This window comes from Dermochelys coriacea, chromosome 5 (genome assembly GCF_009764565.3).
Source record: "Dermochelys coriacea isolate rDerCor1 chromosome 5, rDerCor1.pri.v4, whole genome shotgun sequence".
Taxonomy (NCBI): Eukaryota; Metazoa; Chordata; order Testudines; family Dermochelyidae; genus Dermochelys; species Dermochelys coriacea.
In genome coordinates, this window is record NC_050072.1 from 13895409 (window position 1) to 13967497 (window position 72089).

A 72089-nucleotide genomic window follows, 5' to 3' on the forward strand; every position below is an offset into this window, starting at 1 on the left:
CTTCTCCATGGCCTCCCCCCAGCACCTTCTTTATCCTCACTGCAGGATCTTCCTCCTGAAGCCTGATCAGGCTTGAACTCTTCAGTCCTCCAGCAGCACGCCTTCTCACTCCCTGCTCCTGGCATGCCCCCCGCTAACTGATGGGAGGTCCTTTTTAAATCAGGTGTCCAGATTAGCCTGCCTGCCATAATTGATTCTAGAAAGTTCTTAATTGGCTTCAGGTGTCTTGATTAGCTTGCCTTTCTTAACTGGTTCTAGCAGGATGCTGATTGCTCTAGGGCAGCCCCTGCTCTGGTCACTCAGGGAACAGAAAACTATTTATCCAGTGGCCAGTATATTTGCCTTCTACCAGATTCCTGTATCCCACTGGTCTGGGTCTGTCACAGCACTCAGCAGATCTGACAATTAGCTCCCCATTTAGAAACTGCAAGGGTTCCTCTTCTAACTGGATAAGCTTCCTTACTGATACAATGATGCTCATCCAACTCTAAAACAAGGGTGGTCAAAAGCACAGCCTGAAGGTTAAAGGGAGTTCTATACATAACTAATGGACACCTTCAATTTTATTAGAAGAGAGACATCCTGCAGAGGCTACAGGTCCCAGCATGCAATGGGACCTGCAGCCTCTGCAGTTTGCACCTCCACCAGAGTGCCTTCTTTCCACTACACTTAATGCCACTTTGGTTTGGCCCCAAGCCTCTTTACAACTTACCAACACAGCTTCAACTGGGTGAAGCCTGGACGAAAGGCAAAACTCACAACAGTGCTGAGGGAGCATACAAGGTCCTTCACACCCCGGAACCTCTACACTGAAGGATCACATGGTGTCTAGGACCTAAAGTGGGTCACCTGAAGGGGGGTGAATTTTACCCAACAACATTAAAGCAATCATATGGCATATAATTTGGAAACACATTAGCAGACTATGGTGTGATTTCCAAAGCCCTCAGAACTGGCCTAAGTCTACTCCATTGATGTAAATGGTAAAACTCCCGTTGACTCTAATAGGAGAAGAGTTCAGCTAAAACTGCAGAGCACATTTAAAAAGCCTACATCTCCAGTAACTTCATTCATCCACTGCCAAACTTTACTTTCTAATAACCATTTAAATGGATTTCTACTTTAAGAGTAAATACACTTAAATGATTGCAAGCTAAAATATTTCCTTGAAGAAAAGTCTCCATGTATAGAATTCCTGTTCTTTTCATTAGCAAATCAATGTACCATGAAACTACAGCGAAGCACAACTATTATGTCAGTTTTCTTTTTTTTATTATAGACTTTTTATCCACATGAATGATAAAGAAACTACAACAGAGTTAAATACCTTTTTTTGATAAGTGATTATATTCTTAATTACACTCAATATTAAATTGTAAAATATTTCCAGAAGAGTACAATCTTAATTCATACAGCAGGCAAAGTACCGGAGGAGGAGGAGAGGGGCCGGGAGGAAGGGAGTGTTAGAATTTTCAGTCTGCTTTTCAAAAGCACTGTGTATGGCTAATGCTCTTCCTTCCATTCAGTCAAAGGTGATTCTGGCCCATCTGATAAGACACACATTTCTTTCCATAAAACAATCACTATTCAACAGCAAAAGATGAACTTGCAGATGCTTCCAGTGTTTGTGGCATTGAAAGGTTTAGCAGTTCCTTTCGTGGCTTCTCCATGTGCTTCAAAAGCATTTTCTCAGACTCTGTCAAGTTCAGTTGTCCTTCTAAAAACACAGAGACTTAAACTTTGGTACCACCAAAAGATCCAGGACAGCCATTTTTTGATTTTTTTTGTTTTTGTTTTTACTAATAAATGGCTGCTACGTTCTATTTTACATGGTTGTCCATGATGCTTTGAGGTCACTTGTCCTTGGGCTCACAGGAACCTGAATTTTTTTGTTTGCATTTTAAATTCCCAAGCCCTTCCATTTCTCAGTCTTTATACAAATCAGATTTCTGAGTGGTGGGTTGTATCTTACAAGATAACAGCTGCAGAGGATCCTGTGCTTCTGTTATTGAGAGAGAGAGAGAGAGAGAGAGAGAGTGAGTGAACATGAGGGTTTATCCATAGTAGCACTTTTTTATTTCTTTACTCAATTTTACAAAATGGATGTATCCCTTTTATTTCATAACTGTAAATTCAAATGGAACAGGTAAAAGAGTACTTCTTCATCAAGGGTGTCATCTAGTGGTTAAAAGAGAGGAATGGAGTCAGGACTCCTGGGTTCTATTCTTGGCTCTCTATGTGACCTTGGGCAAACCATCACCTTTCTAGTGCCGTAATTAATGCCATCCATTAAAGGGGCTAGAAATAACAAGTTACCCACCTCACAGGCATTTTTGTGAGAATTAGCTAGTTAATGTTTGTAAAGCACTTTGAGATCCTTGCATTAAAGGTGAAATGCAAAGAGTTAAAGTGTGGTCAATACATCACAATACCAAGTACAAGCATTATCCCACGTCAGGGCAGCTGAAAGAAGCAGCAGTGCCAAGCACACAAAGGTTTGCTGACAGACAGAGCATTTTCTAAAAACCATGGTATGGTTTATTGGAAGGAGGCTGAACATTGTTACAAGAAGCTTCTTCCCCTGGATGTTCACAATACACCTGCTGGCAGTGGAAGGAGAGATGATACTTCAAGGGCGACTCACATCAGGCATTAATTGAGTAGCCTGTGGCTGCTCAGCAATGCAAAGTTTCTTTACCTCCCTCGGCGTATTTTTTGTGGCACACGTTTCCTCTTGAGGCAACTCCTTTTGGCTTGGCACATTGAAAATCAGAAATTACATCATGATTCTCTGCTTGGCTGATTTAGCTTAGCATTTAAGTAACCACTAATCTTTCAAAAGCACTAGGGTCTACTTAGAGAAATCCCTGTTGTCTGCAGGGATGTCACTGAAAACAAAAACAGCATGAGAAATGCATCAATCCTTCGCTCTTTCTGCACATAAACATGAGGCATTGCTGGTTGTGATGCCACTGTCATCTCACTGGTGCCAACAGCTTTTGTGCGGTGCATATTGGGGTGTGAAAACCTGACCTTTAGCACAAGAGCATTAGAGGGCTAATGCCATGCTCAGACAAACGCTTTGCTATTAGATCAACGCTTTATTGAATTACTCCATGGGAGGTCCCTCTCTCCCTTAGGGATTTTTTTTAGTATTAAATTTATTAATATGTTTTAATTGTATTTTAAATTGATATTTAATACAGAATCTATTGGAAGGCAGTCAGATAGTAGGGTAATGAGAGTGGCAGAAAAACCTATACGGAGTAAAATAGAATGATTTGAATGTCATGTTGACCTGTGTAACTAGCTATGCGATTGTTTGGGGGCAGGGAGTGTTAGTTATCAATCTAGCTTCTCTCTGTATACGTCTAAGTTTTTTATTTTTAAATCAGTTTTTTGTCCAACAAAGTGCAGGCAAGCTTTAATAATCTAAGTTATCAAAACCTTGTTCAAATGCCCCAGACTTTCTCTATAATTCCTTCCCAGTGAGGATTACCATGATCGCTGTGTGTAAATAGAAGCTCTCTCTTTTCTAATCTCCCTATTCCCTTCGAGGGATTGATTCAGCGATGCCACAATCCAGAGTTTGTGAAATGATAACTCACCGCCACATCTGTATGCTTTGTCTCTCTCCCCCTCCCAGCCTTCTTTGCTTTGCCAGACAAACAAGAGGAACAAAAATGTCAGGGGCTTCCACCACCTGGTAATGGAACCTCCAAAGTTGCCTCATCCTTCCAGAACTTTGGGAATGTTATTCTTCCTGCAGTGCCTGTGCCCCAGGTCTGCAAAGGGACTTAGGTGCCTAGAATGATCACTGGATATAATAAAACCTGAATTAGGTGCCCAAGTTCCTTATACAACGCAGGGGAAGATATAGGTCCAAAGAATGGGATTCTCAAAAGCCAGCAGGCTAGGTGGGGTGCTGCCTCAGCTAGCCAATGGGAACTGCTAGTGAGAGGGATGTGTCCTAAGCCCCGCCCCTCTCATGGAGTCTGGTGCCTAAATCTGGGCTGCAGGGAGGCACCTCTTTTTGTTTGCCATCCCCAGCCGGGAACGCCTCTCCTGCAGTCAGGTGACTTCGGCACCTAGGCCTTTTCCCATCAAATGACCATGGGGGTGGGAGGAGGCAGCCTCCCGTCCCATAACCATTAGCCAAGGGGCTAGTGTATTCATGTGGGGGCCCTGGCTCGATTCCCTCATCTGCCTGATGAGGACAAGGAATGTGACCAATGGTTTCTCCCCTCTCGCTGGGCTACAGAGCGATTCTCATTCTGTGTGTGGCCCAATTAATATTTAACTTAAAGAACAGCTTCTACAAGAGAGACTGAGGGAGACCCACACCAGAATATCCTAGAATCTAGTGGTTATGGCACTCACCTAAGAGTTGAGAGGTGGGAACCCCCTGGCCAAATCCTGTCTCCTCAGCAGCCAGGTTGGGGAATTGACCTCACACATCCTGGGTGAGTACTGGACTAGAGGTTATAATGGAGTCCCTATGCATTTTGTGTGGAATTAGACATGCTCAGGGCACACCTACCAGCTCAGGCCCTGCAGGTGAGATAGAGCAACACCTGTCTTCCCCTGGCTTGAGGAATGCACCAGAGCTTAGGCATGAGATCGATTCCATGGAGCTGGCCTGAAGCAGCAGTGTGCATGCCCAGGGGCAGAAACTTAGGCACCTAGAGGACCTTTTACCACAAAAATGTAGGAACCGAGTGAGTTTAGGCACCCACAGGGTTAGGTGGTAGCTGACTGGGGCTTTTGGGGATCACAGCAGTGCCTAAATCTGGGCTTTAAGCACCCAAATCTGGGCTTTAGGCACCCAAGTGTTTTTGAGGATCTGGTCCTTTGAGTCCAAATCCCTCTCTACTCTGCCTATAGAATGTACAAGACTGCCAATTAGAGACAGCACTGAAGAACCCAGCAATGGTGTTGGAAAATCATAAACTTGGTCAATATTGCCATCAACATCAGGAGGAGTTGGTGGAATTAAATTAGCAGGTGCAAGACCTCACTGAAAATACGAATTATTTAAAAAAAAGAGTAAGTTTGGGAAGTCATTAAAGATCACATGCACCATAGCATTATATCCATTTCCTTCTCCTTCCTGGCATTTATAGCATGTCTCTAGAAAAACCCAAATCCTGGACACGTACCACATGCATGATGGGTGAACCCCTCTATAGTTATCATCAGGTCAGAGTACTGACTAAGCCAAAATCAGAGCTTTCAGGCTAGTACTGGTAGCGTCGCTTCTGCCTCACAAAATGAATCTCTTAATACTTGCAATGGCAGTAATTAGAAATATGATGAGTTAGTTGCCAAAATACATGTTCCTTTTTAACAAGTTCACCTTTTAGCTTTTGCTGAGGTGTGTGCCGAGCTTTTCTTTCCTGATCAAGCTTGCTGCATAGGGAATCTGCAACGACACAGAGACAAAGCCATTGAGGTAAGCCAAGAATTTGATAATAAGGTGTCAAAGCCAGATCCTTCAATACGATGAAATCATTGGAAGTTAATTCCTTTTGCCTCACTGTAATATTTTAGGACAAGATGGTTTGAAATAAAGCAATGAGATCTTTAAGCAGTTTGGGACAAATGTGAAGGAGAGACAAAGTAAAAACAACACACCACATCTTACAAACCAATGTAATATATAAGTTCTGAGGAGGGTTTTTTTAAAAATAAACCTTATAGCAGTAATCTACAAAAACCAACCAACCAACCTAGCAGCAAAAATCAGCTGCTGTATAATAAAGTGGGCAAAAGTATTTACCTCTATACAATAAGAACAAACAAAAGAAAGGGTCTCATTCTCCACTCATTTATATCAGCATAGCCCGTTGGAGTTTATACCACTTGATTTATACCACTGAGAGGCGCTACATTGGAATCAGTAACTAATGAAAAATGGAAGGAGAACATAGAAAAAGATATAAGAAAATATTGGAGCTGGGAATAATGTATGCACTAGGCTACAGAATACAGCAAAACTCTGTCACACCCCACTTTTCTTCTTGTTTGGGAATCCAAACTACTTTAGATTTACCATTTTTTGACACTGACTTAAACGTTCAGACGTGCCTTCATGCAAAATGAACCATGTGGGGCCACAAACCAGTAATTGCACGAGTGACCTGCTTTTGCTTTCAGTTACACCAGTGTAAATCAGGAGTATCTTCAAATAAACCAGTGTAAGCGAGATAGATCAGTCAGGCCTAAAGCCTGAAGTCGCATGAGCAAAAAGGGGTAGCTAACTGCAAATGTATGAAAGAAGTCAATGACCCAATTTGCACATGCAACTGCATATTTGACACAGGAAGACATGGATTTGCACTCACATACATACATTTTGTAGGTTTAACTTAAGAAATTATTTTTGAAAATCTGCCCATCTCAGTTGTCCCTAATTGTATTATTTTAAGGTCCTGTTCTGGTTTTCATTACACTGAACCCCCCAGCATCCAAGAGTATCTATATTATACTCAGGGTACCAGTGTACTTGTGTAAGTTACCATACCTCAGTGTTATCCATCATCAAATGTGCTCGGTAACCATATATGGGAGTAAATGAAACCTGGTAATTCTCATGAGCAACCACACACCACACAACAAAAACAGTAACCCAGGAACCTATCCTTGCTACAAAGCCCGTTGCCAACTGTGTCTACATATCTATTCAGGAGACATCATCATAGGACCTAATCACAACAGCCACACTATCAGAGGCTCATTCACCTGCATATCTACCAGTGTGATATATGCCATCCTGTGCCAGCAATGCCCCTCTGCCATGTACATTGGTCAAACTGGACAGTCTCTATGTAAAAGAATAAATGGAATACAAATCAGACATCAAGAATTATAACATTCAAAAACCAGTCAGAGAACACTTCAATCTTCCTGGTCACTCGATTACAGACCTAAAAGTTGCAATGTTACAACAAAAAAACTTCAAAACAGACTCCAACGAGAGACTGCTGAATTGGAATTAATTTGCAAACTGGACACCATTAAATTAGGCTTGAATAAAGACTGGGAATGGATGGGTCATTATACAAAGTAAAACTATTTCCCCATGTTTATTTCCCACCCCCTACTGTTACTCACACCTTCTTGTCAACTGTTGGAAATGGACCATCTTGATTATCATGACAAAAGGTTTTTTTTTCTCCTGCTGATAATAGCTCACCTTAATTGATCACTCTCGTTATAGTGTGTATGGCAACACACATTTTTTTATGTTCTGTGTGTGTGTGTATCTTCCTACTCTATTTTCCACTGCATGCATCCATTGAAGTGGGTTTTAGCCCACAAAAGCTCATGCTCAAATACATTTGTTAGTCTCTAAGGTGCTCACAAGTACTCCTCATTCTTTTTGCCGATACAGACTAACACAGCTACCACTGTGATACAGTTCAAGAGTAACCCTGGAAATGCCAATGAAGGGAGGCCAGTCTGAATGAAAGCAGCCTGACACTACAAGAAGGTGTCCAGGACCTACAACAATGAGATGTCAGAGAGAACAAATGCATGAGCCTTCTTAGCTCTGGTCCCTCAAGAAGTATTCCCCTCCCACTCAGGTGCGAACAGCATGAGAGGGGAGTGCACATGTACAAAACAGAGAGGTGGCCTAAAAAGTTCATAATTTTTAAAACCAAGATGTTTAAATGGCTAGTCCTGCCTCTATTTCCCTTCAGAACAGGAGAGGGCTGCTGGGGTGTCCGGCTGTCAGAGCCTGGATCACAGTAGAGAGCTCTCCCTCGTGGAATCTGCTCCTTCCAATGGCCCTGCACTATTTGAACCTAGGGATCTCCAGCATATAGTGTAAGGCTGGTAAATTAGCAGTCTTTCAAAACAGGGATTATATACATATATTTTACTGGGTCACTCATTTGAGTGACTCACAGCCAATGCTGTTAAACTGAATGTGAGACGCCCAAACACTAATACAATCAGTGTTTTACAAATAGTTTCACTGCGGTTTTCTCACCACAAGGTATGGAAATCTTGGTCACAAACGCAATTGCCAGCAAACAACATCCACTTGGATGGCACGAATGCAGGAGATCTGCCAAGGTTTTACAGACCACGCAAGTATAACAGGTTCATATTGTCACAAGTTAACTGTTCTTAAGTAATTTCTCGGATATATTTGGCATGACAAGCTTTTTCTCCACATGTGTAGTTCTGTCCATTTTACCTTTAAAAATATGTATCTATAGGCCAGGAGGGAAATTCCCATTTTGTTCCAGAAGGAGTTCAGCTATAGGGCAGTACCAAATCTTCTTCTGCGTTCCTCTCTGAAAGATTCTATTTCAAGTCTCCACAGCTGAAGTGGAACTAGCAAAGTTTAATGCTCTTCTCTGACAACAGGATCCCCCGTTTTTATGCTTTTGCGGTGGTGATCACGATAGAGATAAGAAGAGCAGGAACGAACTTCAAATAGACATGAAGATCCAGTATATTCCTTATATCCTATGTCACAAGAATGTGCACTGGTACCAGCAACAGAAAAGAAGTTTCTGTGCACCATCCACAGAAAGCGGCTCCATCATTGTGTCGTCATCCTATGTGAAATACACGTGGTTCACTGTACTGACTTGAAATAGTTACCTGTGTGGTTGAAAGTTGGAATCTCCATTTGTCCAGCGCCCTTATTTTAATTCTGTATCTGAATAATCTGTTTAGCCAAACTGCTCCAGGTGGGTAGACATATAAAATTAGTCGAATATGGTTTAGCCAACACAACCAGCCTACAAGAAAGAATATCCATAGAGGGAAAGAGACAGATGTGTAGTTTAAACACTCACATCAAAAGTTGCTTCTAAGAGCCAGACTTACATAGCTTCTATTTATGCATAAACATAGCTTCTATTTATGCATAAAACCAGGGATCCGACCCCAAAAAGCATGCATTCACAAACCTCCATTTAGCATGTGCCAACTGAAGCACAAATTCAATGCAAATGGGTTTGCACTGGAAGGGTGTGATTCTCTAGTGTCTTCCATCTTGTGCAATCTGCAATCATTTAACAACCGTGGAGAATGAGTATCAAGCTCTTCCATTGTGACTGGGTAGTAATGTACACTGATATTACTGTAAATTGATTACACAAAGTGCAAAAAAAGTGACAATCAATCAGGTATGCTGCATGTGTATTCTCTCATACGTATAAATAATAGAGCACCAAAATTGCATGCATAAGTGATTTTGTGAACATGCACAAGCAGTGGCTACTTTCAGGCCCCTTTGGAAATCTGGCTCTGGATACATAGGACAACCATTTTTCAGTCAATTAAAATAGTGCCGATGACCCTATTACAAAATTACCTAACAGGAAAGCTATTCGGTTTATCCCGCTTTATTTTTACATTTTACAACCACTGACTCCAAAATGAAATCCTTTTACAGACTGGATTTACCAAACCTTGGGAAAGGAGCACTGTTCCATCTTATTAATATAGCACATTCACTGACACAGGTACAGGTTCAGTTTATTAAAAAGTGGCCATTAGCAACCAGAAGACTAGATAAAATGGCACCTGCTAACCCAACAGAGCAGCTTGTGTTGTGTATTCAGTCTCATATATGCTGACATCATCAGGAAAAGAAAGTTTTACTGCTTTATACCCCAGCAGAGCCAAACCAACTCTGCGGGGAGAGAGCTGGATTCTATTCCAGCTCATTCACCAGAGTTGTTAATTAAACTCAACTGTGGTGCTCTTGTTTATACATGTCTCTCTGCAAAGAGGTCACATGAATGCAGAATTTGAAGACAACAGGGCTGCACAGTGTCATCAAACACAGAATTTGGCTTGCAGTATCTCCATTATTGGTGATAATGCATGAGATGGAGAGAACCGAGCTTGCAGGACTAGCAGGTATATGTGGGGAGGGCAGGGAAACATCTTTTCATTTGTAAAGTGAGAAAATCTGACTTGAAAATCAGCAAGAAACAACAACGGGGCCCCACAAAGCCACTTTTTACAAAGTCAGCTAGGTATCAATGGACATAAGTACCAGCTGAGTACAGGGCTGGGCTCAGGGAATCCAGAGCCATTCTATAAGACTGATTTCTGCCTCTGATATCCTTGCCAAGGTCAATCTATGCTAAAAACTTTAGGCAAATAAACAAACTGGTAATGCCATTGACACGCTGATTTGCACTGATACTCGCAGCCAGAGAATTCTGAATGGCAGACAGGCCCTAATCTGACTCGTTCACATACGACTAGATACACTCACACACATATACTGAACACCATGGCCATACAAAGGGCCTATCCTTCATAAAACATAAATTGTGAGCTATTTAATTTTAATGCAACCCCATTGGTGTTTGGTTTTTTTTAAATTACAGTAGCACATTAAGGACCCAATGAGGAATGTGGTCTCCTGCCCTCAAAAAATCAAATTGTTCGGCAGAATTTTATTTTTTGGTGGCTCATGATCATTTAAAAACCTGCATGAATGGCAGGACTGAGAGGCAGACATCAATTCTGCAGTTAAATAGCTACTGGATTACTCGGTTCTTCAAAGAGGCCAGGAATAGAGAGAGCTCCAAAATGCAGCCCTGGAAAGGATGTCCCTAAACTTTGAGGAAATTCCAGTTGGATCAAATTATGGATCTGAACTTTGTGACTAGCCCAAAGTTGAGCAAACAGAGAGAGGGGGATTTTCCAGAGTCCCTTTAAAATAACACCCAAATAGAAAGTGAGGTCACCGTTTGAATGGTTTACGTTCCTAGCTTTTCTAAAAGCAATGTTGCATTACACTGTAGTGTGTAGAAGGGTCTATTAGTTACCCTCTGGAGAGCTGAATTATGATCATATGATAACAACAAAATAACCTTTTCTGTTGCCCTGAACAGACTAAAATGTCACCTCTAATCTGTTCCACACATGGGAAGACAGTATGAAAGGTGTTCTCCTCACCCACAGGATGCATTTGACAGACAAAATATCCAAGGATATAAAAGAACATAATAGACATTGATCAGAAACCATTGTGAAAAACACAACAGAGTCAAATCAAAACAAAAATGGAAGCATTTGATGAAAACCACTGTGCTCTTTCCATCTTGAGAACACAGGATGTTGCCCATTGTTTATTGCTGCCCAGTCTTTTTCCATCTGGTGCACAGATAAATATGCAACTGCTCAGAAGAATATATTAGCAGATTTGTTGGACCTTGAGTCTCAAGCAGGTGCTCAGAGAGTAGCTGGTTAGTTTTTGAAGTCTGGAGATGCTCATCAGTTTGGTCAAGTTGGACCAAAATCAGACCTACTATAAACCAGGGCTGTACCCATTTACACTAGATGAGAATTTACCCCACCCTTCTAGCAGGAGATTTTCATTCTCATGGGCCATTAGGTAAAGTGTGGTGACCATTCTGGCTGAAGCCATTGCATTTTATTTCAAGCATGCTTCAAGCTTCAAGCATTCTTTCTCCAAACATAACTATTAGCCTTTGTCAGGTTTTGGCGAGGGAGAGGAATCCAATGTTTTAAAATCCAGTTTCTCATTAGAGGTGATGATTCGTTTCTTCTCAGCAGAAGGAGCAAACAGACTGGAACATTTCCCACTAGCTATAGAGCACATAGTGAAGGAACCTGCTGCTGATCAACTCTTTTCTCATCAACAGTTGCTGTAGCTCACACTGGGGTCAAACTGCTGTAAAAAACCCCACACTGGGCCAAATTCTGCAGTCAGTTACCCGCACCAAAGTCAATACCCTTTGCAGAGCGTGTAACTGAGCGCTGAATTTGGGCCACGATTTTTCCAGAAATTAGTAATTTTGCACCTGCCTGTCAGGAAGCCATAAAATAATCTTTATAAGTCCATAGTGGAAAAAACATTAAAATTAAATGTATTGATTGAACATTATTTTAATTGACGTTTTTAATGGAGAACTTTAAAACTATGAAGTGTCCTGGCTGCCATAAAGTGCAGTAATCACATGGAAACAGCAGAGGGCACTTCAAGACTGATACATGGCTTCAAGATACTTGTCACTCCAGTTCATCCAATGTTGTTGGTTTAGCAATTTATTATCTATCAAGTGTTCTGCATTGCAATTTCACAGTGTAATTCAAGAAGCGTGACAAAAGAACGTGCATTCAACATAAGTATTAGCTGCACGTGAGGCAGTAGCTTCAAATACTGTTTAACAATCGATACACAATTGTCATTTACATTAGAAAGTCTTGGAAGTGATAATAATCAGCATCTGAAAATTAGATTCATCTCCTTGACAACAACTTTCCCAAAAATTATGCTTCAGGCTAAACTTTCTCATGCTTGGTCTCAGCCCAATGGTGATTTTTGCGTCCCCAAAATGCTTACAGTATTTTTAAAGTTCCAAATGAACACTTGCTTAGTCAGCAATGACCAGACCTGAACAACTTTGGTTTAGAACAGCGGTTCTCAACCAGGGTACTTATACCCCTGGGGGATGCAAAGGTCTTCCAGGGGGTACATCAACTCTTCTAGATATTTGCCTGTGTTTACAATAGGCTACAGAAAAAGCACTAGGAAAGTCAGTACAAACTAAAATTTTATAGAGACAATGACTTGTTTATACTGCTCTATATATTATACACTGAAATGTAAGTACAATATTTATATTGCAATAGATTAATATTTTATAATTACATGGTAGAAATTAGAAAGTAAGCAACTTTTCAGTAACAGTGTGCTGGGACACTTTTGTATTTTTATATTTGATTTTGTAAGTAAGTCGTTTTTAAGTAAAGTGAAACTTGGGGGTACACAAGACAAATCAGACTTCTTCCAGTAGTCTGGAAAGGTTGAGGGCCACTGGTTTAGAATGAGCAAAGTTATAAGTATTTGAAAATCACACAGTGCACGCATGGTACATTATTTTCCAAGAACTGTTTTTAATATCATGAGGTGTGGAGCTAAAGACATATCCATGCTCTTCTGGAGTTCTGCCCATTGAAATAAACATGCACAGATAATATATTCACATTACATGACCCTATACATGTGAGAACATTCATATAAAACTTGTTTAGTGTGTTTATGGTACTCTTACGTTAAATGAATGCCGTTGGTCAAATTCTGCAGTCAGTTACACAGTGTAAATTTGGACTAACTCCAATGAAGTTAGTAAAAATACTCCAGTTACACACCAGTGAAAATATAAGCAGAATTTGACCCGTGTGTTTATTTGAATAGGCAACAAATAGTTCTCCTCTATATTCTTCTTGTTTCAATATAAAAGGAAATTCAGTGCAGACAACTAAATTAATGCAATGCTATCACTGGATGCACAACAACAAAAAAAATCAAGAAATTCAAATGATGATTCCCAAAGTACCCATAATGTACATACATTTTCAACCAAATTAATCTATGATGCAAATCCCCCGAAGTTAATGGAGTTATACCATGGATATATTTGGCCCATAAAGATTAAAACCATATGTAACAATACAGAATACACTTATATGTAAATGGCTTACTGTTCCCGTAGGAAGCTTAAGTTCAAATGTACTGACTGTGTTTAAATTCTCAATCAAAATATTAAAGATTTTTGCACTGAATTTAAAGAAATCATCAGCTATTTGCTGCACTATTTTATGCTAATACTTTAAATACAAAGAGCCATATTCTGACCTTAATTGTACTGATGAAGCCCTGCCGATATCAATGGGGCTGCACAGATATGATCAGAATTTGGCCTAAAGAGTTGTTATTCTTCCCCCAATACTCTGACAAAATTAAACAATAATGGAATTTAGACAATTCCAGTGAATGGAGAAGAGATCCCTAGATTTTTGACACCGGACTTAAAAATACAGGTTAGAGCTTGTCACTGTAAATAATCCATGCAGTGCTATGTAACCATTTATTAAACGACTATTAGTATATTTCTAGCAGGCATTGGGAAACAAAGATGGTATAAATTGCCATGATCGCATTTCTATTTCTGTTCATGAAAACAATAAAACACTGAACCTTGTGATTTTTGCATATGCTGCAAATTAAGGAAATGTTCTTAGTTGATTGGATGGAGAAGGAAATCTGGGAGATCTAGTTTAGGAAATAACTTCAGAACTCTGATTCCTCAAAACCTATAAGCATTACAGAGGTGATCCATTCAGACTGTGATTTGGAGGTTATGCTATTTAGCTGCATATCAATGACCATAGTAGTCTGCTGCAAGTGCAGCCAAAACAGGAGGATTCCGGGGGATGGGAGGGGAAGAGAGCTAATTGGGCCCCAATTCTGCAAACACTTACACATTTGTTTAAATTTTACTCCCAAGAGTGGTCCCATTGAACTGAATGGAGCTACTCAAGTCTTAAAGTTAAAAGCACTTGTTTACACATTTGCCAGATTGGGACATTGATCTCCAGCTATTGCTGCTAAACTATATACAGGTCTGACAAATGTTCTTGCCTGACTTCAGTGGAAGTCTCATCACAAAGACCAGTGTATTAGCAAAATAATGCTCCAAAATTTGTGGGGGAGAGAAAGGGATGGAGAACAACAGCAGTAATCCCAAAACATGAAAATAATTTCTTAAACATGGTCAGGTTTTCTTCGGCCAGAGTTTGGGCTCCAAAATAAGTGGCCTTACTTTTGGAGATACTGAGTACCCCCAGCTTCCACTGAAATCTCTCTGAAGTTAGCTGGAGTGGGGGAGCTCAGCATCTCTGAAAAAACAGACTACTCCCATGGGTGTCTCATCACAGGTGCATGTGTTTGATCATTTTGGCCTTTAACTTTAGTGTTCCAACATCATCTTCTGGGTCATGACAGTAACCAAAGGTTGGACAATCCCAGGTCTATGACAGACTCAAGGAAAATATAGATCCTCAATTGCAGAACTGATCTAAATAAGCGGGGATATTTGGGAAGCCTGTCTCATGGAAGTGTGGAATAACACCAGGCTGATGACTTTTTATGAAGAAGGTTTGGCACTTACAAGATGAACATTAACTGAAAACCTTCCATTTACTAGATATTTCTTTCTCTGTGAAAGATTACCCACGATTCTTTGATGTGCAGCAACCTCAAATTCTAATTTCTTTGTTTGTGTCAGTCTAGGTTAAACCTCTGGGACCAAATTTTCAGAACAGAGCAATCACATACAAACACCTAAGGGTATATGTGTAGACATTCACATTCATGAGCAACATATTTTTTTACACAAATAAGTAATGTTTAACAGCTACATTTGCATAAATTTTGCTGTGCATTGAAAATCTAACCCTTAATGCTGTTAATCACTTTTTGCAAATGGGTGAAATTCATCCCTATGCAAACAGTCACCACAAGTCTATAAGAACATAAGAATGGCCATACTGGGTCAGACCAAAGGTCCATCTAGCCCAGTATCCTGTCTTCTGACAGCGGACAATGCCAGGTGCCCCAGAGGGAATGAACAGGTAACCATCAAGTGATCCATTTCCTGTTGCTCATTCCCAGCTTCTGGCAAACAGAGGCTAGGGATACCATCCCTGCCCATCCTGGCTAATAGCCATTGATGGACCTATCCTCCATAAATTTATCTAGTGCTTTTTTGAACCCTGTTACAGTCTTGGCCTTCACAGCATCCTCTGGCAAAGAGTTCCACAGGTTGATTGTGCGTTGTGTGAAGAAATACTTCCTTTGGTTTGTTTTAAACCTGCTGCCTATTAATTTCATTTGGTGACCCCCAGTTCTTGTGTTATGAGGAGTAAATAACTCTTCTTTATTTACTTTCTCTACACCAGTCATGATTATATAGACCTCTATCATATCCCCCCTTAGTCATCTCTTTTCCAAGCTGAAAAGTCCCAGTCTTATTAATCTCTCCTCATATGGAAGCTGTTCCATACCCCTAATCATTTTTGTTGTCCTTTTCTGAACCCTTTCCAATTCCAATATATCTTTTTTGAGATGGGCGACCCCATCTGTTTGCTGTATTCAAGATGTGGGCGTACCATGGATTTATATAGAGGTAATATGATATTTTCTGACTTATTATCTATCCCTTTCCTAATGATTCCCAACATTCTGTTCGCGTTTTACCACTGCACATTGAGTGGATGTTTTCAGAGAACTATCTATGATGACTCTAAGATCTCTTTCTTGAGTGGTAATCCCTAATTTAGACCCCATCATTTTATACATACAGTTGGGATTGTTTTCCAATGTGCATTATTTTGCATTTATCATTAAATTTCATCTCCCATTTTGTTGTCCAGTCATCCAGTTTTGTGAGATCCTTTTGTAGCTCTTTGCAGTCTGCCTGTGACATAGCTATCTTGAGGAGTTTTGTATCATCTGCAAATTTTGCCACCTCACTATTTACCCTTTTTTCCAGATCATTTATGAATATGTTGAATAGGACTGGTCCCAGTACAGACCCCTGGTGGACACCACTATTTACCTCTCTCTATGCACAACTTAAAACTTGGTCTGATGCCAACTCTTTGCAGAGGGATGAATTTTACCCAGTGTGCATCTATGATAGGGGGACCACTGATCGCACAATATGGAGACATTTAATTGCTTACTGTTCACTAGACTGGTGTAGGCAAGTCCTCAGTTTCACTGAAGATGTACATCTCTCTGTTGAGTCAACCCATGGAAAGTAGTTCCTATTTAGCTGAACCTTGCAGACACCTGCTGACTGTCTCTCTAAGTCAGTGATTCCCAAACTTTAACAACCGGTGAACCCCTTTCACTAAAAAGTCAAGTCTCGCGAACCCCCTCCTAAAAATGAATATGTCCAGGGATTTACTCCTTCACCTGAGTATAAATTATAAAAGCAGTGATCTTGGAAATATAAAATTTGTTTTTATGACATGCTTTTTACATATTATTATTATTTATCATTACAGTATGTTTATTACATTATGAAAACGAGAACACTTCCAAGATCTCACTTTCGTAGCTTGTATCACTTTGAATAAGCCTGTTATAAGACAAGGCTCCTATGTTTCATCAAGGAGTATCAGATGTGAAACAGCATGAAGGTATTTAAGAAGCCAACTCAGAGAGTTCCTCCTACACAAGCATTCAGGTCTTGAGCAGTCCAGGCAAATGACGCACGTTACAACAAAGCTTAAACTTGTTCTTCATAATAATTTTAAAAACAATACTAGATGCCTATTTAATTTTAAAAACAGCAAAAAATATCCACCTCCCTTTCCATTTCTTATAAGGAGTCTTGAAGTTTAAATCTCCTCAGTGTGATAGATATGCTTGATTTGATCTGCTTAGCTCTTGGAAATCCAGGGGCTCCGGGCTGCTGGCACCAAGGCTGCCCAGGATCCCTAGGGACAGCTCTGTCCGCCATTAGGGAATTTTTTCCCCTGTAACATTTTGTGAACCCCAGTTTGGGAACCACTGCTCTAAGTTAATCTTCTGGTAATTAGACTTCAAACCAGCTGAGAGAACTGCACACTCAAACCTGACTATGTAGAAGTTAACATGGGCTCAGTAATAGTACACTTGTATTGCTTAAACAACATTTGAGGAATATATTTAACAATGTAAATAAGAGAGTACAGGGATGGTTCCTAACATTTCCTGTAGAGAAGGACAACTTACAATTTGTAACTGCTGCACCATTTCTTCTCTGTATGCGAGCTCCCGTTTCATCTGATCTTGAAAATTATCTGTGTGGGTTGGGGGGGAAAAAAAAGATTGCAGGTGCATGAATTAAAACCATCAACCTGTACCACAGAATTTGTATAAATAAAGTCAAACCACCACTGAAGAATTTGGTAAACGCGGGACAGTCCTTTGTCCAGAAATTATCTGCCTCCAATGACGGGCAGTCTTGACAGAAGCTTCCTATCTGGGATAGGACACTGGGATGACTACAGAAATGTTCTGCATGGATCAAGTTTAGTTGTTTCAAAGATTGAGTTTTCAAATGCTGGCAGCTAAGTTTAGGTGCTCAGTGTAGGTGTCTAGCATTCGGGTGCTCAAGTCAGTGCTAACTGGACAGAAGAAACTGGACATCCCATGTAATTCTTTCAATGGGCCAGATTCTGCAGGCATTGCTTAAGAAAACTGCCATAGACTTGAGTGGGAAAAGCATACTTTCCTAAAGAGTCAAATTCTGCTTTCAGTTGCACTGGCATAAATCCATTGACTCCAATGGAGATATTCAATAAGTGAGAACAGAATTTGGGCCACAGGCTATAGGATTTGACTCAGGGCTTGTCTCTGTGGCAATTTAGTGTGCAGCAAGCTGGGGTGTGAATCTATTGTGCATTAGCCTGCTGTAGCTCACACTGACTTACTAAGACCTCTACAGAACATTGGATAAATGGCAGCAGGGTCAACTTCATGCATGGCAGGTTAGCACTATAGATTCAAACCCCAGGTTGTCATGCTCTAAATCACTGTATAGATAAGCCTTGAATCTTTATAAAGGAGGGCTGGAGACTGAAAGCCCAAGCAGATGACCCAGGAAACACAAGAAACTATAAAATACAGTAACCGGAAGAGAGAGATCTTTGAGGAGACAGAACACCATGTCCTAGACAGCTGGGTTACAGTGCAAGCTGGCTTTCCTCTATTTGATTCTAAGATAAAGCAACAGCCTTTGGTTTCTTTCTTGATAACCATTTCACACTAAAGGTCTTGGAGAAAAAGCTCACTAGGATAAAAGATTTTTTTTTGTTGGACTACATGTCCCACTAGTTTATAAGGAAAAAAAATGAGATTCTAACTTGGACAAATACAATCTAAAAAAAGATCTTTACGAGAAGAAAAAATACTTAGAAAGCAACAATACTGAAGATGACCTGGGGCTGACACTGGACAACTGGATAGGAACTGTCTATACAGTGTGTTGAAAAAACAAAACCAATCAAACCTAATGCCATTTTAAGCTGGGAAGCAGAGGCATTGCCCTGGAGGTGATAATCTCCCCTGCTCTGGTGAGACTGCACATAGATTATTGCATGCAGCACCTCAACGACAGAGATGCCAACAAACCAGAGGGAATTTGGAGAAGAGCAACTATATGAGGAGGGATTTACTTAATGAGTAAAAGAACTAGACATACGCCTTGGTCATTAGGACACTAGCCTAAGACTCAGGAAATCTGATTCAATTCCCTCCTCTGCCATGGACTCCCTGTGTGACCTGGAGCAAGGCATTTGGCCGTTCTGTGCCTCAGTTCCCCATCTGTAAAATGTTTATAATAGCACTTCTTTCCTCACAGTGGCGTTGTGAGGATAAATACAGAGAGATTGTGAGATACTCAGATACTACTGTGATGGAGCCATATAAGATTGTAAGATACATAGAAAGATTACAGCCTACAAGTGTCTGATGAGTATAAACAGCAAGGAAGGAAAGGAACTGTTTAGGATGTTGCAAAGCAGAGAAAGTTATAACCTGATCCAATGGCTGGAAGTTTAAGCTAGACAAATTCAGACGGGAAATAAGGTGCACATTTTTAATTATAAAAATAATGAATCATTGGAACAATTTACCAAAGGTTGTGGTGCATTCTCCATCACTGGCACTTTTTCAATCAAAACTGGGTGTTTTTCTAAAAGATCTATTGGGAATTATTTTGAGGAAGTTCTATGGCCCGAGTTATACAGGAGGTCAGACTAGGATGATCACAATGGTCCCTTCTGGCCTTGGAATCCATGAGTCTATAAGGAGTGATGTGATGAAACTTGAAATTAAACAAAGGAAAATTTGGTCTGAATATTAGGAAAAAAATCTGACCAATGAAACATGAAACAGTCTCTCCAAGGGAAGTAGGTGGAGCTCCATTATTTTAGTCATTGAGAACTAAACTGGACCAGACCAAAGCCCTGGAAAATATGCTATAGGAAACAATTTTGCATTGCCTAAGAGGATGAACATGAGGACCACATAATTCTGATTCATCTCCAATTTCTCAGCTCCTAAATGAGTATCTACAAAATTCTTTGGCCGCCCATCTCTAAGCTGCCTCAACAAGAAAGAGCAACTGATGGAAATGAGACATTTGCAACTTTTGGAAGGACTTCTCTCTTGCCCATTAAAGAAACCTGAGTAATATAAAAATGTGACAGATTTTTTATATAGTTACAGTTACAAAGAGGGAGCAAAATTTTGCCTTTGGGGGGACACACCTGTTTCGCATTGAGAGAAGCTGGCATATCCAGGCCATTGAGAAATTACATCCCCTGCACCCATGCAATGCATACTGTTTTATCACAGAGGGTATCATTTGTTCAGTGTGAATGGCTTAGAATTTCAGTATAGTTACTAGCCCCACCTTATGGATACAAAAGCTCCCTAGGGAAATGGTTATAGTGGCATTGATAACATTTCACAATACCGAGGGGAACAGAGATGAATATTTAAAGAGGCACCGCTCTGGATGCCAGTGCCAATACTATTAATTCATACGGTGCCCACAATTTGCTCAGTAATGTACAGACATGCAAGCCATGGGCCCCACCCTGACGGGTTTACAAGCCAAGCTGTGGGAGATAACTTCAGTCGGTTTGCCAGGCTGTTACAGTGCTGTCTTCCAAATACACGTGTTGGCTCACTGCCCTGTGGCAGAGATGAACACTTCCCTCTTAAAAAAAAAAAAAAATTTGATTGCGAAGGTGCTGCCCTGTTAGACTTGCAAATCAAAGGCCTCTTGTCCATAGACAAGGTATAGAACAGGCAACAGCAGCTCCTGCACTGCAAGGGGAGGTGCAAGATTCCCCAGAATCCCCTCTCCCCCTCCGCAGTATGCCTTCATCCCAGCCAGCTCTAGGGATGGGAGAGTTATTTCACCTCCATAGCCCATTCAATCCTTTGTCCGACTCGCTCAATGAGCGGACTGGAAATCAGGACCTGCTGCTACCCAGCTCCATGTTCTTCCTTCAAACTCTGCTGCCTCCAGGTCATCAGTCTCCCGGAAAGAAGAGGTCCATTTTCCTTCTAGGGCTCATTTTCTGTACTTTTAATTCCTTACCATTTTCAATTCAACTGCCTTTTAATAAGACCATCTGCAATTTACCAAGAGATTTATCTAACTGGTCCCTTTGTGACAGCCCCAGCACAAGCTCTCAACATGGAGCAAACCTGGGACCTATAGAACCAAAACCAAAAAATTCTAGCACTTGAGCTTACAAAGCAGCTCCTTTTTCAGGTAGCGGCAGAGCTGCTGTGGAACAATCTATCGAGGGGGGCACAGTTAGCTAGTATGTTATATATGTTTTCTTTAGAAAGGCCTGTTCTCCCATTGTACTGTACTTGTTTTCTATTTTAAACTAGAGTAAAATTGACCACTTCTTTGTGGTATATTGAAACCACCTATTTTTCAAGCTGTTGTGCATGGATGCCACTTCCTTGGTCAGCAGTACGCATTATTTTCTTTCATATGAATTATATTTCATGTGGTTTAATCGCAGGGTTTATTTGCCTGGCAATGATGGAGTATTAATTTTATTGCAGAACGAAAGGATAAATGTGAGACCTGAATGGCAAGATTCCAAGATGCCATTTTTACAATTCCATGATTTCAAGTACATGAACTGAAGTACATGAATTACTTTAAAATCATCTAGCTCCAAGCCCAATGGCTGAATTTGTACTGCATATTGGGTCATCCTTATTTTATGGCATACTTCACATAACTTCAGGATTTTCTGTGTATTTATTTATGAAGATGTACTAATCTTTTTGATATCCAGGCTAAAGATGGGAAACATTCAGAGAGACCTTCTTTGCTTTTCTGTATTCTCCCTGATGTCATGACTTTTGAGGGGTAAAATTCGACTCTTTCTACTTAAAGGTGGGAAAAATACTGTTTTCACATCACAAAGAAGGGAAAGGGGAGTACAAAGGCCTGTTTTTCTGCTTGTTTTTCAAACCTTGGGAATATCTGGCATATCGAATCTTGTCTTCATTGAGTTTGTGGAAAGACTCTTTGCAGGACCAAAAAACTGGAATGGTTTGCAGCTGAAGAAATGGCATTGTTCGGAGCTTTTTGTCCAAGTAATCATCAGTGCCTTCAGTCAGATAAGTGATAACAAAAAACAAGCATCTGACTAAAATCCCTTCCCCTCCCAGCTGATTAAGTTACAGCTGCTAGGCTTTTGTCATGTCCGATTCCCAATAATTCTCTGTCAATCCACAGAACCCTGCAGCAAAAGGGGCATAGACAAGACCTGATATTAAAATTAAAAGCAAACAGACTTTAAAAACAAGAATGCAACCAAGCTTTCAGGCCTTCTTAGACATCAGGAAGAAGCAGAAAAGGGCACAAACAGTTGAGTTTCCTTTTCGGGACACCGTTAACACTGAGCCTCGCTCCTTCACTCTTCAGTGGAGCAAATGGCAGCAGAGGATTGGGTGCTTGAACAGCTGCAAGGCAGTGACATCTCCTTATGCACAGTGGGCGGCACGTGGGAAGAGCTGAACTGCAGTACTGAGTGCAGTTCAACATGACATAAGAAGAAGCAGAAAGCTGCAGAGGCACCTTGGCTTGCCCAGTGCTATAGAATCATACAAATCAGAAACCGAAAACGCCTATTATGTCATCTACTCTGTCCCTGGCCAGTGCAGGATTTTCTCTTGCAACATATTCTCCACTGCTTCATTCAGTCTATTTTGAAAAACCTCAAGCAATTGGTCTTCCATCATAGGGGAGAAAATTCCATATTGGTTTTATGACGTTCCTCATAATCCTTTGTTTATATGGCATATTCCATCACCTCTTAATGACCCGGATCCTCAGCAATGGTCAAAGAACATGCAATCCACCTCGTGACAGAAAATGCAGAAGTGGCCTTTGCGTGCCCCAAATTTAGGCTGAGCCAGTCCCCCAGCATCACTTAGAACAGCCTGAAGGCCACTGGCTAAGAAGGCCTAATGGGGTTGATGCAACAGATGGGCATTACAGGGTAGAGTGCAGTCCCAACTGTTCCCTTTTGGCCAGCTGCAGGACAACAGGTGTGGCATAGGCCCTAATGCTGTAGGTTCCACTTTCAATGGAGTGCAGCTAGTTATGCTGGCTTTATGGTCAGAATACAACAGTGGGGCAGGTCTTGGTGGATCCCCATGTTTTCAACAGGGAGATGAAAGTTACCAAAACCAGCGTGACAAAATTGTGGGTTATACTTATCCAAAAATACACAACATCTCACTTCAAGCTTATGCTTGAAGGGCCTGACCTACTGCCATTGAAATCTATGGTAGAACTCCCATTGACTTCAGTGGGGCCAGCTCAGGTGTCTAGTGACAAACACACCTATAAAAATCATTCCTATATTTTTATAAATTGATAATAAATAACAATGACATTCTACAAAACAGTGAAAACACAGAAATATGTCTTACTGAATACTGGGAAAGAAGCGTTTCCTTTCAACACTTGGAATTCCTGTTCTAATCTCCTCCGTAAATCTATTTGTTCAAACAAAACCTTCTGAAGTTCTTCTAACAAAGAGAAAAGAAGAGCTCTTTTACTAATTTGTATAAATAACTCTTGCACTAACTGCTATGTGTGGCAATTCATTATTATAAGAAAATATTTTAGTAGTTTAAAAAAAACATTGTATAGATCTAGGATAGATTTTGTGTAGAAATCCATGAATATAAATCAATGTAATATATTATTTTAAAGTATTGTATTACGGTGTCATGTATTGATTGATATGTATGCATTAATCTCAATTATATCTACCCAAAGGTCCATATATTATTCATATGTTACTTGTCAAGCTTAAAATATAGTGCTGAACAAAAATACTTCCCTATTATCCTTATATTCTATTAAAACCAAAAGCATTTTAATAATATCAAAACTGGGGGGGGAGGGTATTACCTTTTCCCATGTTTTCTACGTCCTTCTTCAGTGAATGAGGCGAATTGGTTTCTTGCGTGTGTTCACCTTAATAAAGAAAGGAAAAAGTTATTGATTTATAATACGTTGCTTCTTATCGGGTATTGTTCTTTCATCCTCTTTGAAAGTCTGGACAGAAGGTTTCAGCATTCAGAGCTCACTCCTGCAGTGTAGGATAAACCACGATTGATGTCAAAGGGAATTCTGCCTTTGCAAAGACTGCAGAATCGGGCCCTTATCATAATCACCAGACTTCTGATGTCATATCTTCTATGATCTTAAGTGTTATCTTAGATGTCCAAGGCTTCAGAAATGCTCTGCAGAAAATGTCATTGCTTACAATTCTTATAAACAGAATTTATCACCATGCTGTTTAGCATACACTAGCTCCTAATTTCAGATGGTAACTACTTGGCATACGTGCTCCTCGAAGGCGAAGGCAGGTGCATAGGTGCGCTAAGCGAGTGAGGGGATAGCATCCCTTCCCCAACCCAGGGGCAGGGTGTGGTTCAGATGGATATGCAGATCACGCTGCTGCTAAGGTCTGAGGACAGAAGACATGATACATGATAAATGGAGTGGGGAATAGTTATTGATTTACATCAATAAGAGAGAAAGCAATGTCCAAATCTTGCTGTCCTTCCTCCAAGACATATCAAAGTCCCAAACTGTCCTCTCTCTTCCCCGACAGTTAAAGAAATTACATCCATGCCTTGACTACATCATCTCCCTCTTCTCTGGCCTCCCCGATATCCACTTCACCTGTCTCCTACTCATCCAAGATGTGGTCACTAACATTAATTTCCTCCCCAGATATGCCCACGTCAACCCGCTCCCCAACTATGCATGGCCCCACCGGCTCCCCATTCTCCACACCAAATTGAGACTTCTCGTCCTCACTTTCAAGGCCCTGCATAATTCTGTCTCACCCTACATCTTGAATCTTGCCTCTTATTGCATCACCTCTACACTGCCACAGATACCAACCTCAATGCCTCTCTCATTCACTTCTCCCCCAGACATCACCCTACCTTCTTCCATCCCACTCACTATGCACAAAATGCCCAAGCTACTGCCTGCTCTTCATTCAAATCCCTCCTGAAGACTTACAGCATCTATGATGCTCACAAAAAAGTGACCCAATAGAGGAGCAGGACATTATTTGAATTTATTTTGCCCATCACAAAGTTGTGTCCATTGGCAGAACCCTTTCCTGCTCCTACTGGTTAGAAACAGGCCAATTCTATGGAGAAAACGCCCTTTGAAGCAACCTTTTTGCTTCCATGAGGACTCTGATATTAGGCCCTAGTTTATAGCATGGCCTTGATAAATCTGAGCAGACATGGTACATTTGAAGCATACTAGATAATTGGCCTTTGTCAATAAACGTGTATAAATAGGAATCCCTTTCTTTTGTTTTTTAATTAAAAGATTTCATTTTTAAAAGACATTAATCTGGAAGTTAGTATTTAGAATGCTTTAATGTAATAAATACTTTAAAATGAATATGGGAATACAACAGATTGAATAGTCTTTCTGGAATTAACTGGCAGAGTGTTAAATTAGCACAAGGTTTGAGTGTGTGCGGGGAGGGGGGGAGCATGCATTCCCACTGGCAATGCTAATTACTGGGTTTTAGATTATATGCTCTTCAGAAGAGGGACTGTGTCCTCTTTTGTGTTTCAAAGGGGCCTAGTACATTCTGGGGGTCAGCACAATCTAAATTACACAGAACAATATCATCTGTTTAGGAAACATTTCTATTTTCATCATTGTCATTGACTTAGGAGCATGTTTTCCATTCCCTTTTGTAGTATTGGTATTTAGCTCTTTGCAAGCACTGGGCAGGCCAGATTTTTCAAGACTGCTATGTCAAGAACTTGACTTTAATGACAGTTCCAAGAGCAGAGGGCTTGAAGGGCTGTGGACATGGGAGTTAGACAGCTAGGCACTTCTGAAAATCCCACTAGTTGCCTAGCTACATTTTCAGGTGCCTAAATGCCTTTACAAACCTGGACCGTAGGACCCTAACAAAGTCAATGTGATTTAGGCTCCTAAGTGTCCAAGGTGCATTTGAAAAAGGAACTTAGGTGCTTCAGTGCAGGGACTGCATCTCTAGCAGCTCTGTAGGGTGAGAGATTTATGATGCTAAATAAATACTAAGTAACAGGGAAAGCAGAGTAACTTCCATTTGTGAAGAGAGAGAAAAACAGTCATAAGGATTCAGTGAAACAAGTCTCTCAGAGCTTGTGTTAGAGGATACGGTAGAGCAGATGTTCCCAAACTTTTTTTGGAGGGGAGAGGGGGGGCTGTGCTCCACCTTCTCCATGGGAGTCACATAATAGGCCCACCCCCAGCCCACGTTCCATCCATCTGGCTCACGCCTTCGTGGCATCAGGACCCAGCTGGCTCCATCCCTGGAGGAACTCCTGGAAGCAGAGCAGATCGGGCTCCTCCCTCTCCCTCCCCCATATCCCAGAGCCTCTCACTCCAGGAGGCTCCAGATGGTTTAAAATACATAGGGTGCGGCCAGAGAGTCCCCAGTGGGCAGGAGGGGGAGAGCAATAGGCTGGTGCAGAATTGCACTCCCCCTGATGGCTGGGGCTTCCCTGCACAATCTCCCCAGTGCTGCCGTGCCCTGGACATCTGGCCAGCATCAGCCCTGCACCCCACCTCACTCCCCCTGATAGCCTCATTGCAACTAGTCACCTAGAGGGGCATGCCCCATGGCTTGAAAACCAATGCGCTAGAGGACTCGGGTCATTTCTGACCCTAATTTCTATTATTCTCCATGGATTTAAATCTGTTTGATACACTATTTTAGGTTTTTACATAATGGCCAACATTTTCTTAAGAAGAGTGGGATCTTTTAAAAGCACCTAAGTCACTTAGAAGCTGAAGTTGACATCAATGAATAGGTGACCTAGGAGTAAATGTACCATTAAAGTCAACTTCAGCTCCATGGGACTTTTTCTCCTAGGTCATTTAGATGCTTTTGAAAATCCCACTCATTTGCATATGGATCTAAGAGCCTAACTTTAGGCTTTTATTTTTGAAAATTCTGACCTGGGCTTATTATTGTAGCATTGAAGGCCCCAGTCCTGCAGTGAGTCTGCCCTAAGGAATCCAATTTCAAGACTGGGTTCTAAGTAAATAAAACATGCTGCATTTACTATATGGAGCAGGACTCCTGATGTTTACCCGCTAAATCTGTGAAAAAGCCAGATGGTTAAAATAATTTCTGGGACCCTAGACTTTGTAAAATATTACAATTACACAGACTAGCAGAACTTTAAACATTTAAAATTTATGCGGCTCCTTTTATATATGTTTCTAAAATTCTGTGCTAAGAAAAATAGACAAAGGTCTTAAATTTTAAGCAAAAAGCTAGTTACACAACTAGACAGGAGGCTAGATGATATAGTGACGTTAATGTCTACCTCCTTCAGTCTCCTGGAGTCAAATCTGTTTTACATCATACTGTACATTAAATCATTTTGATGTTCCATACTTAGAACCTAATGGATATTTGCCCACATTGTAAAATATGTGGTATAACTGGCACTCTCTGCTAAACAGAGATCTAGAACTGAGTGGGATATTGCAGAGAAGGTAATTGGCAGAACTTCCTAGGCTGTTTGCAAAGCACCTTACCACATTTGGCTGCCTCTAGGCAATACATTCAGATTTAGCAGAACTACAATTCAACAAATTGAAAATTAGGGATAAAGACAAGCTCAAATTCTGGCTCACTGGGCAGTTATGCACACCAGAAAAACAGTGCACAAGCTCGTACAGAGTGGGATGCCCCAATTCTGTCTCCTTAAAACACACAAAGAGCCTGATCTGGAAAGCCTATACTACAGAAGACATGAAGAAGCACAGTCAATGGTGACATCTGCAACATCCTGGGAGGAACCTCCCCTCGATTCCTGCCCAGAACATTGGAACAACCAAAAAAGAATGATCCAGAGTTTCCATCTCACATTATTTAAAAAAAAATCCAAAACACTGAGACCCGTGCATCCAAAACACTGCTGGAATTTGGCAGTTTAGACTGACTGCAGTGGAGATATGATTAATATAGTTTATACAGTGGTTGCCATTAAAATGTCAGCACATTTTCCCCAAGATCTAGAATAGCAGATAATTGTGGTATTGCAGATACTACTATGTGGTAATCATTTGAAATTATGACTTTTTAATAATCCTGTTCTTTATTGTTTGTACAGGTGCTACTCTGATGCAACTGAGACTGGGGCCCCATTGTGCTAGGAACAATGACAGTCCCTGCTTTGAAGGACTTGAAATGTAAACAGACAAAGGGTGGGAGAAAGGACATATTAGCCTCATTATACAGATGGGGAACGGAGGCAAAGAGAGTTTAAGTGACTTGCCCAAGAACAGACAGAAAGCCTGTGGCAGAGCCAGGCACTTCCAAGTCCAGTCCCTTACCCACATGCCCATCATTCTTTTGTTTTGCACTTTGCAAGTAGACTTGGCGCTTTGATGTGCTCCCAGCACTAAAGGTCTCAATGCAGCAAAACTCTTAAAGTCTGAGATGAGGAGGTTATGCCTGTTTCAAGGGGCCTGGTCCACATAATATAATCACAGGTATTATTCCTATATTCTTGTTTTTTTCCCCATAATCTGTTTTTTACTCCTATCAAGTTTAATCAGCTTCTCCTTTTTCATATATATGTTAAAATTTGCTACATTTTATTTGGTTATTTTAATTCAAGGTCAAACTTTTAAAACCCTTTCTAGGAATGAAAAAATTATGCAAATCTCACATTGGACTAGATTCGGATCTCAGTTACACCTATAAAAATTATAAGTAACTTCACTGAAATCAGTGAAGTTCCACCAGATGTACTTGAATATAACAGAGATCAGTACTGATAAACTATTTTTCCAATGGCAGTTTTGTTCATATGGAACTACTGGATTGACTACATTTATAGGGAATTTACAGGCCAAATTCTGCTCTCAGTTATTCCAATCCAATTCTGGAGAAACTTCATGGAAGTTGAAGTCATTTTAATGTAACTTTTGGCAATAGAGAAGGTGTGAAATTTCTGGATTATATATTTTGAGTATTTCTTGGAGCATATACATTGCTTCTTGTACTTCTCTCCTAAATTTTTAATAACATTTTAAAAAATGTGGTTAGTTAACTAAAATGTAAACATTTTGGCATAAGGTACTATTTACTTTTCTTCTGGAAAGACTTGACTTTTTTCCCCTCTTGAATTTTTATTAACTCAAGAGATTTGAGACAGAAAACATAGAAAATAAATTTTAAAAATATAAGAAGGACCAAACCATGCTCCCATTGAAATTAGTGGTAGATCTGCTATTTACGACTGAAGCAGTACAGGACCCCAACATTTTGGAAGATATTAATTTGTTGCCTAATTCTTCAAAATGTATGGTTTTAATCAACAGACCAATTCTGCAGACACTTGTGCACATGAGTAGCCCTCCCGATGTCAGGTGAAGGCAGTTATTCATGTGCTTAAGTATTTGCCAGAAAGAATCCTCAGAAAGGGCTATTCTTAAAAATATGAGTGGTACAGGACTAAATAAATCACTACACAACATACAAGTTGCCAACTATCGAGAAAAATCTTCAATGTTGTTGTGTAATTGGGAATGTGTTTTCATGATGAGCTAATTTTAAAGTAAAACTGGAAGGTCCCCTATTACATGTATTCAGAAGATTTACTGTTGATTTTCAGAAATCAATGCACACTTACAACCAGTATGCGTAAAAATCATAATATATGAAACATATTCAACATGTACTTTTTTAACATCTGTACTGTCTTCTACATTTATTAGAAAAGCTCATCTATGCCTATATATTTATATAGATATAGTTACTGTGGGGCCAGCATTTCCATTATAAGTTGAGTTTATATAATGGGATTGTAAAAATTCATTCTGGGGTGATGTGAAATATACAAGATCTCTCTGTCCAGAAAAAATGCTTAACCAAGATACACAAATAAATAAAAACCCCAGTAGGCTTTTTTTTAAAAAAAAAACCATTAAAATAAGAGAAAATACAAATTGGATGATCAGTTTATACTTCTTTTGGGAAAAAGGCTAGGTGCTTGTATAACTCAGAATTAATAAAGCGTTTTTTTGGTTACTAACATTTTGTTAAAAGCGAACAGAATTGGTGACAGTAGCAGTTATTTTGTTACATAAGTATTAAATGAGAGTGTGAAAGATAAGTTAAAAAATTGAGGAATACAGCACAGTTGAGACAGGATAAGATATAAATTATATTAAGCGTGTATATTGTTGTTATACAAGATACAGCCATGATTTCTTTTCTTAATCAGTCCATCTCATTGGGTCTGTCTTTCCTCAAAGAGTTCAGGTGATTTTTTTTAAACTGTTATTCTAAGGAAAACATTACCGTAGTATGATGTCTGCACCACAGGTATAGCTGGTAAACATAGTCCTTCAAGCTTTTAGTTCTCTACAACCACAGAAGCTGCACCCTTAAGTATCCTGTAATCCCCCCATTTCAAAGGAAGTCACAGATGGCTGTCAGATTCTTGGGAAAGCTCAATCCTCTGACATCCTAACACAGAAGTGGGATAGTACTAGGGAAAGTTTTTCTGCACTTGCTTGGTTAAACTTTAAAAAGATAGTCTAAGGTTGTTGGCTCTCTGACTGAAAGCTGCATATCAGAATGGAGGAATGGGCACATGGCATGATGGGTAACTCCTTCAGCCTCCACAAACAGAGATCTTGGGAGTAGAGAGACTTTCTATCAGGCAGAGAAAGGCATTTTTGTAACTCCTCAACCCTTGTCCTTGTGGGAGGTCGAGGCTGGGATGGAAGAAGGGAGAGATTTAAAGGTGACCTGAAATAATAGAGTATATGACTTGTGTGTGTGTGCGCGCGCGTATGTGTGTGTGATGTACAAAGAGGGCCTGAACCTTTTAAAAAGGGGTTTTTTTCCCCTACTTGTTTTTTACCTTAAAAAAAAAAAAATCTAGGAATGTTAAGTCTGGTCTCCCCTGTTTTTCCTGAGGTACTTCCCTAGGGGGCTCAGCATCCATTGTGTACTCTCACTCCTTAATTGAAAGGGAGGAGGTGTTGAATACTTAATGGGCTTCCTTTCTCTTAAATATTAATTAAAAGCTAAATAGATGTCTAAAAAAACCCACACATACTACACAAAACCCAACAATTTTAATCAGTCAAAGGAAAAATCCCTTCCTCTCTTTATAGCACAGCTTTCACTCTGCAGGGCCTTTCCTACACACAAGCTTAGGCCTGTTAAACTAAAGGTGTGTTTTAAAACCAAAGTAGTTAAACTGGTGCAAACTCTTGGGTAGACACTTATTTTAGATTTAAGAGTGGCCTATTTTGGTTTCACTTAATCCTGTAAAAAGCAGATTAAGGCCACGTCTACACTATTGGAAATATAGCAGCATAGCTACAGCGCTGTAGTTTTGCTGGTATAACCCTGTAGTGTAGATGCAGACTATAGTGATGGATGGGGTTTTTTCCATCACTGTAGAAACTCCATCCCCCTGAGCAATGGAAACATTCTTCCATCAACCTAGCTGTGTCTAGACAGGGGCCTTGGTCAGCATAGCTAAATTGCTAAGGAGAGTGCGTTTTTCAGGCCCCTGGCTATAAATTTTAAGTGTAGACCAGGCCTAACTAAACTGAAACAGGCCACTGTTAATTGGAAATAAGTGTGTTTATAGAGGGTGTAGCAGGGTGGGCTCTACTGCTGCCTCTTTGCACAACAGAAACTGGCTCGGAGTCTACTGGTGGTGTATCCACCATGCTCCACCAACACCACCACAGGCCCATGCAACTGGGCTACTTCGAACATCCTCAGTGCTTTAGACCCTCTCTTCAGGACCTGAGAGGGGCAGAGGTCTCTCTTCCCTGAGGTCTGTCTGTGACTGGCCTCAACTAGCCCTGTTCCTTCCTGTGTCTCTATCTTTTTGGGCTGGTGGGCCCTTTACCTCAGCCAGCCTGATCATCTAATTACCTCAGTCAGCTATCTCCAGGGAGCTAATTGGTATCCAAATGATCAGCGTACAGGCTCACCTGTTCACTCCCTGCACTCTGTCACAGAGAGGTTTGTGCCAATTTAATGACATCAGTTTATAAACACACAGGTAAACAGGTGCAAGTTTGTGTGCAGACAAGTCCTTGGCTCTTGTGATGTCAACATTTCACTAGCACTCCAGTCACCAGAGTAGCAAAGACCTGAATTTCTAATTTAAAGAAACCAAGAAATTAAAAAATTAAAAGAAAAAAAAAAGCCCACATCTTCCTACCCAATAAAGAAACAAAAGGGACACAAAACCATGATTTTTTTCACCCTCTGTGTGTCACCTTAAGTGCTTTTCACTTCTATACAGCCTTCCATCAGAGGCTGTTCAAATGCTCTGTAAACAATGACTAAATAAGTTTCACACTGCCCCGCTATACTGATGGGGAAAGTTAGTACAGAAAGACCGAGGGCTAGTCTACACTGAAAAGTTACATTGGCATAGCTATGTCTCTCAGAGGGTGTGAAAAATCCGTACCCCAGAGCGATGTAGCTAAACTGACCTAAGTCCCTGCATAGACAGTGCTGGGTTGAGGGAAGAATTCGTCCATCAACCTAGCTACCACCTCTCGGTGAGGTGGATTACCTACTCTGACAGGAGAGCCCTCTGCCGCTGTAGTGTTTCAAGTGTACACAAGCCTGCAGGTAAGCGGACCTAACCCCTGCTGTAATCTGCCTCTCAGGGAGGTGGATTACCTACAGCAAAGGGAGAACCTATCCTATCACTGAAGTGCTACAGTTCTGGTGCTGTAGTGTTTTAAATATAAATATGGCCTAATTGATTTGGCCACAGTCACGCAGCAAGCCTGTGTCAGGCCCAGGAATACAGCCCGTATTTTCTGACTCAGTTCTACGATTTTCCCCAAAAACCAGTCTTCCTTTTCTCACAAAATTCCCCCTATCTCAGCACTTCCATGCAATTTATTTGTAAACCTGGTCAGCTGGAGTCATGCTCCCCTATCCATGGCTGCCTTAGGGCTGTAGTAACTACTGCAGGCTAGTCCCTGCCTCGGCATCTCACCCCTGTCTGGAGCTGTCTATTGTCTTATTTTAAAGACTTCAACAGCAGGCTGACTCTCCCCCTTGGATAGTTCAGCCTGCCATGAAGTCAGCATTCATAGCCTGCCTGGATATCTCTCTCTTAGAGGCCATTGATATTTTATGCTGGATAGAGCCCATGTACATAAAGAACCAGCTGCAGTGGTGGAGCCATAAGAGTCTACGAGATAAATAAATATGCATTTAAAAATATAGACAGATTTTTAACTGGAAGACTGTGAGATCTCCAAAAGGAACCATTCTGTGTTAACAAGTAAATAATGGTTGCTAGAACATATATACAATTCTTGAAGAAATCCTACCTAAGAATGTATTTACTTAAAACACTCAAACACCTTCTAAAGGAGCCATGTCACATTTTGGGATTAAGTAGTACGTAAATCAGGATTCAGGAAAATACATAAGCACATATAAATACATATATAAATCTCTCTCTCAAAAGCTAGACGTTTAAAGGTTAATTTGCCTTAAAAAAATAAATAAATCAGGAATCAGTTGTACTTCTGTGCAGATAGACTATATTTCATTTAATGTTTAAAAACAAAGACTGATTTTTTTTAAAATCTGTATGACTAGAGAGTGCATAAGGAATGAAGAATGGGCTCCAGTATTACCAAACTCAAAACATATAAAAACCATTATCAGGGCCTCAAAAATCATGAGTTTAAAAAAAAAAAAAATCTTCCAATTTGAAACTAAAGAAATTTTTATTTGCCTTTTGATTTTTGAACCCTTAGGGTACATATTCAAGCTTTCCTCTGTAAGCACAAGGGCTAAGAAATTTACTTTTGTAATGGAAGCTAAGATTCTTCATGCAACCACAGGATTCCAGGAGAGCTGGTCTTACAAAACACCAAATATTGATAAAATCAAGAGACTTGGCAACACTGCTGAAGGCTCTTTGGTAAAAACCTGAAGACGCAGAAGCCAGTTATTTCAAACTGAAGGCCCCAATCTGTTCTGTATGTAGAGTCCCACTGAACAATTTGCAGGGTCAGGGCCTAAATCTGCAATTTTGCCCTTTTCTCTCCCCATACCAGAGTTTTGGCTTCTCTGGTTTTTGCCACCAGCTTGTGTGAAAATGTTAACGTCATTTAAATTTGGGGCCCGGTTCTGAAGCTACTGGGGCCTACTTATGCAAATAAAGACTGCAGGATTGGGCCTGTAATTTGCTGTGCTTAACAAGCATTGGGCCACTTTGTACTCTCCATTACTCTGGTGCAAATCTACAGTAATTTCATTGACATCAATTGAGGTACTCTGGATTTACATTAGCAAAAAGGAAAACAGATTTTGGCCCATTGATTATAATTTAGATTTTTCTGAAATCACTGCCATGTCATTCTTACAATTAAAAAAAGATCTGAGAATCAGAAATGGTCTTTATAATTTTGAGCATCTACTTCATGACTCCCAAAATTTCTTACGGAGCCAAAATTTGAGGCAGTTTGAGTATACTCCTTGTAGAACTGAGCTTTTCTGTAAACAATATGCAGTATTTGTAGTGCACCACAAATTTTGGCCTCTCTTTTCTTCAGCTCCATATGCTAAAGGAAGGTCAGGGTGGTAAATTATCACAGCTTTCCCAAAGAACTGGACCAGTTATGTAAGTCAGTCACAGGTAGCTCTTGAAATAGCCATGGGAATTTGAATAATTGAGAACTCTTTCCTGAACATTGCTTGATTGAAAAGAAAAAAGAATTTTCACTGACTGTTTGTTGGCTGTACAGTACAGGCTGTTTCAGTCCCAATCCGCTTCAGCCTTGGAAATAGCCCTGGTTAATTTGCATGCTAGATTGTGTGTGCGTGCGCACTATCCCAACTGTGTTTCTATAATATAAAAGATATTGAGCTACTTCTAAAGCTATTTTTATTCTGCTGAACTGATTAACATAAGTTGAACATGTGCCAAAATATTTCTAAACTATTTCTTCCATATTTTGAAATGTGCAGTTTTAAGTTTTAATTTATAATTATATAAAGTCAATTGAATACTTAGAAATTTCTGGGAAGCAGTTTGATAACACTGACTCCAACAGAATGACATTGTAAATATGTTATGAATACCTTGACTTTGTGCAGGAGCATTTGGGTCCAATCCTGCATACACTTCCTATCATACCTAGTCCCACTGAAGATAATGGGACTGCTTATGGTAAGATAGCAAAACACCCAATAGTAAGCATTTTCATAAATAGGCCCTTAGATATTTTTCAGTTCTCTAGCAGCAATTTGTTCTACCTCCAGTCCCAACACTCTTAACCATTAAAGTGTTGCCGATCATTCCTTAGTATCTTTAGGACTCTTAACAGATTCCAAATATGCAATGTTTTATACATCTTTGAGAACTGAAATGTACATTTTGTCATTGAAATATATGACTATCACTGTTTAGCAATATCAGTGAATGCAAAGCATTCAGATTTTTGCATAAGGTTGCAATATAAATAGTTAAATAAAAACAACCACATCACTATAATTTGTCTAAAAAATTAGCATAGATGGAATCACTTGAAAAAGCAAAAATTAACTTTAAAAAAATTGGCCACAATGAGGAATACAGACAAGGTGTCCTGTATTCTTACTAAATCACTCAGGATTACTTGTTACTATCATGGAAGTTTAATCAATAGCAAGTATTTTAAGGTACCTAAAATAATCAGGTGATCTCTACTGACCCACAATAACATATCAATTTCTTCATCACACATTCACATTATTTAAAATGCTACTGCTTTCTCCCCCCCCCCCCCACATAACAATAATAAAAGGCACCAGAGATGCATTAAGTATTTTAAAGAAATAATCTTTCAAATGCAATAAATTTACCAATGCAATAAATTTAGAAATGTTTGTGATCTTTTTCAATTGTTCTCTGCTATTATATAAGATTTCTTTAAGATCCTATTTTCTTCATTTCCACTCCTTGTACAACTCTCTCTCTCTCCCCCCCCCCTCCCCGCTTGCTCTCTCTGTCTCATTTGACAGGCAAATTTGCAGACATTGCCTGAGGATAACAACCTCGTTTGACAGTCAATTAACCGTGAATAGTCAAAGCCAAGGCAGTTTGCATTACATAAATGGAAAATTAGATTCTTTTTTCCCAAGAAACAAAACCCTCTCCTTAAGACACTGCAATAGACAACTTAGTATCAAAACTTCTAATCACGTCTTTCCCAAACCCCTTGGAGACATTTAGCAATCAGTAAAAGGTGGTTTCATTTAATTTGTATAATGTAATTTTTGTAAATGTATTATACATTTTGTGTAGAGATCATTATCATGGAGATAATATAAATGTTGGCATAGATGTCATAAAACACCTTTAATGTCTTTCTGACAGATATTAAAAGCAATAAGCTGTGATCCTTTTTAATGGAAGGTTTCAAAGAGAACATTTCAATTATTGTCATTTTATGCTTTTCCAGCCTGTTTCAATGTGTAACCTGATCTATTTCTGAAATTTCTACTGAAATATGCCCAGCAATTAATAATCTTATTGCTATTAATGTCACCGTTTCCCCCCTATTTGCATTTTTCTTAGTTATATCTACTTGGAGTTGTTTTTATCTTTACCCTTGCACTAAATATTCAGACATTTGATTATGAATTTAAGTCTCTGTCTGCTTATCCTCTACACTTTCCTGAGCATACCTGCTATATCTCGCCAGAAGTCTCCTCCTGAAGGCTCTTCTGTGATGAAAAAATTATGCTCTTTGTTCTTATCTAAAATAAAAACAAATGCAACACTTAAAATACTTTCAGTAGCAGGAAATAGCATACCCAAGACAACAGTAGACTCCAACAAAAATAGATATCTAATATTTAAACACACACTCAGATGTGTTTTGGATGTGAATGAATATTATGTTAAATTGCCATCAAAGAGGCTATTAGAATGTTTTTTTCTTAATTGAAATCATGGAAGTGATTTATTTTTTATTTAAGTCATGTTATAGCGAACACACTGATACAACCCACAGAGTTGTGATTTATTAAGTCTTTTGGTGACTGGATCGATTTTAAAAAAAGAAAAATATATGTGTCTTTACCTGAAAAGTGACTGTCCTCTTTGGTAGCCAAAATGACTTGGTTACCCTCCTTGCTTTTCTGATTCTACAGGAATAAAAATAATTAAACACACAAAATCAATATCTAGAGACAAATCATATGCAGATATACAATCCCAGGCAAATACCAAATCAGCAGAAAAAGGGCATCAATAGCAGTGACTATTGTGGAATCCCCCATGACATTATCTTTGCTGATTGCCTTTCTGGAAACCTTATAAATCTTGTAGAGGTCAAATATGTTACTAGCACCTATATACAACTTCTACTTTGAGTGTTTGTGGGGTGGTGGAGGGGTAATGGAGCTTGGAGGTGTGCAGGTTGGCCTGGATTATTTTCTTCCTTGAGCTAATTTGCCATTGGTAGATTTAACTGGACAGGAGCTATCAGAAAGGACCGAACTCTTCCATCCATTGAAAACAACTTACTGTAAGGAGCAGGGAGTAAGACAAGATGACCTAATAAATCTTCTACACCTCTTGACTTCTAGTACTAACATTTAAATACAGAATGAAGCCCCCAAACCCTCCTGTGGTCCGGTCGGAATTATGTCTAAATTGCTCTATGTTTTTAAAAACACAGGTAAGGCCTTCAAGTGGCTCATTTGTAGGAAACAAGAATATCCTTTGGGGAAGGATGTAACCTTTGGAGCAGATCGCTCTCCCTTACTTCTGTTTTAGGGGGATGGTTTCTCCACTTTACAAACCGAAATCTACTGTAAAGGAAGAGAAATAACCCTCTACATTCGGTCTGAATTCAAGAACAATTGGGCCGATGTGTATGAACCACCCTGCATTTTTTATTTCTGTGGGGAACGCGAGCGATCCATCTTCCTTACGCATATGGAACCGATTCAGCCTAAAGGTGCATTTCAATAATAATAATTAGCTGGAAGGAGCCTAAAGGGGATATTTACATCTTTGTAGGAGGGCTGCTCCTCCAGTGATGGATGGTGCACTGGGCTGCTGCTGCTGCTATTCCCCCCTTTCGGGGGGCCAGGGGGAGGAGGATGCAGCTCTGCACTGGTGTCCCCGAGTTCCTCCTCTTGCTGCTGCCTGGAGGAGTTGACGGAGAAGAGGCCAGTAGCAGCAGCCCGGTCCCTGCTGCCTCCTCCTTTCCCCGCCAGCCCCCGGCTCTGGAGGTACCGGCTGCTCCCCCCTAGGGCGTCCACCCCTTGGTCCCCCTCCTGCTCCTCCTCCGGCTGCTTGTGCCCCTCCACGTCCACCTCCTGCTCCTCTTCCTCCTCCTCCTCGTCCTCCTCCTCGCTGCTCTCCTCGCTGGGGTAGCTGCAGCTGGTGCCGCCGGGGGAGAGGAGGCGGTGCGGGGCCTGGGGCGGCGGCGGGGGGCGCTGGCAGCCCGGCTCCTCCTGCAGCAGCAGCAGCGGCGGCGGGGAGGCCGGGCGGCGGGGCCCGCTGCCGGCCCCGTGCAGCTTGGCCAGGCTCTCCGAGTCCTCCTTGCCCCCCACCGGCCGGAAGGCGCTGGAGTGGTGGTAGCCGCCGCCGCCGCCCGCCTTGCGGCCGGCCGGCCCCTGCAGCAGGTGGGGGTGGCGAGCCGGCACCCTGCCCCCGCCGCCGCCGCCGCCGCCGCCCGCCTCGGCCGCGGGGGACGCGGCGTCCCCGCCGCTAGGGGGCGCCTCGAAGAGCGGCTCCCGGGGGGCGGCCGCGGCCGGGGGGTTGCCCAGCCCGGCGGCCGCCGCCGCCGCCTCGCCGCTGGGCTCGGCCAGCTCCAGGAAGGCCTGGCGCAGCAGGCCGGGGCCGTCGCCCAGGGCGCAGCTGAGGGCGCTGGGCGGCGGCGGCGGCGGCGGCTGCAGGTAGGTGGGCACCGGCAGGCCGCCGGGGGCGCGGGGCGGCCAGAACATGCAGAAGGGCGGGTAGAAGGCGGCGTCCTTCCGGCCGGGCCAGAAGAGGCCCGAGAGGCCGCCGGCCGCCTTGGGGGCCTCGCCCGCCGCGCCCTCCTCCTTCTTGTGGCACAGGCCGAAGGCGGCGGCGGGGAAGCCGTAGGGGTGCGGGAAGAGGCCGCCGCCGCAGCCGGGCAGCTTGTGCAGCACGCCGCCGAAGGAGCCCTTGCTGGGCACCGGGATGACCGGGTAGCTCCGCGGGCTCTTGCCGCCGCCCTCCAGCTCCTCGTCCTCCTCGAAGCGGCCCCGCTTCTGCGGCAGCTCCGGCGGCGGCGCCCCCAGCAGGTGCGGGCTCAGCAGCCCGCCGCCCGCCGCCTTGGCGGAGCCCAGCGGGTGGCACTGGGCGGCCGCCGCCGCGCCGGGCTGGGGCGGGGCGGGCGGCAGGGCCCGCTTGCGGCTCCCGCCGTTGAACATGGCCTTGACGTCCTCCCAGGCGAAGACCAGCTCGTCCTGGGGGCTCTTGTCCGTCAGCTTGAGGTGGCGGCGCCAGGAGTTGAAGTTGGCGGCGTCGGGCTGCGTGTACTTGGCCTCCGGCGTGCGGTGGGAGTGGAAGATGAACTTGTTGGGCGAGAAGTACATGCTGCAGTAGCTGCACTTGATGCACTTGGCCCGGGAGCTGTTGTAGCGGGCCGGGATGAAGCTGCCCCGGCAGCCCCAGGCGCACTCGTGAGACACGTCGAAGGCGAAGTTGTCCGGCAGCTTGGGGGGCCGGTTCTCCCCCAGGAAGGACTTGCAGAGCCGCTCCGCCTCCCGCTTGGTGATCATGCCGCAGCGGCGGGAGGAGATGGGCATGGCCCCGGCCCGCCGCAGGATCTCCAGCTGCACCGGGGTGCACTGCACGCAGGTGATGCCCAGCGCCACCCTCCTGTTGTGGATCTCGTTGTAGCTGAAGTTCTTCAGCAGGGTGTTGGAGATCTGCGCCAGGCACAGCCGCTCCTGGCCGTCGATCACCAAAGACACGATGGGGATCCCGTACAAAATCACCTGGCCCACTTGGTTAGGCTTCATGCTGGCGTGGCTGGCCCGCGGCTGGCTCATGGAGTCCGGCTGGTAGGTGTTGGAGGGGGAGGAGAGCAGGATGTCCGTAGGTCCTGGCAGGGGGCTTGTCGCCATCTCTTCAGCGCTCAGCCTCGGGAGTCTTCTGTGGCCCACTGGAAGAGAAAAGAACATGGGTCTGCTGGGGATGGGACAGTGAAGCGAGGAAAGGCAAAAGCTCACTCCTTTCTGAGGCTGCATACTTCTGGGCAGCCCCTAGCACATTTGTCCTACTGTATTATATAACCGCCGTCGCGGGCCAACCCACAACCCAACCGAAGTCCCACGCTTGAGTTTCTTCTGTCAGGGGCTGGGACGCACTTTGGTCTATTGACAAGTGAATCGGACGGAGGAAAGTTAAATCTTTTGTAAAAAAACGTGGACGCGAAAAGGTTTTCAGTCCTGACAGGCGCTTATACACTTATTCCAGTCTAGCATGCGCTGGAAAAGTACAAACGTGACATCTAAAAATGGGAGAGAGAAGGCAGGTAATAGCTTTTATTAGACCAACTTTTGTGAAAGATATTACCTTACCCACCTGGTCTCTCTCATATCCCGGAAACAACAGGGCTACAACACCACATCTAAAAAGGAGTCATTTCACACCCTAGGATTGTTTTCTGCATTCCTACCCTACCTTGCACATCTATTGACTTCAGTGGGAGTTCTGAATGGCAAAGAATCTTAAAATGTATTTATCCTAAAACGTATTTAATATGACTCGATTGTCCTTAGTACCAGGTTTAATTCACAATTTTGAATCGAAAGTTTAAATAATTTTCTAACATGAAACGAAATCCACATCACCAACGTCTTACAGTGAGTGGTGGTATTTTTGCAGTGGCAAACGCTGTCTTCAGTCGGTTAAAAGAAAAATTTGGAAAGCTGCTAAACCAAAACGGAAACATTTTAGTTAATTTTGGCGCATCAAATGTTAACTATAGTATCTACTGAGATCAACAAGATGAATCTGGATCGTCATTCCTGAGACCCAAATGCTCCTAAATAGAAGGTGTTTATGATTTCAAACCATTTTCAAATGTTTATCTCTTACTGTGTTGATATTAGAAAAGCAATGGGTGTGTAAAGAATGTTACAGAGAAGTGGTTTAAGAATTCGACAAGGTTTCAAGGAAGCCACCCAATTACCACCCGCCATCAGCAGAAAATATTGAATTGATTACTTCCGCTCTCTCTGGATGCTATCGGGACGTTTCCTCTATCTTCGAAAGGTTGATAATGCCATCTTTTCAAAGGTCAGTGCTTTAAAAACGCATACATTCTAAGATTTCAGGTTAGGAGAATAGTCAGTTCTTTAATTGCATCAGATAAGAATATTTTCAAAGCAAATACTAGTTAAAATAAAGCGTTAGAATGAATCCTGTCAAACCAAACAACAAAAACGCCTATGGGCAAAACAACTGGGTTTTTTACCTTTTTTTTTTTTTAAGAAAAAAAAAAAACACCATCCTCTCTCCCAAGAAAGCATTGGGTAGTGACTGGGCTAATCAAACCCTACATCAGTTGCTTAAAATGGTCCTTCTCTGACCATCTCAACCTTGCCTTCTATATTTAATAAATTGCAGGTCATATTTATCTCTGATTTGAAAGACCATAATACAATTCTAATTCTGCCTTTGTTTCATATGACATTGTTACTGTTTTACAATATTGCTCTCTCCGATTCTCTGCTTTCATTAGACGGGTGGCCTTCAGGACTGCTGAACAAACGCAGCACGTTCTAACAAGACAGGAACCGAGCTTGTCACCTCGGATGGATCACATACAATATCTCCAGTGGAGAGAGAGTTACTTAATAGGCAATGTGAGACAACAGTGATACCTGGTTCCCCTGCACAAACTCTTCAAATAGCTCCCTCGTGGACCAGCTAAGATTCTTATCCTCTCAGCTACTATGCTGACATTTACACAGCCATAGACACGGACCTGAATGAGATTAAGTCTAGCTAGACTTTCCTGGTATGATTTTTTTTTCCAAGGGTTTTGTGGACCAGGCGTTGTTTAAAGCAGTGGAAATGATTTAGAAATCATTTCCCCCTTCTGTCCCCCCTCCCTTCCACAGACGGGGTGGGGGAAGCCACATATAAATACGATTAAAAAAGGCAAGGGGAAGAAAGTAAAAGTTTTGCTCAAGAAAACATTCTCTAAAAGGTCCCTAGCCCCCTCCCTTTCCCCTATTAATGTAAGGCAGAACCTGCCTGCCCCCCCCCCCACACCCATACACACACCCTGAACTTTATGCAGAAAACCTGACCAGAGCTAACCTTGACCCGAGCAGGCAGCGAGGATGAAATATTTACCTCCTCAATCCCGGTGCTCTGTACATGTGTGTCCTCCTGACCGGCTTCCAGGGGGGGGACTCAGACAGGAGAGGGGGGCGGGAGGGGAGAGACATCAAAGCACGTCCTCAAATCAAGCCGGCAAGGAGTCTCGCAAGGTTCCCTCCGCTCAGAGGCAGGCTCTCCTCTGCGTTAATGACCGCGGGGGCGGCGGGCCGGCCGGATCCGTCCCCGGTCCCCAGCGCGGGGTGCTCTCCGCGTGCGAACGGGTCCGCGCCCAGCCCCGGGTGGAGCGCTCGCTGGCGCGCCGTCCCCTCCGTCTCCGAACTCCGGGCCGACGGCACCCCGCGGGCACGGTGACGTCACCGGCTCCCGGGCGCTCCGCCGCCAGGGGCTGGCCACGCTGCACGGGGCGGGCGGCGGCGGCGCCTGGAAGGGGGTTTCGCTTGGGGGGGCTCGGAGGCGCCTCGCTCGCTGCTGCCTCGGGGCAGCCACGCGCGGCGACCCCAAACCTGGAAGAACCGGGCCTCTCTTCTCCCAGGATTCGGGGGGAGGGGTGTGTGTGTGTGTGTGGGGGGGGGGGTCTGTTCTATCCCCCCGGTCCGGTAACAGCCTCGCCCGGCCAGCCATTCGGATTATACGCAGCAGCAGCTCTTCCAGCTCCCCCGCTGCTTCCCCAACAGGTGGAGACAGAGGAGACGCCTCCCCGCCCCCTCCCCCCCCCCCCCCAGACAGAGTACGGGGACGTTTTAAAAATTACATCCGAGGACCGATCCCGAGACCCTCACTCCCTTTTTTGCCTGAATAGCAGCAGCGAGCCCTGTGGATAATTCCTCTCCCTCCCCTTCTCACACGTATTTTGAAGAAAACCTGGCAAAAGTACTCGCCAGGCAGACTCTGCTCACTCCTAATGTGGGTTGAGGGTAAGATACGTCTGTAGCTTGCCTTGTGTTTAAAACAGAGGCATTGTCCAAATGGGTAGCGAGGTGACCTGTCTGAGCCGGAGATGTCACGGTTTGGCCTTGAAAGGGGAATTTCGATCGGAAAGAATCCACGGTTAAAACGACTGTAACAAGAATAAATAATCCTTCGTGCGCGATTCTTGAAGGAGCAAATCGACGACATCGCAGACTCTTGATTTGGTGGCAAAACATATGAACGTAATTTTTGTATGTATCGTTCCTATGGCCCAGCGCCTCGGGCCCCCAAAAAGCCATTAGGGCCCAGTGATACTTGGCAATGTACAACCAAGCTCAGTGGCAGATTTGTCTTAAGAGAGATTTGAATACAAGAGCGCAGGACATTAATCTGTTGTCAATATATTTGCCCCTTAACTGGCCAGAAGTTAGGAGGAAGTATTACACGCATTTTCCCAGAGAGGGAAGAGCATAGAAAGTTTAAATGACATTTAACTTGTAACTATAACTGTTTAAATGTTTGTGAGTGTTTTAAGCGTTAGCCCTGCCAAGACACTGCGGGAGGGAGGGAGTCAATTGGAGGATAAAAGCTACAGGTTTGGAAACCTTTTTGCTCGAAGAAAGCGGATTACATTACACGGGTGCAATCTAACTTTTTCTAAGAGCCGACTCGGATAGGTTCAGGCGCAGGAACTAAAGAACAAACGCAATCGACAGTAATAAACAGGGGACGCCCCAAGCAAACTAAACAATCTAACTCAAGCAGCACAAACACACTGAAACCGACCTTTACGAAGGCTTGTCGTGAAAATGTCCAAAGGAGACTTATTCCCCCCCCCCAAAAAAAAAAATTGGCAAAAGAAAGGAAGAGGAAGTAGGTCTTCAACAAGATAGTAAAGTTTGCACTTGTATTTGTCAAGCAGATAATCAGCGCTTTGAACTTCCCGACGAAAGTTAATATGCTGCCGGTTTTTTCGGCGTATCGCAGGGGAAATATTTCATCTAAAGACTCACGATTTATTCCTCTTCATCTAATTATCAATAATTTCCAGGCTGAATCTTGACACCCCCCCGCCTCCCCAACCCTTTCCTTTGACTTTAAGGAACTTCTCAGGATTTCGAAATATTTCTCCCCTTTTCCTTCCTGTAGCTTTCCAGGAATGCCTGGCTGTAGCTTAGCTAATGTTCTGATCTCCTTGATGAATGCAGATGTGAGCTTGAAAAGCTGTATGATATGAAACAGATCAGCAGGGCTATCCTTGCGTTGTATGGACAATCGTTCATATGTAGCGGTTCTTCCCTTCAAAAAAGGAAACATTAGAGATTGTCCTCCCTCCCCCGCCCCCCAGATTTGACAAGATCTCTGTTTGGACTGACCAGGTTTCGACTTTGTATTGATAATAGCAACCGGAGACGAGAAGGGGCTTTCCCATTCTAAAGTTTGTTAGGTCCTTGCTAGTAGTGAAAACCTGCAGACTTTCAGGCAAAACCGAATAGCATCTGGCAAACAGATCCAGCTCCGAACTGTTTAAACAGCAGGATGGATCTAGGGCCAAGGGATTGGGTATTTTCAAATATTCCTTAGATTTTTTTTAAAGATTTTTTTTTTGTAAAGATCATGCGAAACATGACAAACCTTTCCGCGTGGTTGTTAATCACGAAATTTTTTTTTAAAGGATCCAGTGCATGCTAAAGAGAGCTGCAGCTTTCCTTTTCGACTCTTAGCATCATTTACCATCAGATATTCCAGAAATATTGAAAACTCTTTTTAATCTTTACCTAGACAGCAGAGCCCTTACAACGCCTGATCCTCGCTAAAACTTTGAAATGCAAAAGCCTGTCTTTATTACAACTTCTGTCAGCTTTTATTAAATCCTGCTAGCCCGTACACAGCAATTGTCACACAGGGACCTCCCCCTCGCCCCCTTTTCTGATTCTCTTCCATATCGGAGCCTGCTGCTTTCATGTGAGCAATAGCTGCAAGCCTCAGATTGGTGACATTTTAATCAATGCTTCCTAGCCAGACTGACATGAATTTTACACTTCAAAACTCTCCTCCACGAGCTAATTGATTCAAATTGTTTTATTGGTTAAACCAGTGTCACACATTGTATGATCTATTACTACGCCAGGGAGAAATTTCCTCTCTTGTCTTCACTAAATTGGTATTTGATTCCTATATGGTACAGATAGGAAAGGAATGTTATATATACATACACGTATGTATATGTCTGTATTACATATTTGTTCTCTCTCTCTCTCTCTCTTTGTGTATATATATATATATATATATATATATATATATATACACATACACACACATACACACGTGTGTGTTTATTACATAGGTTAAAGATATAAAATGCACACATCATGTAAAATATTTAAGAACAACGCCACTTTGGACAAAAGTAAGAAGAATCACAAAAATGTGATATCCAGTTTAAGGCCTTTCAGTCTCAGGCGAGCCAAATGATTTTGGATGTTAGTATTATTTTTGGTGATTTCTTAGACTGGCTTGTCCATATCTGAAAATCGAGTTATTTAGATTGATATTCTAACAGTAAATTCATAGTCAAAACTGAATATATTTCCTCAAGTATGTTGTAGCCTGTTTCTGAACAGGTTTTGACAGTAAATTAAAATCGTTTACCTAAAATAACTTCAGAAGAAACCTCTGTCTTTCAGATACTTGAAGGAAATCTAATTGCAAGGAAATGCAGAGATGGAGATCAACTTCATCCTAGCTCGTGCCTAGGGTTTGCAGCACATACTGAATAAATACACATTCATTTCAATGCCTGAGGATACAAAGCCCCAACTTCCATTAAGGCTAATGGGTGTTAGGCCTGTAAAGCCCAACAATCAAGAGGAAAATCTCGTGCATAATTTGTCAGATCGGCCATCGTTTAGATGCCCGATTGCTAGAGTCTCTGCTTCAACTTTGTGTTCCTTTGCTCTTGTAGGTTCCAAGTTAGATCATTACTTAAAGACGTTTCACTTTATTTTGTCTTTGGATGCTATTCTGCAGCGGCGTAGAAAGGAGGGAAATAGTCCTATAGAAATGCATGTACATTCACATGTTATCTGAATGCCACCAGTGCAAGTGTATCAACACATTTGGACAGCTCTTCAGATTGGTAATACCTATAACCAGCAAACATCCCTCATGAGTTAAATATTACATCGGGAAATGCATATTTAAAAGAGTCTAATTCCTAAAGAGCCTTAGCCAGCGTTTGTATTTAGCGTCTTATATTTTTAAAGAAGATTTTTAAACGTTTTTTTTGTTTTGCTCGGTCGATTGTAATAGCTTCTCCGGAGCCCTTGGGTAACACTTTAGGGCCCCATCGGGTAATGCTAGTGCAGGAGCAACTGGTTCTGAAATCCCTGGAAGTTTTCCCTATTTAAGCATGGAGGTGCGGATTCACTTCGTAATTTACGCCAGTGTACAAATTAGAAGTAATGGCTCTTAAATCAGCGGAGTAACACCAGGGTAAAACTGGCATACGTGAGAGGAGAATTGCCCAATAACGCCTATTTAAGAAGCATGGCGAGGCGTCCTATTAACCGCGCGGAGCCTTTTAGCCATAATCCAGAGTGCCTGTGGAAAGCCTCGTGAAAAGAACCGATGGTGATTCGTGCAGGATGCAACGCAATGTGGCGGCTGTGGATTTGCCTTGAAAAGAATTATTCACTCTCCAGACAGGCCTCGCTCAGACGTGGCCCGCTAATGGGCTGGAAGGACTACAGAGTGGGCTTTGCATGGGCTAACAGATTCGCTTTCTATTGGGGGCGTCTCTGTCATTGAATTATGCAGCCAAGCAGACTTGTCGGTAATGAGATCCGCTCCCTGCCCAAGGAGCTCTGCATTCTGGTCTCACTTATACCGGTGTGAATCCGGAGTAACCTCGGGGAGTCTGGATTTATACCTGTAACAGAGAGCAAATCTGGAGTCATTCTCCGTCAATTGCCACCTTGAATGGCTTATTTTATAACGAAGGACGAGGGGTCACCTCCCCTCTGAAGGAGGACTGGAAAGGATCCTTGGGCAAACTTCTTCTCTCAGCTGTGGACGGAGAAACTCACTCTTTCGCTTGGTCTGCGCCTTCCCCCCTCCCCTCTTCTGCGTAATTATCTGTATATAGCGATCGCTCCTTTAAGGGATTCAAATAGAAGTGATTCCTGTTCCTTGAGGAATGGCTGATTGAAAGCAACTGTAGGGAAAGTACCATAGATCCAGCTCAACCCTTCATGTTTACTCCACATCAACCCTCCCTCACAGCTTTTATTTACTCCAGCAGCGTTTATTCTACCAGACATGGCACGAGGAACAAGGTTACCTTGCTGCATTTAAAAGCCACAAAGAAAACCAACCCTTGTGCGCATTCATTACGCGCCCCCCAAGCCCCCATCCCAGTGAAACTTGCAGCTATAAGTAATAGGCACACAGGGCGTAATTTCAATTTCATGTACTGAAGCATGATTTTTTAAATGACTGATAGTGATTTTATGTTGGGACTTTTTATTCACACGGAAACCCTCTTAATAGTTGCATTTTTTTTTTTAAAAAAAAACATCTTGTTACTTTAATCGGAAAGCAAAGGGGGCATTTGGAATTGAGATGGTCCCATCTGGAAAACCCCGGAGCTCATTTAAATCACATCACTTCAGGCTTTTGTCTCTGCTGCTGAATAACCTCCTAGCTAGACGCAACAAAAGGACAGATCTAGGTGGAGTTTTCACTGGCGAAAGACGCGTCTAAAAGATGCAGCTGTAATCAGAATCATGGGGAAAGAGGCACAACACTGTGTCTTTCTACTGACACTTTAAAGGCAGTGGGAGAGTTTAGGGAACTGTCATTTCTGTTTTCAGAGTAGCAGCCGTGTTAGTCTGTATTCGCAAAAAGAAAAGGAGTACTTGTGGCACCTTAGAGACTAACAATAAATTTGTTAGTCTCTAAGGTGCCACAAGTACTCCTTTTCTTTTTGTCATTTCTGTGGCTGTTGATAGGTCTTCAGCAGGAGGAAGACCCCAGCAACTGCTGACTGCGCGTATGGGAGAGGGAATTAATTTAAACGGTATCTTTTGTTGGAGGCAGCTCTTTTAACTTCACAGTTAAATATGCTTCAAGTCATCGAAGGCAGAGATTGTCATTATTCAAGATATTTGAAAACCTTTGTAAGCATATCAGAATAGTTCCACTGTAGGCATATTAGAGTGGTATCATAGCAATCAACATTAAACCTGCTGGAATTGTATTAAAGGTACAGTCTGCTATCTTAATGCTTGGGAGAAGAAACTACACCCTAGGAACAGACTCTTTCTAGGGATCTCTTCTTCACACTTTTTGGGACCATTATAACTAAAAAACTCAAGTATCCTTATTTCTATAGCTTTGACTTGCCTATAGAAGTTAATATAGTGGGGACGGGGGGGGGGCGGGGGAGGGAAAGAGAAGCAAATGCAGATTTAGACATTGGTGAATTGACCTCCAGAAAGTAAACCTCGGCTATTGATTTTTTTAAAATGTATAAATTAAACCATTCTTTGAAAAATCTGAAACCAGAAACATGTTTGTTTCAAGTTATTTAAAAGAGAAACAAACTGTTACAATTGAAAATGACAATTGGGGTTGGAGGGAAAGCAAGACCAAACTTTTGAAGAAAACATGGTATGATCATCTGAAAACTCAATGCTGGTAAATAATTACATTTCGCATCTTTTAGAACCAAGTAACCTTGGGTGTCTTAGAAGCAAATTGTACAAACAGGCAATTAAGAAGAGCACTGAGAGTTTCAGAGGAGATATAATGAACCAACTTTAATTACTATCTTGAAATTAAAAATGTAATATACAGATTTAAATTTATTTTCACCTAAATTGTGTATAAAATTATATGGCTTTTTTTTCCCAGGCTAAGAAACGAATTGCCACCAAGCCTGCTACTAAAAAGTCTGAAGTACTTTCCAAACCCAGTTCCCAGACACACAGTAATAATGATACATTTATCATTACTGATGACCACCCACTGGTTTATTATTGCTTTGTTACAACTATTACAATCAAGAGATTTCTTTATTTACTGTTAACATTCACTTAAAGCTGAATGTTAATGACTCTTCTGAATTCACCAAAGAGAGTTTTCTATTATATTTCAGGAGTACTTACGTTTTCTGTTTCAGAAATGGAAAATCATAGCATAATAGAAGGCGGAGGGCTAGGCGAATCTGTTGCTCTTGTTTGGGTATTTAAAAGGATATTTTAAAGGATTTGTCAACTCAGATTTTCCACAGAGTTGCAAAAGGGTTAGCATAATGCACAGACTTGGCTGTAGCTAATTATGTAAGTATTTTATTACAGGAGATTCATTCATTATTGATAAATGTTTGCAGTAACTTCCTGCTGTGTTGAGTTGTATTTTAGGAGGAATAAACAACCTATGGGTACCATGTTTGTTTAGCTTTTACGCTCCTCCATAATTTGAGAGTTCACATTATCCACTTATGGGTCTCTTAAGTCACAATTTGACTCTCGTCCACCAAATGTAAACTCTTTACTTTTCCATTACCATATTTTCCCCGCACTGTCATGGTTTCATTGTTATGTTAGAAGTTATTTGTCAGGGAACTTATTATACTATAGGGACATTTTCCCCAAAGATTCTGTAATATAATGGATTATAGATCTCAACTGGACTGCCCATGTTTTGGAAACAGTTGATTAGAAGCCACAATGATATCTGTGCAACAAGCATGCAGCTCGCTTAATGAAGATATTATGCTATATTAGTATAGAGATGTCATTCCTAAAGGCAATACTACAACCATATTATGAGAGTTTATGGCAACACGAATGGTTTTTATTCTTTGTTTTTATACCAACAGATTATTTCTTAGACTTCAAAGTCATTTTACAAGCACAAGGTAAAATCTACTCCATGCAACATGCTTCACTTTTGTTTCCAAGTGTAGATTCACACGTCAGAAAATATTGCTTATAAACTCTCTCTCTCTCACGCACACACAGGCTTTTGACTGGTTGACTTCTCCCTCTTCTCTTCCCCACACACTGATTTCTTTCAGGCCTTTCTCCAATTTAAATACAGATTCAAATTGCCTATTAAAGAGGAAGGTTGCTTTTTTAAAAAAAAGAAAACGGTCCAAGGTCTGCAAGCCACCCGTTCGAGTGAGATAGTCTGGAAATGAATTTGCATGCAAAATGTCCTGGGATGAAATGAAATGGGCAGAACTACTTTACAATCCATAACAACACAGCAGGCTTGGTTTGCATCAAGTTGGGCTCCGTTTTCAGCCGGCCTTATGCTTTAAAATGTCAAGACCCAAAAGGGGCTGGGGGGGGGGGATACGATGTAGTCTCATTTGATTAACATACAGAGAGAACCTACCCGAGGTGGTTAATGTCAAGCTGTAGGAAGCACTTGGGATAGGTTAGTAGAGGGTGGTATCCCTAAATGCAATGGGGGAAGTTGGGTGTTGAAGAACGGGACGGCTGTAGGTGCTGAAAGGACAGCTCCCTACCCGCACCCTCTTCAATGAGACCTAGCTCCACAGGCATAAGATGTGGACCCCAGCGGTGCTTCGGGGGGAATGGCGAGCGATATCCCCTGCCCCCGATTACCCTCCCTGTCTTTTCCTGTCCGTAAAACATCTCTCAGCAGCCAAGTGAAGTGGTTCCCTTCAGCAGACCCCACGCTTTGGCCCTGCTTACAGCCAGCACAAGTCTCTCTCTCTCCCCTTGCGCTTGGCGTCAGTTAGTTATAACCAGTGTTAATTGGTCACGGGAAAAAAAAAATAAAATTAAAAAGAGAGAGAGAGAGAGAGAAACGAAGCGTTTCAATGCAGCTGCAAGTAACAAACGCACATAGCTCCCGTTCCTAATACTCCTGATCTCTCCGTCCCTCTCGGCCACGCTCCAAACTTGCGGAGAGCGAGAGCCGGGCAGACACTAGTTGAAGACTCGCGGAACGCACCCGGGCTGAGCGCGGCGTTTCTCAGGGGAGCGGCTGAGCGGGGCTTTCGGGAAAGCCCTGGCCGTGTAAAGCGTTTTGTTTGTGTTGCAGGTGACACCAGAGCCCTGTAATCAAGGATTAATTGCCGTAATCAAATAGACCCACGCTCGGCCGCGGAGGCTTGAGCAACAAATGACGCACCATCCCGCCAGGCTGCGGGGGGGGGGGGTCATTATTTGTGCCTTTAAAAATAATAAAAGTCAAAATAATTATAATTATGATCGCAACCCACTCATCGGTCAGAGCGTCACCCTCCAGCAGAGGGAGAGAGTTCGTGGCTTGCGCCAGAGAGGAATTTTAAGGGAGCCTGTTTCAAATCAGCCGCCTCTCCAGCCCCCCCAGCAAGGGAGGGGGGTGTAATCGAGGCCGAGGGGTGCTGCTTACCGGTTAGACTCCGCGGCCGGGGACCGTCGCTCCAGCGGCTGTGACAAGCGCCTGGCAAGGACAAGACCATAAGGCATCAGCGCCGGCTCAAGAAGAGGGGCCAGGTCGGACCAGGGCCCCCCCGGCTCATTCTCTGCCCGCTTCTGCTCTTCACAGCGCCGGGAAGTTTTTAGGAGCGCGTCTCCTCTGTGTCTCTCCCCCTCCGGCCTCTTGTGGCTGGGGATCTCGGACGCCTTCTAACAGCCAGGCAGCGCATTGCAAGCCGCAGGCAAATCGCCCTCTCCCCAGGGGTGCTGCTGCTGCCAGCCGGCCAGCCAGCGCCCCCCTGCCGACCCCACACAGGAGCTGCTCGGGGTGTCCCTCTGGGACCGGCCGCTGGGCTCTCCGGGGCTGGGCTCCGCCGTCGCCTCTGCGGCGTGTGGAAGCAGCGACTCCTCTTCACTCAGCCGACTGACGGGGCTGGGAGAGGCAGCCCCAAGGGCTCGCCGCTCTCACCAGCGGGTGTCCCAAGCCGGCTGCCCGCGCACGGGCGAGTGCAAAGCTCCTAGACAAAGTAAGGAAGGAGGGCAAAGCTCCCCTTCCTTCCTCGACCTCATCTCCCCCCGCCAAGCCCCCTAACTCCATCCTCCTCCCCCAGCATTCACTTCACCCCCCCATATCCTCATCCTCGTCCTCCTTCAGCCCCTAAATCCCTCCGCCTCCCCACACCCTAGCCCTGTTCTCTTCCCAATTTCCTGACCCCGCTCCCCATGTCCCCCCCCCCCCGTTTAAGTGAGTAGAGAAAGAGAAGTGAAATGCACAAACATTCTCCACCAAGTTAGTAATTCAGCGGGGGGGGGGGGGGCTTGGAGTCTCAGCAGGCTGGCAGACACCTTGGCAACACTCGCCCTACAAACGATCCCTCTGTGGGGGCTAGACTTAAACTATGCTTATTTTTCCTTAAAACGAGCACGCCCCCCCCACACTCCGCTAATAACTTTCAGAAGAGCGGAGGGGTGCCCAAACTGCAGTAGTATTGGACCCACAACCTCAGCTCCTTGCTAGGAACACGTCTCCCCCTTTTACTTCTCTCCCATCACATTTCTCGTGGCAAGAACAACTCAAAAGTCCCCCCAAACTTTCCAGCCTCCTGCGTGTCTATCAAGCACCGCTTGCAATGCGGAGAGCCGTTCATCCCCGCTCCCCGCCTAGGAAACAGCAGAGAAATCATTAAGTGTTTTATTTCCCCCCAAAGTCGCGTTTTCTATCTGAAGAATTGATTTACAATATCTTTCCCCTTTCCTAATAAACAGTTCCCATAGATTATTTGACGCGCAGAAGAAGGCGGCTGCTTAAAAAACAAAAAGCCATAGCCCTAATGAGTTCAATTACAATGTGGTAAACACATTGCCTCTACGCTTTAATTAAGCCTGCTGTCCAATTTTAACTCATTAGTAATTCATTAAGAGAACAGCTTTTAGCTGGCTGAAAGGAAAAGCACCACACAGCCTGCGCAGTTGCACACATACCCAAAGGTATTCTGGTAACGTCGCCGTTTGGTGAGTTGAAAGGAGGCGAAAGGAAATATGTTGCTACGCGATTGTTCCCGTAATTAGAGAACATTTACACGGAAACTAGCTCCGGTGCAGAATTCGACTTGCGCCGCTCCTCGACTACCCTTTGGCTACCAAATGGGACGTTTATACCTTTGTCCAAAATCAGGATTCACCTGTTGTTGCTTCAAAGCGTAGCCCCTCTTGCGTGGCAGGGTAATAATCTCAGCAAAGCAGGGTGTCTTCGACATCAAGGGGGGACGGGGAGTTGTATGGGGGGGGGGCAGAATCAGGCCCACCGTTTGCAACGCGAGCATTGAGGGTGAGGGAGATCCTGAAAGTGAAATTGTCCAGAAAGGGCTTATACATAAATAGGGCTCCTACATTCTTCGGGTGCTTTGGGAAATCTTCCCCAAATTACGAAGTAGGAAGTAAACGCGTGTGGGGTAACCCCCTCCTAAAACAAGTGTTTAGGTGTATAATAAACAACACCCTCTCTCCAATGCATTTAGTTTTACCTTTCAGGAATAGATCTTTCTGCAGAAACCCCCCCCCCCCCCCAGAGTTTAGATTGTTCAGAGCCCTTCATAAATTTAATCTAGATATATTTAGGTATAGATAAATGCAGATGTGGATATTAGTTATGTATAGATATAGATAGATAGATCTGGATACATTTAGATTATCTATGTTCCTGCTTGCTTGTTCTTGGTATGGTTTATTTCATTTTAATTGTGCCTGGGTAAATCTGTAGCTCATTTGGTTAGAATTCCGTTTGTTTCCTGTTGCTAGAACAGACTCTAATTTGAAGTGATTTGATCACAGAAATGTACAATTGCAACCTTTTTTTTTTATCCTGGGGGACCTAAATATATCATCTGTTTATTGTGCTTTAATCAATGATAGGTTTGCAGCCAAAGAGCAATATACTGATGTCTTGTTAAAAAATGAAGGAGGCATTTACTGACAGACAGCATTAGTTCAATTTAAAACGTATCTGGAACGAGAAATGGGGAAAACTGACCCCGTGCAACGTTTGGTATTGTGCAGGAAGACGTGACTCTGCTTACTACAGGACCCGATCCTGCATTCCTGATTCTTGTTGAGTTGAATGGGAGTTCGGGGAATAGATGGAGGATCGCCTGGTGAGTTTCTATACAGGAGATTAATGTCAGGGTTTTCACAAGCTGATCTAAACTGGCTACTTCGCTACCTCCTCACAGGAGTTTGCTGCAATAACTGTACTACTTATTGTTCATATATAGATATTCACAGTATCTGTACTGTATGGGTGTATACGGGGGGGGGGGGGCGTGCAACACACGCTGAGCAGCCTTTGAGCGGGATACAGACTAAAATGGCACATCCCTTCCAAGACGTTGCTTTCTCTAACGATAGCCGCCTCGATGCGCTCTATTTCAAACGGATTCGTGCAACCAGCCAGCATGGAAGAGGATAGGAAGTTTAGCAACTGGTTGGTAAATTTCAGGCACGCTGCAAGTTCAAATGATAGCTGCGCTCAATCTCTCTTCTTGTGGATACTTGTGGGGTCTAATTCCGCAGCCCCTTTTTGGAGGGCTGTACTGTATCGTATCCTTGGGGATCCGAGCGAACATCCCTTAGGATAAAATGGATGTATATTATTTTGCTTATATGATCAATTCCACCCTCCCCCTCCAGCCTTGTAATTCACAGAAACCAGCTTGTCCTTCAAAGGACAGTATGATTTCACAGCTTAGGCAATTAGTGCTCCAGCAACGTGCACAGGTTAGATTTCCGGGAAGCCCTAGATGACATACTGTTGTCTGTATTATTATTATTATTATTATTATTTATTATTATAATTGCTGATATGAACGCTCTGTAAATAAGATGCCCACGCACTGAAAGTAAGGTCCACAGTGAAGCAGCGAAAGGCAGACTCCTTAGAGAACTAGCTGGCTTGTTTTGACAGTGTTCGGTGGCTTAGTTACCCAAAGCGCTCAGCCCCTTGCTGTCTGTCTGCTACTGACAGCACCTTGGACCCTGGGCAAACGGTAGCTGGCACTGGATCCCACTCCTAGCTCTACAATCTAATCAGAACGGAATGTGGAGCCTATAATGCGGTTTGTTAGTACCCATTAGGGTGTGCGCTCCTTTTCCAACTGTTCCACAGCAGAAACAAGGTCCTCAGCACCATACAAGTTTGACGCGATTGTTATTTTTGTCGCTGGTTAACATGCATCACGTTTCAGGCAGGAGGCATGTTGCCCTGGGTGGCTTTCCAGCCCCAGCATAGCGTGTTGGCCAGTTTACACAGGACTATTTGCTGTTTAAACAGCAAGGTGTTTTACTTAGCACTATGAAGTTCAGCTTCTTGATGAACCTAGAACGGTGCTCAGAAAGAAGCAGAGCTGGATCCCATTGAAAGCAGTGGCAAAACTCCCAGGGAGGAGCAAGCACTTACACTGCATTCATAATAACAAATACTTATTATCCAGCAGCACCCAGATGTGCCCCTTGGAGATCTAGGCCCCATTGCGCTAGGTGCTGTATTGATTTAAATCAAATGTGAATCTTTCCCTCAATCTCTGCAACAATATCCAAAGTCCTAAACAGGAACATAGGAAAATAGGAATTGCTAAACTGGATCAGGCCCAAGGTCCATCTAGTCCAGTGTTTTTCAAACTGGGTACACATACCCTTAAGGGCCTGTGAGCTCTCCTCAAGGGGTACCCAATAAAAATCCTGTGATGGCAGACAACACATTTTATTTAGAGGTTTTGAAACTGTGGGGTGCACCCCCTTAGGAGGGCATGGAGGAACGTTGGGGGGAAGGAGTGACATCACCAGGTGGCTTGGGCCATCCCCATGCCACCTTCACCCCGTGACTCACCTTAGTGGGCCACCCAGCCTGTCTGGGGTGAGAGGAATGCAACAAAAATTGGAACTCAAAGTGGGGGCTCAGCTCAAAAAGTTTGGATTTTTGAGCTCCAATTTTTGGTTGTGCCCCTCCCTCCCCCCAGACAGGCTGGATGGCCTGCTGAGTGAGTCAGGGGGTGGAGCTAGCGCTCCCTCCCCAAGCCCCAGTCATACAGTCTTCCTCCATGCCCTGGCCCCACAGTTTGAAAACCTCTAGAAGCTGTTGCTAATGGAAGCAGAAATCTGGAGTGGGGTGGGGTGGGGGGAGCACATGACCCCACATGCCCCCTCTGCCTATCTTAGATGGGGGGTACATGGTCGACTACATTATTTGGAAAGGGGTACACAGCCTAAAAAGTTTGAAAACCACTGATCTAGTCCAATATCCACTTCCCAATAGCAGCCAGCACCAGATGCTTCAGATGAAGGTGCAAGAAATCCTGAAGAAGGCAGCTCTGGGATAACCTGCCCATAGGGAAAATTCCAATACTTATGCTTCTAAATCACCCAGGTGCTTTGGAAAATCCTCCCCATTATTTAAAAAGGGTTTCAATCTCTTTAACAACAGCGATCAATTGGTGTGGAGAGGGGTGAGAGAAGAGAAGGTTTCAAGCCCAATCCTAAAAAGCGATCTCAGTCATTCTGGTTGGTAGTCTTGCTGAAGCTGGCATAAATTTATCCACAACAATTACACCGCTCCCTTGACTTTTTCAAATCACTCATCTGAAATGTAGAGTGAATGATCACTTTGCTTCTCTTGTTGAAATCAATGATGTTAAAAATGGTCTTGTGGGCTGAGGCTCAGATTGATATTGTTCTTGGTCAAGCAGTATTGAGAGTGATTCTGGGCATGTTTCAAAAGGCTGACTCCCTAGATCAGCAATAGTTAGAACAGTGTGAGCTATACAGGAATTAGAGCTTGAGCTTTCTTGTATATAGAGGCATGATCCAATGCCCATTGAAGGCAATGGGAAGACTCCCATTAGGTATGGGGTCAGGCTGGGGGAGACAAGCCTACCTTTCCCGCCACCCCACAGTGTCCCCTCTACTTTGGAATTCATTCCTGCTTTGGTCTGAAATAGCTAGAATCTGTTGACCCATCCCATCTCTTTGAACAGGGCATGCATGAACAGGACCATGGGACTCAGATGTTTACTTCCCCACCAAGGGACTGGAAGGACAGGGATTGCTGATTTGCCAAGATGTGTTTGATTGGTGCACTGTGTGAGACTAGCTGCTGCTTTTGTTTTGTAGTTGTGAACAATATTGTTAATTGATGGCCAGGCACCTAGCACTTGGAATAGGAGTCTGTGTAATAAATCAAAGGTTTCAGAGTAGCAGCCGTGTTAGTCTGTATTCGCAAAAAGAAAAGGAGTACTTGTGGCACCTTAGAGACTAACAAATTTATTAGAGCATAAGCTTTCGTGAGCTACAGCTCACTTCATCGGATGCATTTGGTGGAAAAAGCAGAGGAGAGATTTATATACACACACACAGAGAACATGAAACAATGGGTTTATCATACACACTGTAAGGAGAGTGATCACTTAAGATGAGCCATCACCAGCAGCAGGGGGGGGAAGGAGGAAAACCTTTCATGGTGACAAGCAGGTAGGCTAATTCCAGCAGTTAACAAGAATATCAGAGGAACAGTGGGGGGTGGGGTGGGAGGGAGAAATACCATGGGGAAATAGTTTTACTTTGTGTAATGACTCATCCATTCCCAGTCTCTATTCAAGCCTAAGTTAATTGTATCCAGTTTGCAAATTAATTCCAATTCAGCAGTCTCTCGTTGGAGTCTGTTTTTGAAGCTTTTTTGTTGAAGTATAGCCACTCTTAGGTCTGTGATCGAGTGACCAGAGAGATTGAAGTGTTCTCCAACTGGTTTTTGAATGTTATAATTCTTGACGTCTGATTTGTGTCCATTCATTCTTTTACGTAGAGACTGTCCAGTTTGGCCAATGTACATGGCAGAGGGGCATTGCTGGCACATGATGGCATATATCACATTGGTAGATGCACAGGTGAACGAGCCTCTGATGGTGTGGCTGATGTGATTAGGCCCTATGATGGTATCCCCTGAATAGATATGTGGACAGAGTTGGCAACGGGCTTTGTTGCAAGGATAGGTTCCTGGGTTAGTGGTTCTGTTGTGTGGTGTGTGGTTGCTGGTGAGTATTTGCTTCAGATTGGGGGGCTGTCTGTAAGCAAGGACTGGTCTGTCTCCCAAGATCTGAGAGAGCGATGGCTCGTCCTTCAGGATAGGTTGTAGATCCTTGATGATGCGTTGGAGGGGTTTTAGTTGGGGGCTGAAGGTGATGGCTAGTGGCGTTCTGTTGTTTTCTTTGTTGGGCCTGTCCTGTAGTAGGTGACTTCTGGGTACTCTTCTAGCTCTGTCAATCTGTTTCTTCACTTCAGCAGGTGGGTACTGTAGTTGTAGGAATGCATGATAGAGATCTTGTAGGTGTTTGTCTCTGTCTGAGGGGTTGGAGCAAATGCGGTTATATCGTAGCGCTTGGCTGTAGACAATGGATCGAGTGGTATGATCTGGATGAAAGCTAGAGGCATGTAGGTAGGAATAGCGGTCAGTAGGTTTCCGATATAGGGTGGTGTTTATGTGACCATCGCTTATTAGCACCGTAGTGTCCAGGAAGTGGATCTCTTGTGTGGACTGGTCCAGGCTGAGGTTGATGGTGGGATGGAAATTGTTGAAATCATGGTGGAATTCCTCAAGAGCTTCTTTTCCATGGGTCTAGATGATGAAGATGTCATCAATGTAGCGCAAGTAGAGTAGGGGCATTAGGGAACGAGAGCTGAGGAAGCGTTGTTCTAAGTCAGCCATAAAAATGTTGGCATACTGTGGGGCCATGCGGGTACCCATCGCAGTGCCGCTGATACCCCATAACCTCAGCCATGCAGAACACAGTGCCATCCACAGCCTCAGAAACAACTCTGACATCATAATCAAAAAGGCTGACAAAGGAGGTGCTGTCGTCATCATGAATAGGTCAGAGTATGAACAAGAGGCTACTAGGCAGCTCTCCAACACCACTTTCTACAAGCCATTACCCTCTGATCCCACTGAGAGTTACCAAAAGAAACTACAGCATTTGCTCAAGAAACTCCCTGAAAAAGCACAAGAACAAATCCGCACAGACACACCCCTGGAGCCAGGACCTGGGGTATTCTATCTGCTACCCAAGATCCATAAACCTGGAAATCCTGAACGCCCCATCATCTCAGGCATTGGCACCCTGACAGCAGGATTGTCTGGCTATGTAGACTCCCTCCTCAGGCCCTTCGTTACCAGCACTCCCAGCTATCTTCGAGACACCACCGATTTCCTGAGGAAACTACAGTCCATTGGTGATCTTCCTAAAAACACCATCCTAGCCACTATGGATGTAGAAGCCCTCTACACCAACATTCCACACAAAGATGGACTACAAGCCGTCAGGAACAGTATCCCCGATACTGTCACGGCTAACCTGGTGGCAGAACTTTGTGACTTTGTCCTGACCCATAACTATTTCACATTTGGTGACAATGTATACCTTCAAATCAGCGGCACTGCGATGGGTACCCGCATGGCCCCACAGTATGCCAACATTTTTATGGCTGACTTAGAACAACGCTTCCTCAGCTCTCGTTCCCTAATGCCCCTACTCTACTTGCGCTACATTGATGACATCTTCATCATCTGGACCCATGGAAAAGAAGCTCTTGAGGAATTCCACCATGATTTCAACAATTTCCATCCCACCATCAACCTCAGCCTGGACCAGTCCACACAAGAGATCCACTTCCTGGACACTACGGTGCTAATAAGCGATGGTCACATAAACACCACCCTATATCGGAAACCTACTGACCGCTATTCCTACCTACATGCCTCTAGCTTTCATCCAGATCATACCACTCGATCCATTGTCTACAGCCAAGCGCTACGATATAACCGCATTTGCTCCAACCCCTCAGACAGAGACAAACACCTACAAGATCTCTATCATGCATTCCTACAACTACAGTACCCACCTGCTGAAGTGAAGAAACAGATTGACAGAGCTAGAAGAGTACCCAGAAGTCACCTACTACAGGACAGGCCCAACAAAGAAAACAACAGAACGCCACTAGCAATCACCTTCAGCCCCCAACTAAAACCCCTCCAACGCATCATCAAGGATCTACAACCTATCCTGAAGGACGAGCCATCGCTCTCTCAGATCTTGGGAGACAGACCAGTCCTTGCTTACAGACAGCCCCCCAATCTGAAGCAAATACTCACCAGCAACCACACACCACACAACAGAACCACTAACCCAGGAACCTATCCTTGCAACAAAGCCCGTTGCCAACTCTGTCCACATATCTATTCAGGGGATACCATCATAGGGCCTAATCACATCAGCCACACCATCAGAGGCTCGTTCACCTGTGCATCTACCAATGTGATATATGCCATCATGTGCCAGCAATGCCCCTCTGCCATGTACATTGGCCAAACTGGACAGTCTCTACGTAAAAGAATGAATGGACACAAATCAGACGTCAAGAATTATAACATTCAAAAACCAGTTGGAGAACACTTCAATCTCTCTGGTCACTCGATCACAGACCTAAGAGTGGCTATACTTCAACAAAAAAGCTTCAAAAACAGACTCCAACGAGAGACTGCTGAATTGGAATTAATTTGCAAACTGGATACAATTAACTTAGGCTTGAATAGAGACTGGGAATGGATGAGTCATTACACAAAGTAAAACTATTTCCCCATGGTATTTCTCCCTCCCACCCCACCCCCCACTGTTCCTCTGATATTCTTGTTAACTGCTGGAATTAGCCTACCTGCTTGTCACCATGAAAGGTTTTCCTCCTTCCCCCCCCTGCTGCTGGTGATGGCTCATCTTAAGTGATCACTCTCCTTACAGTGTGTATGATAAACCCATTGTTTCATGTTCTCTGTGTGTGTGTATATAAATCTCTCCTCTGCTTTTTCCACCAAATGCATCCGATGAAGTGAGCTGTAGCTCACGAAAGCTTATGCTCTAATAAATTTGTTAGTCTCTAAGGTGCCACAAGTACTCCTTTTCTTTTTGTAATAAATCAAGAAATCAATCTTGCTTGCCTGGCTCATGTGAATAGTCTCATTCACTTCAGTGGGGCTACCCATGTAAGTAGGGTGAGCAGGATTTGGCCCATAGAAAGTAATCACACATCTAATGTATCCTGAAAGTAGTTTGTATGAGAGAGGTGTGGTCTAGTGCCATGAATACACAAATGGGCACCAGGAACTCCCGAGTTCTTCTCCCACAACTACCATTGGAGAAAGTCATCGATGGCAAATCTTTTCAAAGGTGAGTGCTTAAAAAGGTAGTTTCCTAAATAAAAATGGCTTGATTTTGAGAAGTTGATAGGAATTTCATATTGCAAGTTACCTATCCATCTATCTATCCTGAGTACCTGTGGAAAATCAAGCCATTTTCATTTAGGATTCCAAATATGGATTTAGAAATTTAACTTTAGACACCCAAGTTTGAAAAATGTGGTCTTTCTCTTTCTATGCCTTAGCTTCCATATCTGTACAATGGTGATAATAAAATTTTACCGAGTGGTATCTCACAGGAGTATTATGAAAAATAGTTACTATTTGTAAGGCACATCGAAGTTGGAAAGTGCTAAATATTTTGGTGAAAAATATTGATACTATTGGTTCCTAAAGAGTATCCTAGCTATTGAACTTTTATATATGTCTTCGAATGCTGAAGCATATTTCTGGTATATTGGACCAACCAGGGTTTGGTATACTGTACTGGCAATGCAGAAGCCGAATGCAGTGGGAGAAACATGCACTTTTCTTTTCCCTTTAATGTCTTGTCTTGTGGTACAATTGAAAATAAATAGGCAAAAGTACTATTAACATGTGATGGAGAATGAGACACCCAACTGCTAATAAAAAAAAAAGGGGGGGGGACCAGTATTATTCTGTGGACTATTTCATGTCCATTGAAGTTAATGGAAAGACTCTCATTGACTTTTGTGGATCTGGATCAGATCCATGTATCCATGCTATTCCTCTGAGCCATTCTAGTGAATATTGGAAATGTGTGTTAATAGATAATAAGGTGATTGGTGCTATATAAAATCATGATAGATAGAACCATTTGCTCTCATGAAACTCAATGGCTCACTATGATTGATGGATGATTGATTTAAGTAAATCAGTCTGTCTCTTTAGTAGAGCGATTGAGATTTAGGGGTCGATTTGTGGCAGATAGCCACAGCTCCACATTGAGGGTGGTGCAGAGCAGCATTGGCCCAGTGGGAGCACTGGAACTCTGGCAGTCACAATGCCTCCAGGAGCTCCTCTGGAGCACTGGGGAAGGACATCTGCTGTAGCAACCTCATGAAGTTGCAATGTCTGCTTCTCTCTGTGCTGGGTCCACTTTCCCCCTGTCTCCCCTTCCCTGGCTTCTTTATAAAGGCAACAGCAGCACTGGCTCCCTGTGAAGTTCTCATCTTCTCTGAATGCAAGGATGTTTGCCAAGCCTGGGCCCAATACAGGAGGAGCAGGGTATTATTATGTATTATTTGTAGGTATTACAAATAATATCTATTATTATTCAAAAGGCTGACTCCCTAGACCAGCAATAATTAGAACAGTGTGATTTATACAGGAATTAGAGCTGGATCTAATCTAATGCCCATTGAAGCCAATGGAAAGACTTCAATGAGTCTTATTTCTGTTACTGAGGCATGGAGGAACCTTGCCATGGACTAGCCACTGTGCTAAGCACTGTACATACACAGAGCAAGAAGACAGTCCCTGCCCCAAAGGGCTCACAATCTAAGTAAAGAGACATGAGATGGATATAGACGAATGAGGAAAGGAGACAATATTGATCAGCATGAAAGGCAGTGATCTCTGCACACTAGCAGCCCAACTGTGTTTTTACTCCTCTCCTGCCCATGTGCATTTACGCAGGGCTGGGCACAGGATAGCTTTTGAAAACAGTTGTTGATCATATAAAAAAAAATCAGAGTAATTTTCAGGGTGAGTTGGTAATAACCATCTTCTGTCTTTATCCTTATCTCAGTGAAATTGGAGTTGCATGCACACATTTCTTTTTAATGAGATTAGTATCCCACCCATTGTAAGCTCATGATTTTAAGAACCATCCGACCATCTAATCATTCCTTTTGTAAGATTAACGTATCTGAATCATTTAAAAAAATGTACGTACACCAGAATCTGTCTAGAATGTTTGTCAAATCTCGGGCTATTGCACATTTTTATGGCAGAGATTATAAAAAAAAATGCAACTTCCCTCCCACTCACCAGAATGCCAGTCTGAATAATGGAAACACGGAGAGAGTCTCAGCAGGTGTAATAAATTCTAGGGCAGCCACAGCTGATATAAATATATCCCAGCCCAGTCTCTAACTCTGGGTGGAAAAGAAGAGTTCTCTCACACACTACACAGAGCTCCTGCTTTAGGCATTTCAGTAACTTCCAAACTGTGATAAATCATGCGTTTGCATTATGCATGAAATAATCTGACATACATAATTTTAATACCACATTATTAACTCTAAAACAAGCACTTGCCTGCATTGCTGATTGTATGGCACAGATACTGAGTCTATCCAGTTAGTTTGACAAGAGAGACATATTTAATATTGCAGAAAAGTTTGTTCTGGATTCATGTGGATGGAGAGAGCTCTTCAAAGTAGTGACAATTCCCTATATCCTAATATTGCCACCTTCACTGCTATTGCAACTGCTAGTGCTTTCACTACCATCTTATTACTACGGTTATGGTTACTATTAGTATTGTAATACTACTGCTGTCACCCCCCCCCCACTACTACTACAGTATTACTACCACTGCCAAGCTGCTCCTACTACAACGACTATTATCACCCCTCCTAAGATTCTACTACTTTAACTGCTGTTACCATCACCACCACCACTACCACTACTTCCACCCCAATTACTTTACTGCCACTTCAGCTACTACTAACACACCCACTGATGCTACTATATTACTACCACTACCTGCCATGACTTCTGCAATTACCACTGCTGCCCCCATGTGCTACTACTACCCCCCTACTATTACTGTTACCCTTACCACAGCAATGACTGCTGTTGCCCCAAGCTGCTACTATTATACCTACTATTACCATCCCATTGTTACTACTCTTTTCACCTTGTGGTGCTGCTGCTGCTACTACTACAACTAATACTACCACCTATCTATTACTACTACCACCTATTGGCTGCTATTGCTACAACTGCCAGCACCCCTCTACTACTACTACTACTTCCACCTATGTGCTGCTGCTACAGCTGCTACTAGCACCTTTCTACTACTACTATGTATGTACTACTTCTACTGCCATCCTTATACTACTTCTGCCTATGTGCTGCTACAATTACTATTGCAATCTTTCTACAACTATTACCTAGGTACTGATACTACTACTACCTTTAGGTTGCTACTACTATAACTACCCTCTACAACTACTATGTATGTGCGGCTACTACTACTACAAATACCAGCCACTACCACTTAATCACTAGTACTTCTATGATTACTACCATGATCATTGCTATTGCAACTATTATTATCATTTCTCTACCACCACCATCACTGCTATTACTTCAGCTATTGCAACTGCTGCTGCTACCAGCTTATACTTAACACTTACATTTTCAAAGCAGTGCACATGGTCATTGAGTGTTCCTGTGGCAAAACTAGAGAGCTAGCATCGGCTTCAAAGCATGTACAGGGAGAAGCTGATGTGATGCAAATGCAGAGTGAAGTACATGGAGCTCTATAAGTCGAGAGACAGATGCTATTATTGCAGGTCAACTAATGACGCAGGAAGTTGGGAAATTCATGGGCTTGGACAGGCAAAATTCCCCATATAGATCCTTAGATGAATCAGAATGTTACCTATCTTCCCGGGTACTTAGCCTACCATGGACATTGGTGTAAGGATTATCCTGTTTCCTCTTGTCTATTCAGACCCCTTAGCTCAGTAGTTGGACAAATAAATGGACATGCCTGTGCTAGGGAATTAAACATTAAGGATGAAATTCTGGCCCCAATGAAGTAAATGACAAAACTCCCATTGGCTTCAGTGGAAGCCAGGATTTCACCCTACAGGTTCCGGTCTAAAATATTTGGTTTTTAACTGCCTGTCTTTTCCTTGGATCTTCTAAAAGGCAGAATTGTGTGTAGACTGCATGCCCTTCAAAACATCTTCCTGTGAGAATAGATATTTGTAGCCAGCCCCTTGCTCAAATGCTCTTCTGTGCATTTTGATTCATTTCCCAGAGTTTCTCTCTCTGGGATTTCGAGTTTAGGAAGCAGTACACTTGGCTTTTGGGAGCAGGGGCCCAACGAGTGTCTCACATTACTTGAAAGACGTTTCAGGAGAAGCACTGATGAACTCTGCAAAGAGTCCAATCATCTAAACAAGGGCTCCTTAGCTGAAAGAACAAAAAAGGTTAGTGTGTGTGGGTGGCAGAGAAAGGGGATAACTGTGTGGCAAGGTAATTTATACACAGTTCAGTTCTCTGAGTATGGAACTCAAGAGTAGGAAGGATTCTCTTATTTCAAAACCCTCCTTTAAACTCTTCTTTGCTGTGATCCCTACAAAACACTTGACCACAGTTAGGCTAGTGGTTTGCCGAGACAACTGCCTGTCATGCTGACCAATGTTGCCTTCTTGTTTCCTTGTACTACCCCATCTGCTTATATTGTATAATCTCTTGTCTCTTGACTTATATTTAGACTGTAAATTCTCAGGGTTAGGGACCATCCTTTAGTTCTGTGTTTGAGCAGCAGTTAGCACAATGCAGTTCTGGTCCCTGTCCAGAGATAGCAATAATAATGATAAATTCCACTGTTTGACCATGAGAGAAAACTGAACAAACCCAAGTGCTGACAATGCAAAAGCATTTTGGGGGTTTTGTTCTCCTTTACGTGACTGTGTGTAATTCATATTAGTTTTTGTGGGCTTCGCACACATGTACTGAGAGGTAATTAGACCCTCTAGTTCACAGTCATCTAAAGTCCTGGAGTAACCTGATGGTTTCCTAACATATAGAACAAGAGAATTGCCTCCTCTTTGGGCTGATGAGCCTGGTGCTGCCTCTTAAAAATGCTTTTAAATGCTGCTGGCTTTTCACTGCTTGTTCTTGAGCAGTGGGTCAAGGGCCACATTCTAGAGCTCTGCTTAATAACATGAGGAAAATCACTCAGTGTTATCCTTGTGTTTTTATTTCTGTGATGCTGCCCGGACCAATGTCTGCCTTTGTTACCTGTCAGTTGAATGATAATCACAAACAGGAGCTGATGGTTACAATTTGAATTCCTGGGCCAAATTCATTCTTGATGTAACTCCATTGAGGTCATGGAGGTATTTGGTCGTCTGATTTTTTTTTTAATATAAAATGTGTAGCTGATCTTTTTTTTTTTTGGTAAGTGCTTTGAAATTGAAGGAATTATAATGGTGTAAGCTGGATACAAAGCAGATGCTATGTAAATGCACAGCCATACACACACATTCACAAAGTTCTGCCAATGCACGTCAGTTTTGACTGGAAATATGTATACATATAGACATATTTAAAACCAAAAGTCTTCCCATGGGGCTAAACTGAATAGAGTATTCACAGCACCTCAATAATTTCTGTTACAATGGAAAAGTGATGTAGATTCTGAAGAGATCTACCTGGTAATTACTGGTATGTAAGTAACAAATCCCTCCCCCAACAGATTAGAAACAGGGGATCAGGCAAAAAGATAATGAAAAAACATAAATTAACTAAGAGTTGGAGTGTGTAGAAAATATAAGAAAATGAAGGAGATGTCCTCTGCCTCTGGCCTGGTTGTGTCACAGCAACAGGAGGAACATGAGTAGAGCTGAGTGATAATTTCCTTCCATATGAATGTTATGTTTTGTACAGAGGGAATGTTCTGTGTTCATATCCAGTCTTAAGCTCATGAAAACATGATATTACTTCTGCAGGGCACCACTTGCCACCTCAGTCTTGCTACAAATAAATTGCTTGGTAGTTTCTTTGCTGCCAGTCCACCACCTCCATGGGGCACCACTGCATCTTCTCAGAAGAGTTACAAAGCTGATGATGCTGACTTAAATAACGCAGAAGTTCATTTAATAATTCTTCCATGCAGCTGGCATAAAGTTCTGGCTGAGGTGAGGAGAGAGACATTAACTAGTGTGAAATGCTGGTCTCCAGCAGAAGATATTATGTCCTGCCTAACAAGGAAAGCACATCAACACCAGATAAACTAGTGTGGAACATTAAAAAGAACAAAAGACTTCATTGTTTACTTCCCCCCCCCCCCCCCCATGAAGATGAGTCATACATGTGAATTCCTCCTGTCAGCTGAGTTTGCTGCTCATAGCACAAGGGGCCAGAGAAGAAGGAAATAAAACCCCCTAACAAGAAGGAAGTAGATCTCTATGCTGTTTGGACTCTGAGGGGCAAGATTTTCTAGGCATAAGGGAGAGAACCCCAGTGCTTAGCCTGTGTTAGCCCTAAAGGACATATAAAGCTTGTTTATTATATAAGCTTTATTACCTTCTGAAACTTAAGATTGTAACTTTGTGTGTATGTATGTTTACCTGCTTTCAACTTGCAAATAACTCTCGTTTCCTTTTCCTGTTTATTAAATCTTCAGATAGTTTATTATAGGATTGGCTACATGTGTTGTCTTCGGTGAGAGATCTAACGTGCAAATGACCTGGGGTAAATGTCTGGTCCATTGGGACTGGGAATAACCTGAATACTGCTGTGATTTGTGGTGTAAGGGACCATCTATCACAAAGACAAGCAAGACAGGGTGGCAAGACAGATCAGAGTACCCAAGGGGACTGTCTGTGACTCCATATTAAGGCTGTTCTAGTATCTGAGGAGCTTATATTTGACAATTGGTTGGTGAAATCTCAGTATAGCGCTCACAACCAATTTGGAGTTTGTGTCCTGCTTCCTTATAGTCTGCCCTGGGGCTGGTGTTCATGCTCTTGAGCCACTGCAGGACAGCTTACCACTGACAATGAGTCGTGGTGACACAAAAACCAAACCACAAGTGTTGCAAAAGAATGTTAGGGCATTTTGTGGCTCTCTGAACACATCCACTGCAAGGTGGAAGTTCCTGATACAGATGGACCAAACACAGCACCATCTGGTTCCCTTGGCTTTTCAGGGTCAATGCTTGTGATATTTGGAGGGCCTTCTGCTCTCTTCAGGAGGGGAGAACTCTGCCAATCTTGATTATCGGGGAGTAACGGGTAGCTAATATGCATGCTTTTTTCTCAAAAAAGGCATCAAAGTATCCCTTTGGGGCAAGAATCTTGCTCGTCTTTTCCTTCAAGCATCAGTGGGGCCAAGAAAATTCTTTACAGTGCTGCTGTTGTTGCCTGGCCCCTTAGCTCTGGGGCTATGCACCCCCACTCCCAAGAGTGCATCGTCAGTGGGAACCCTCCTTTGCTAGCTAGATCTGCTGGCTTTTATGACTTTTCCCATTATGATTACCTTGGTTCCAGAAAGTTTTAAACCCATTCAGAATTCAATCCAGCTTTATCGACATCTATAGTTTTGCCAAACAGTTAAACTGAAACAGGCAGCATGAATTTCAGTTAATCAATATTCATTTAAAACTGGACACCCACATATAAGCATACTTTCTCCCTGGCAATGAGTAAAAAGGCTAAACAATCAATCCACACTTGTATTTAAACTCCCCAACTGCATATTCAAAATCCTCCGCATAAGGCAAAAGTGAAGTTTTGAATAAGGCAACACGTGATTTCTGTTATGTTGTTATTAATAATTAATGTTTCACTTAATAACACAGTACGACTCTGATCCAAAGCCCATTGAAGTCAATGGAAATCTTTCCAGGGTGCTCAGTGGGCATTGGAACAGACACTAAGTGTGCACATTGTTATTTCATGTGTCTTTAGCTTGGAATAGGACATTGTGATTGGAAGGTCTATGGTGTATTCTATATAACACAGAATGGGTCAACTGTAGTCCTGGTGTAAGAATGGAGCAATTCCATTGACTTAGAATAGCATCCTCTTACACAAGGGTTTGTTATGTACATTGTATAATACATATATTTATTATAGATGATCACTATGATATGTAGATTGTATATATTATTTATGACCTTCATATGTTGTATATCACACACATATAATCTCTCCACGTTATGTGGCTGATGTATAAATGGCTCATGAAAAGATACAAGATACACACAGAGCATTTCAGCTTGTTTAAAACTTTCAGTGCCCTTTTACTGGCTGCTGTTAACATCTCAAAGCCAGCTTCTGCAAAGTCACGCAATGGGTCACCTAGGACACTGCACAATGGAGACCATAGAGCAAATGTTGTTAGTATTATTTTTTTTTGTCTCCCTAATTAACAAGTTGGGCCTTTGCCAGCTCTTTATGTCTAGATGATACGGGTTGTTTCCATTGGGTTTAGGCAGACAGTCTTACTTTAAGAACCCTATTGATCAGATGCCATCCTCACGTGGTTAAAGTGCTCCTCTTGGGGAACTCTCTCGTGTTTTAAGTGCACACAGTTACTCTCATGACTGGCTTGTAAACAGGTTTTAATGGGGCTATTAGTGTAAAAGGACAGGAAACTTTCAAAAACAGCCTTTTAAATATTCATGAAGATGTTTAATCTGGTGCTTAATCACCACTGTTTGCACATAGCTAAGAGGGAGGGGAGCTGACAGCACTGCTTCACTATTAGCTATTGACGGGGCATTAATAAACGCTTTTAGACCTATGATTAATGTTGAAATGACAGCTGATTTTTAACAAAACAAACCCCTCTTTTGCAAAAGCTTAGCCCTGCAAGACAACATACTCTTTCTCCAGGAGGCATAAGAAAGTGAAAGTCCTTCGCTACAATAATACAATTACTATTGTGCTATTTATATATACAAGATATGGGCCAAATTCTGCTCCTATTAACACTGAGTAATCATTGAGGAAATAGGATTTGGTTGATATTTTTACTCAGTTACTCACAGGAACCAATGGAGTGATCCAGAACCAGTTTTACCCGGATGTAACGGAGCAATCATTTGACTCTGTGAGTGAGAATCTCAGGCCCACAGCTTCAAAGGGATCTAGGTGCCTAACTCCTATTGAAATCAGTGGGAGTGATGTGCCTAAATACCTTTCAGGATCTGGGTATCAGTGCCAGCCACCTATTCTACAAGTTTGCACTGACCGTTAACTGCATCGGCTTTTTCCCCCCCCTCATCTGCAATTGATTGTGGATGCATCTGACATTTAAGTGCCGTGCCTGGGGCCCAATCTGCAAACCTTACTCAGATGAAAAAAGAAAAGGAGTACTTGTGGCACCTTAGAGACTAACAAATTTATTAGAGCATAAGCCTTCGTGAGCTACAGCTCACATGCATCCGATGAAGTGAGCTGTAGCTCACGAAAGCTTATGCTCTAATAAATTTGTTAGTCTCTAAGGTGCCACAAGTACTCCTTTTCTTTTTGCGAATACAGACTAACACGGCTGCTACTCTGAAACCTTACTCAGATGAGTACTCCCATTGACTTTAGTGGAATTACTTGAGTGATTAAGATTTGGCAAGATCAGGTTACTGATTTGCCCCCCAAAGGGTAGGCTTTGTGTCTGAAAAAAAAGGGGGGTGGGAGACAAAGTCAAGTCAATACCAGGCACTAATATTTTCATAGGCTTACGAAAACTACATTAGTGAACTAGCTTTAACTCTCTTTCACCTCCCCACCAAAATATTTTCATACTTGGAGGCTATGGGCCAGATCCTCAGATCAGGTAAATTGATGTAACTTCACTGAAGTCAATAGAGCTAGATGATTTGCACTAGCTCAGGATTTGGCCCTGAATTCCCACCCTTATTAACCCATTGTGGCTGTGTATTGCAGTTCATGTAGTTTATATTAAGATCATTCTCTGCTGTGATCCTCCACACTAAGGGGTCATATAATCTTCTGTATCTAGGTGCAATAGGGGTGAGTTAAGTGCAGAATTTTAGCCTTTTAGCCTGACTGTTTGGATTTCCTGCATTTTGTGGGATTTAGTCATATTCTTGGTATTAATTTTAATTTTCTTTAGTTGAAAAAATAGGGTGGGGGAATCTTTTATGGGAAGTGACTGAGAGAGACTTCATATAGTTTTTTAAAGGTATGTTGTTTAACCCAATAGCTGCTAAGATGGTTTAAGCTGTTAAATCCCTTCTGAGCTGATAAGACCTGATAAGATGTTGAAATCCATATATAGAGGCTTTTAAAAAAACCTGGTAGACCATAATAGTTGGTTCAGAGCTGTTACTGCCTCTTGATTCAGTGAGTACTTAAGGACTCTGAAATCTGTGGTTTAATTCATCTGCTGAGCATGTTTTCTAAGTTCAAGTGCAAAAAATCCTTAAGACAATTTCATTGAAAAAAAAATACTCAGAACCCAATCAAACCTTTCTGACGCAAATCTTTCATGTTTTTCATCCAATTCCCCCTCCAGATACATAGATGCACTAGGTTTCAGAGTAGCAGCCGTGTTAGTCTGTATTCGCAAAAAGAAAAGGAGTACTTGTGGCACCTTAGAGTCTAACAAATTTATTAGAGCATAAGCTTTCGTGAGCTACAGCTCACTGCTGTAGCTCACGAAAGCTTATGCTCTAATAAATTTGTTAGTCTCTAAGGTGCCACAAGTACTCCTTTTCTTTTTATAGATGCACTAGTCCATGGAAATATTACTAGCCTGTAAAACTAAAAACAAAAACAAGATCTAATTTCATTATTTTACACCCAACACCTGAATGGAATGATCTGACATCCATCATTTCAAATAATCAGTCTAGAATGCCTAATGTTAGATATTGTCAAAAACAAAACAAAACTCCTATACAGGTAGGTCTTCAGCTTCCCAGAAAGTGATTAAAATAAAAAGCAATGTTAAGGTAAAGGTAAAATTC

At 42.6% G+C, this 72089-nt stretch overlaps 1 protein-coding gene and 1 long non-coding RNA gene across 2 annotated transcripts; one reads left to right on the top strand and one right to left on the bottom strand.

Annotated features, from left to right (window-relative positions):
• Positions 1–1248: 1248 nt before the first annotated feature.
• SKOR2 (SKI family transcriptional corepressor 2) lies at positions 1249–40237 on the bottom strand. Its single transcript, XM_038402313.2, has 8 exons — positions 37978–40237; positions 37044–37107; positions 36646–36717; positions 23817–23882; positions 23330–23428; positions 17579–17646; positions 5357–5422; positions 1249–2002 (listed from the first exon to the last, which is right to left on the bottom strand). Exons 1-7 carry the CDS (start codon positions 40192–40194, stop codon positions 5360–5362), a joined length of 2649 nt encoding a protein of 882 aa, XP_038258241.1. The 5' UTR covers positions 40195–40237; the 3' UTR covers positions 1249–2002; positions 5357–5359.
• Positions 40238–53075: 12838 nt separating this feature from the next.
• On the top strand, positions 53076–57365 carry LOC122460353. The gene is made up of 3 exons (XR_006281609.1): positions 53076–53163; positions 54208–54302; positions 57177–57365. It is a non-coding gene; the product is annotated as an uncharacterized LOC122460353 (long non-coding RNA).
• The last annotated feature ends 14724 nt before the right edge of the window (positions 57366–72089 follow it).

Excerpts from the sequence above, each read along its gene's own strand:
- SKOR2 (XM_038402313.2), bottom strand. The coding sequence starts at position 40,194 with ATGCAGCCTCAGAAAGGAGTGAGCTTTTGCCTTTCCTCGCTTCACTGT. Across the intron at positions 23,429-23,816 it reads CGTAGAAAACATGGGAAAAG|AAGAACTTCAGAAGGTTTTG; the intron begins GTAATACCCTCC and ends TCTCTTTGTTAG. Across the intron at positions 17,647-23,329 it reads CGCTTCTTTCCCAGTATTCA|ATAATTTTCAAGATCAGATG; the intron begins GTAAGACATATT and ends CAACCCACACAG.